Source organism: Delphinus delphis, chromosome 7 (genome assembly GCF_949987515.2).
Source record: "Delphinus delphis chromosome 7, mDelDel1.2, whole genome shotgun sequence".
Lineage (NCBI taxonomy): Eukaryota > Metazoa > Chordata > Mammalia > Artiodactyla > Delphinidae > Delphinus > Delphinus delphis.
Genome location: NC_082689.1, coordinates 55,818,591 through 55,890,679, shown reverse-complemented (window position 1 = coordinate 55,890,679; position 72,089 = coordinate 55,818,591). Strand labels below are relative to the sequence as shown.

General features: G+C 40.9%; 2 protein-coding genes across 12 annotated transcripts; one reads left to right on the top strand and one right to left on the bottom strand.

Moving 5' to 3' along the window:
- Positions 1-19,790: 19,790 nt before the first annotated feature.
- HNRNPA3 (heterogeneous nuclear ribonucleoprotein A3) lies at positions 19,791-30,537 on the top strand. Of its 7 annotated transcripts, none has more exons than XR_009520145.1 (12): positions 19,791-19,918; positions 21,861-21,983; positions 22,072-22,218; positions 22,309-22,519; positions 22,856-22,945; positions 23,029-23,124; positions 23,219-23,299; positions 23,796-23,936; positions 24,814-24,936; positions 25,025-25,094; positions 27,896-27,969; positions 30,430-30,537. XR_009520145.1 is itself a non-coding variant. In XM_060016539.1 (11 exons), exons 1-10 carry the CDS (start codon positions 19,847-19,849, stop codon positions 25,075-25,077), a joined length of 1,137 nt encoding a protein of 378 aa, XP_059872522.1. In that variant the 5' UTR covers positions 19,791-19,846; the 3' UTR covers positions 25,078-25,094; positions 27,896-29,558. The 7 variants fall into 7 exon arrangements, 5 of the variants coding, with proteins under 5 accessions (XP_059872522.1, XP_059872521.1, XP_059872524.1 ...); XR_009520144.1 differs by lacking the exon at positions 30,430-30,537 and adding an exon at positions 28,819-29,558; XM_060016539.1 differs by lacking the exon at positions 30,430-30,537 and having other exon boundaries at positions 27,896-29,558.
- A 3,399-nt stretch (positions 30,538-33,936) lies between these two features.
- On the bottom strand, positions 33,937-71,452 carry NFE2L2 (NFE2 like bZIP transcription factor 2). Of its 5 annotated transcripts, none has more exons than XM_060016537.1 (5): positions 70,083-71,076; positions 37,652-37,918; positions 36,965-37,054; positions 36,094-36,285; positions 33,937-35,676 (listed from the first exon to the last, which is right to left on the bottom strand). In XM_060016537.1, exons 2-5 carry the CDS (start codon positions 37,913-37,915, stop codon positions 34,444-34,446), a joined length of 1,779 nt encoding a protein of 592 aa, XP_059872520.1. In that variant the 5' UTR covers positions 37,916-37,918; positions 70,083-71,076; the 3' UTR covers positions 33,937-34,443. The 5 variants fall into 5 exon arrangements, with proteins under 5 accessions (XP_059872520.1, XP_059872517.1, XP_059872516.1 ...); XM_060016534.1 differs by lacking the exon at positions 70,083-71,076 and adding an exon at positions 56,474-62,569; XM_060016533.1 differs by lacking the exon at positions 70,083-71,076 and adding an exon at positions 40,137-44,566.
- Positions 71,453-72,089: the final 637 nt, after the last annotated feature.

Here is a 72,089-nt window from a genome sequence, read left to right as displayed (position 1 = left end):
CATAGACTAACCTGGGTTCTAGAGGTGAGTTTTAGAGGGTCCATAACCCTCCAGGGATTCTGTTATGAAGAATGCAGGAGTAGTGAGTGCATCACAAGTGCCAGACACAGTCTGCATGCCTTAACTCAGATTTGAAATGCTCACCTCCTGGTCTCTGTCTCTCCTCTAACAATTCAGATATTATCAATTCTTTAAAATGTCATTCAAGTTTCGTCTCCATCATGAAACCTTCCTAGATTGAAACCTTCAATTATTTCCCCATTTCTCTGAGGCACAGCACTTTAATCTAGACCACACAAGTCAGTACTTGTATATTATCTCCCTGTCCTAACTATATTATGAGGATAGAGGACAGATAAGGCTTCTGAAGAACTTTAAATGTTTCCAAAGCTTTGCATAGTGTTTCACATACACTAGATTCTCAATAAATTCTTGGTTAATTAGGATAAAAAGGAAAGGTCTTGGGTGTCTGAGGGAAAAAAAAAAAAAAAAAAAGAGATGAAATTTACATCTAAGTGCCATAGTGTCCCTAAAATCACATTGAAATAATTAGCTATCATACATGCAATTTGAAGATGTTGGTATAAAAATAGGTCTATATCAGTTATTCCTAAGACTACCTGCATTTGTACCTTACACATTCTCAGAATTTTATTTTTTCTGATTCATATAGCAGGCCTATGTTTTAGCCCAGTTTACTAGAAAACAGAGTCTGAGGGAAATTGAGTGCTCTTGCTTTATTTGGTAGGTGTAAACCCAGGGCAGTGAGAGTGAGAGAAAAGGGAGGAGAGGCAGGAAAGAATGGAAAGCTATGCATAGGAAGGCTGTATGGAAAAACTATGCCATGGGATAGTCAGTTAATGAAAGGGAGGAAGGAGGGTGTTGACTGATCTGCCACACTCTCCTATTTGTATCGATCAAAGTTCATCCCATGCGCGTCAACATCCAGCCCATTGCATTGCATCATCCAGATTCTTTGGCAGCCATTTGGGAAGCCAGATACCATGCTCTTTAGTGTGGGTTTTCATCCAAGTCTCAAAGTGGTAGGAGGAGCCAGAAACTCCAAATGATTGGCACAGCAGCAGCCCGGAAGAGCCAATATCCCAGACAAGCGACTGGCCAGCCCCAGGCAGCAGACTCATGCAGGCCCCAGAGCAGTCAGTCACTTGTGTTTGTGGCTAAGATAAAGCAACCAGCTCTGCAGGGGCAGGGGGAATCTGAGGAGTTACATGTCTCTGACATAATCTATCATAAGGTTCAGAGGACAAGAAGACCATCTCCCATTTTCTCTGAGAAGTTTTTCACTGAATTCTCAAAAGCACCATGATATGTTAATTACAGTAATCAAATGGAATGCCCCAGCTTTCATTCTACTTGCGTAGCACAAGGATCTTTGCTCACTTAAATAGAATTACATTATAGTCTAAGATAAAGAGGCACCCCTTCTGGCCAGCTATACCATATAGGGATGAGTGAGCAGTGGGAACTGGCTTCTCTGTTTTCCATGTAATACGTTGTATATATATTGTATTACGTTTTATATATATATATATATATATATATACATGTAATTATTATATATAATGTATATATAATAAACGTAATGTGTATATATATGTAATTTTTATATATAATGTGTATATATAATGTGTATCTATAATTATTATATATAATGCATATATAATAATGTACATATAATTAAAAAGTAATACATTATATATATATTGTATTACATTATATATATATGCAATTATTATATATAATGTATATATAATAAAAGGTCCCAGGAAGCCAGAGCATGGTCTAGAAAGGGGGTTGTCCCCAGAAAATCCAGAATTGCAAATCTTGCTGTAGGTAGTTGAAGACAGCGGATTGGACCTTCTCTGTTTAGGCCTGAAGGCCTTCCAACAAGTTTCTAGGGGTGGTGTCAGTACTGCTTATTGACTGCAGATGACATACTGGCATTTGGGGTGAGTGGCTGCATATACTTCTGATGATGGGTCAAAGGCTTTGTTGTGCAGCAACAAAGGCTTTGTTTTGTTATCCTATCATGTAATCTAGCCAAGGAATTGATTATTGACATTCATTGGCTTTTACTGCAGAGAATTTTTTGAGCAGAGAAGTATCAAAGCAGAATGGTGTGAAGAATTATATGGTAAGGAATGGTTAGAAATTACATGGTGAGAGGTACTAGGTGATAATTATAGCTTCACTTTAAACTGTGTACTGCAAAATACCTGTTTTGTTTCTCTTGTGGATGAGGAAGTAGAGAGAATTTGAGGATTTAGCCAATTTCCCAACCTAATTTCTCAGGGAGAGCCCTTGGAAGTAATTCATTCTTCTGGCATGAAGTGATATCGTACACTATTTTGATTACAATTTATGCCATTTTTCTTTTCAATTTGAGAGATTTATTGTATCTTGTGAGAAAGTAGCTAGTGGCTTATTTTATACCCTTTAACTCACACATCTAATTAGATGAGCAAAACACAATTAGCATCTAAATTTCACACCACTTTGGAAGAAAAACAATCTTTACTGAAAGCCAATTCTGAGTCTTAAGAAACGAGTTTCCTGTTAATTGAGAGAACCAAATGGGGAAAGGTTTGAAAGCACAAAAATAAGCCTGTAAGGCTTCTATGAGGTCACCAGAAGAGAAAGCAGCTGCGGTACAGGTGCCCCACATGGCCCTGGAGAATGAGCTAATATGGAGAATTTTCACTATAAAAGTGCTAATGAAAGAAGGAATTCAATATTATACCTTAAATTTTTTATGGCATTTTGCTCGAAGTATACTGGGCAAGCCATGGTGGCCTTTATTTCAAAAAACTGGGCAGTTGTCTTCATCCTGCACAGAGGTCCAGGGCTGCCTAAGTTATTACTACTGCTACTGTCCATGTGGCAGGACCAAGGAGAAAGACTGGGGTGAGCTGCTTATGGAGTGAGACATTTCACCACACACTCTCTGTGTCCCCAGTCAGATCTTTCTGCTCCTGTCTTACTCTTATTAGCTATATGATCTTAGGCAAATTACTTAGCTTCTCTGACCCATGGCATCCTAGTCTCTAAAATGGAGATAATAAACCTACTTATGGCCAATAAAAGGATTAATTGAAATAAGGTATGCAAGGACTGTTGTCAACTAGTAAGCTCTTAATCTACATAAGTTTCCACCCACCTCTGAGTTTTTAAATATGGGTGGAAATGAGAAGCCACCCTGTTCCTCCCTTATCTTTACTGCCTAGAAATTCAAGCTCACAGTACAGGAAATAGTACAGAATCTAAGGTTGAAACTGACAGGGAGCCAGTAATGGGGGAAATGGCTGTAATTTTCTTACCTGAGAATTACTTAACTCTAGTGAAACAGGTTCTCAAAGGAACGAGCAAAAAATTTTTTGAAATTTTAGATATTTATTTTTAAATTTTTTAATATTTAGGAATTTGACTTTATGAACACTATTTAAAAACAATCTTTGCTCCACACATTAAGGGATACTTTAATGACACCCTCAGACTTGGCTCATACTACCACGTAAAAAAATGTGTTGGCTAGAATATGATGTTCTTGGCAACTAAAAATAGCCTGGTGTCTGTCCTTTCCACCACTATGCTAAAAGACTCTTTTCAGTTCTCAAAGGTGTGCCATCACTAAAACATGAACAAAACTGAAGTGTTTGACATGGAACTCTAGCTTGAGGACTTCAGAACACACATTGTTTTTAGCTGAGATGGTGTCTTGTCCATCAGAGCACTGCAATATTAAGGAATGTATTATAGAAATACGCCTTTTGTTATCAAGTAGCATAAAGAATGTTCAAAAATTATAGTAAGACTTGGGTGGGATGAATTGGGAGATTGGGATTGACATATGAACACTACTGATACTATGTATAAAATAGATAACTAATGAGAACCTACTGTATAGCACAGGGAACTCTACTCAGTGTTCTGTGGTGACCTAAATGAGAAGGAAATCCAAAAAAGAGGGGATATATGTATATGTATAGCTGATTCATTTTGCTGTACAGTAGAAACTAACACACCATTGTAAAGCAACTATACTCCAATAAAAATTAAAACAAAAATCAAAGTCAAGCTTTAAAAAAAAATTATAGTAAGACTTAAGCAAGATTTCCAGATTTATATACAAAAAATATTCAACATCAATGATATATTTAATATCTATGAATATCCGAGGCTCATTATGAAGGTAGTAGAATCACCTGAAAGTTGCTTTTATTTGCTGTAATAGAAACTATAAACATGATCATCTTCTTATTTCATATCTGTGAATAGTATGATTTAAATAATACAAATTAAAACAAAAATCTATCCTGTATAAATATTCAGTTAATAATTACGGCGTAAATGCCTAAAGTTTCATCAATAAAGATGAGGCCTCACTTGAGTTTCATTCCTTCTCCGAAAAGTGCTTCATTTTACGTAGTCCCAGATTTTTCCTATTCCTTCTTGCCACCTCAGTAGTATATCAATAATCGAAAGAACAAAATATGGTATAAATTAATAAGGGAGTTGGACCACATAATTTCTAATATTTCTTCCAGATCTAATATTCTAAATTCTATTATAATAAAATTTCATAAATAATATAAAGGGAATTAGAGGAGAAAAATATCATCATAGCAACAGTGAATTAACTGAAACACCTGAGGTGTAGAATCCTTTCTGTAATCCAATCAGGCAATTCTTTTAGGATGGGTTTGAATATATATGGAACTTCATTATTACAAAGTAAATTATAGTAACTCAAAAGAACTGAGGCCCCTAGAGAGTAAGTAATACACTCATGGTTACACATCAATCCAATGCAAATTTGTTAAAATCATCAAATATCAAGGGAGAGAAATCTTTAAATAACATTGTTAGATTATGTTTGTCTGTCTTAGTTCAGGCTGCTATAACAAATACCAGAGACTGGTGGTGTTGGAGCTCGGGGCAGGTGGCCCCAAAATATGCCAAGGTGGCATACTGGTTATTTTGAATTAAAGTTACTTAAGAGACAGCCAATACAAGAAGGACACCTTGACCCTCTGAAAACAGAAAATAAATCTCCCATGTGAAAGGTATACTCCCTGCATCTGGAGGTAGAGAGACATCCTTATCACCAGAGATAGGGAATTCAGGGCTAAGAAGCCTATATAAACAAACCTTGTTACTTCTTTACTAATTTACTACCCCAAGCCCAAACTCAGATTCTTCACTAATTAAACACCCAAGCCTAAGTTTCTTTGTCTTGTCAACTCCTCACAAATTTGCTTCTTTGTCTAAAAAGTATAAAACCTTCTTGCTTTTAAACTTTTTGAGGATCCTATTTCTATGAGACCTCCATACAGTACAAATTAACATTTTTTCCTCCTGTTAATGTCTTGTGTCAATTTAATTATTAGACCAGCCAAAAGAACACAAGAAGGGTAGGACTGAGGCTAAAACCACTGAAGATAGCTCAAAACCACAGTGACTGCCTGTAGTGCTGGCTTGATCTATGACAGGCAGTTAGGAGAAAGCAGCACTGGAATGGACTTCATGGGCCACCCAAGGTATTGGGTTTACAAGGCTCTATGTTGCTAGTTTACTGGGAACAATGATTTGAGTACCTAGCCTGGTATTAATTGACCCAAAGTGTTCCTGAGAGCAGACTGGAGACCCAGGAAGGCTGGGGGTCTGATTCAGTGGAGCACTGAGCACCCACCAGCTGAAGATGTGATTACCTACCCCATCATCTACACCTTGTAACACTGTTTTACCTGTCAGTAAATAGCAAAACTCATTGAAGGAGAGTCAGTTTTTTTACATTTTAGAAACTTAACTCGGGTTAACTATCTAATACAATTCTAACTTCAGTAGTTACACCAGTATGTGCCCAGTTTGTCTTTGTTACTTACTATAAGGTCTAGACTAAGGAATGTGTAATTTCAGAATTGAGAAATCAAGGTCATTTTTTAGCCAAAAGGAGAAGAACTCAAAATTATTTCAAATTGGGGGATCAAAATTTGTGACAATTCTTCCTCATACATGGAATCAAGTGTTCTGAACATGTTAGTACATTTTGAGGTTCTTAATGCTAATTGATTTTTTATTAGGCTGGTTGAGTCACTGCTTAGGTGTATTTGAACCTTCTCTTCCCCACACCCCCAAAACATTTTTATTGCTCTATTATTTAATAACAGTACTTTCTGCTTTTTAAATTGTCTTATCCCGGGACTTCCCTGGTGGTGCAGTGGTTAAGAATCCGCCTGCCAATGCAGGGGACACGGGTGCGAGCCCTGGTCCAGGAAGATCCCACATGCTGCAGAGCAACTAAGCCCGTGTGCCACAACTACTGAGCCTGTGCTCTAGAGCCCACGAGCCACAACTACTGAGCCCACGTGCCACAACTACTGAAGCCCGCATGCCTAGAGCCCGTGCTCCGCAACAAGAGAAGCCACCGCGATGAGAAGCCCACGCACCACAACGAAGAGTAGCCCCTGCTCACTGCAACTAGAGAAAAGCCCGTACGCAGCAATGAAGACCCAACACAGCCAAAAATAATTTTTTAAAAATTCTAAAAAAAAAAATTGTCTTATCCCTAATAGTGCTAGTTAATGCTTAAGATAAATCCAAATTTAAAATAATATTAATGAAGCAATATATAAATTTTATTTCCAGAACTCATTAAAACTGCTTTAAATCTAAATCACAACATATTAGAATATTTATAATTACTCTTTTCATATGGTTCATATGATATTATCTGATTTAAGGGACATTACACCAAGACATAATTAACCTGCTGAAAAAAAGTACAGTAGGAATATAATTATAGTATGTAGATAATTAAAATAATAATAATTGAAGAAATCTGAATTATAAACTGAAAAAATTTAATCTGGCTTTACTAGTTTATCTAATAGATAGTGTTTAAAATATTCTAACTACAATTTTAAAAGACCACGGTAATACTTAGACTGAACATAATTCACAGTTGGTATTGTAAGCTTGAAGTAAACACACAGCATATGTTAGTTAGCATGCTTTATGAATAAGCTACAGGATGTAAACAAGACCAAAGATGTGGTATCATCATAGATTCAACAAGGTTAGCCCTACCAAATGCAGACCGCTTGTATACTACAAAAAGGAAAAGAGAGAGAGAGAGAGAGAAAGTGAGAGAGAGAGAGTGAAAGGGAGAGAGAGAGAGATCATTCAGGGTTCCTTCTACTTTGTTGCAACAACCCTTTACATTGTCTCTCCTATTATGTCAGATTTCTTCCGAGTAGTCTTGCTTTGTCCTGTTACATTTACTCCCAAGAACAATCAGAATTGCACTTTGTTTTCTACTTGCAATTTTGTGATTGTCATAATTGCTGCAAGGGACTAACCAAAAGCACGGATTTGTCATATATACAGCAGAGTAACATTGTTTGAATTTAATATTGCTCAACAGTAAAAAAAATTCATTGACTCAGCTTTCACCCATTTGTGTCTGTCATTTCCTATGGCTTTAAGGTTGTTTCCATTGTATGAACTGATAACACACTGAAAGCGTATTTATTCATCTACTAACTTTTGGGGGTTTTTTGTTTGTTTGTTTTGTTTTGTTTGCAGTACGCGGGCCTCTCACTGTAGTGGCCTCTCCCGTTGCGGAGCACAGGCTCCGGACGCACAGGCTCAGCGGCCATGGCTCACGGGCCGAGCCGCTCCGCAGCATGTGGGATCCTCCCGGACCGGGGAACGAACCCGTGTCCCCTGCCCCCTGCATCGGCAGGCGGACTCTCAACCACTGCGCCACCAGGGAAGCCCTCATCTACTAACATTTAAAAATAGGTTACCACCATCTATATCATGCTACATCGACATCTATGAAGAATCAATAAACACCTATTTTCTATGCCCAAGTAGACTCTTTAGGGTTCCATTTTTCAGCCATTTTCTCCATTTTGTTCTATGACTCATAATAATATATAATAGCTAACTTTTTTTAGTTTTTTCTATATCATGTTTTAATTAATTTAATCCTTATTTTAAAACCTTGTAAAAAAAACCACAAAACAGGACTACTAGTAAGAAATCTGACATAAAGGAGAGACATTACACAAAGCTGTAGGGACAAAGTAGATAGAATGCCAAAGTCTTTTTTTTTTTTTTTTTTTTTGGTAAGATGCAGGCAAACAATCTCCATTTGGTAGGACCAACCATATTGAACTTTATATTGATAATATATCTCTGGTCTTATTTACATCCTGTAGTCATTTAGTATGAGGGAGGTACTAGTACTATTGTCTCCTTTCATATTAAGAGTGATTAAGTAACTTTTCTCAGGTTACTTAAGGGATAGTAAAGGGTAGTGCTGGGGTTCAAATCTGGACAGTCTGGCTCCCAAATCCTTGCTGCAAATCACTACATGATGTGGCCTCTGTACCCATGTGTCATAAATTGAAGGCCAGAGCAAAGCAGAATCCCCTCTGAAACTGAACGCATCAGAGGTGCACACATCTCAAAGTATACACCCTCACCTGCCGCTACTCCCAAGAGGCAGATCCCTCAGCAGGCTACAGGTCCACATCCTGTATCAGATTCTGGTCAAGGCCTTTCCTACTCCCCTTATCCCTGTCTCCAGGCTCTTCAGGCAGCATGATGAAGAGAGATATACATCACACTCCCTCCTTGGGACTCATTTTCTGAAGGAAGAAGCCATTTCACAAGTAGTTTGTGGTGAAAACAGGATAGAACCAGTCTTCTTCCCAAGATTATAAGATTGAGAATACTCCTCTTTTTTTTTTTTTTGGCTGCGCTTCTTGGCTTATGGTATCTTAGCTCGCTGACCAGGGATTGAACCCGGACCCTCGGCAGCAAGAGCGTAGAGTCTTAACCACTGGTCCTGGTCCACCAGGGAATTCCCATCAAGAACACTTCTTTGTTACATTCTCAGCTAGCAAGACCCATTTCCGAGCCTCTTGATGTTCTCAGAACTAACCCACTTCTGATACTCAATAACCTCCCCTGGAGTTGCCCTTGGGCTACCCAGAGCCCCCCACTATGACTTTCCACTCAGAACTCCCCTCCATCTTAAAGTTGCATTCTTCAAACGACCTCTCTTTCTGTGGCAGAAAGTGTGAATTATCCCAAATATTTGAATGTCCCTTCTTCCATAATGACAGAGCTCCCATTTTCTGGCCCCCTTGCAGTTAGTTATGGCCATGTGACTAAGTCTTGCCCATATGATATGAACACACATTGTGTGTTTAATTTATAGGAAGTATCCTTAAAGGAAGGTGATGTATCCTTCTTTCCCCCTTTCCTCCTGCCTGCTGGCTGCAATGTAGATTTACTTTCTGGCATGAAGCACAGCAGATAGCAAGACAGAGGAGCCTAAGTCTCAAGTCTCATGAAATGCCATGCCAGTATTGGACTGACAACCTTGTGAACTAAAAAGACTTCAGGAACATGATAAAGAAATAAACTTCTCCCTCATCTACTATTATCTGGAGTATTTTTGTTACTTGCAGGCAACCTTAACCTAACTATTCCCTCTCTTTTTGCTATTGAGCAGAAAGACTCGTGGATTTGTTAATACGAACAGAAGAGTATCCTCTCTATACCGCAGAACTTTGTGAGCTGGTCCCTCCTGATTCAGTGAATATTAAAGAAATTTGGAAAAATCCTCTCTTAAGATAAAAACACAGTTTGCAAGGCCACCAACATGTATAACACTATTTTTGCTTTCAGAGGTGAATATCATGTAGCTTTTTCTTTTTGTGCCCTTTCCATTTCAAACCCTAATCTCCCAGTTCTGCCAGCTAGATCAGCACCTCTGCCAAGCAGAGCAGAAATTATGTTCTGAGAAAAGCAAAAGAGAAAGTCACAATAATGGTTTTCAAAATATTATTCCATTAAGTTACCTGAAGGAAAAGAGTTAAGTCTTGTTCTCGTGCATTCCTTAAGCCATTTCCCATCTACATAGCCACCAAAATTCATCTTTTTAAAATGACAGATAAAGTCATGGAGACAGAAAATAGATTAGAGGTTACCAGGGCTGGGAGGAGAAGGAAGGGGGAGTCATTGCTTAGTAGGTACAGAGTTCTGCTTGCAGTGATAGAAACTTTTTGGTAATAGGTAGCAGTGATAGTTACACAACATTGTGAATATAATTAATGTCAGTGAGTTGTACCTTAAAAACAGTTAAAATGGTATGTTTTATGTTATATATATTTTACCACAATAAAAATAAATAAACCAACAAATAAATAAATGCCAGAAAAAATGTCCATTAAGGGAGTAGAGCATCATGCCCACCCCTAAAGCTTCATATGTCTCTTCCTACACTACTCCTTTTTATTTTGCTTTCTAATGTTTATGTATACTTTTGGAGGTTAAAGAATGTGCCTGAGACATGCTGCAGTGGTAACCAGCTTGTTTTGTTTGCTCAGCTGAATAGCTGTACATAAAAGCACTTTTCTTAGTACATGATTTCTCCCATGTATATTTAATAACGTGGGGGTAGGAGAAGTGACTTAGCCACTCACACCAAGATTCCTTTTACAGAGAGAGACTTTATTTGAGCAGAGCTCTGAGATGAAAGGGAACCAGAGCTGGGGAAGGCACCACTTCAGCTATTCCATACAGCAAAGGAGAGAGAGGGAACACCTGAATTACATTTGAGCCTGTCAAACCCACCTCCCTGATTAATTTACAAAGTATTTTCCTTCTAGGATTGTATATAATTTTTTTTAAATTTATTTTTGGCTGCGTTGGGTCTTCATTGCTAGATGCGGGCTTTCTCTAGTTGGGGCGAGAAGGGGCTACTCTTTGTTGCAGTGAGGGGGCTTCTCATTGCGGTGGCTTCTCTTGCTGCAGAGCACGGGCTCTAGGTGTGCGGGCTTCAGTAGTTGTGGCACGTGGGCTCAGTAGTTGTGGCTCGTAGGCTCTAGAGCGTGGACCCAGTAGTTGTGGTGCACGGGCTTAGTTGCTCCTCAGCATGTGGGATCTTCCCGGACCAGGGCTCAAACCCATGTCCCCTGCATTGGCAGGTGGATTCTTAACCACGGTGCCACCAGGGAAGTCCCAGGATTGTATATAATTTTATATAGTTGTAGGATTAGCAGAATCTCCTTCATATTTTTGTATCCTGGAAAGATTTATCTAAATCAAGAAACCCAAAGCTCCTTATTTAGGAGAACCAAAGCATATTTTTAAAAAGTTCATGGCTGGAAGCAAATGACAATACATTAACTAAGGCAATGATGGTAGAAGGACCAGATGAACCAGAAGAAAGGGAAATATGAGGAAATTAAAAGCAACAAATAAAGTAAACATATCTAAAATCTAAGTGGGGGGCTTCCATGGTGGCACAGTGGTTGAGAACCTGCCTGCTAATGCAGGGGACACGGGTTCGAGCCCTGGTCTGGGAAGATCCCACATGCCGCGGAGCAACTAGGCCCGTGAGTCACAACTACTGAGCCTGTGAGTCTGGAGCCCTATGCTCCACAACAAGAGAGGCCACGATAGTGAGAGGCCCACGCACCGTGATGAAGAGTGGCCCCCGCTTGCCACAACTAGAGAAAGTCCTCGCACAGAAACGAAGACCCAACACAGCAAAAATAAATTAATTAATTAATAATTTAAAAAAATAAAATAAAATCTAAGTGGGGATCTAAGCAAATAGAATGTAAAGAGGTTGGGGATTATTGAAAAAACAGGCAATCCTGAATGACTTTTCCATTCTTTAAGCCTTCACAGAGAGTTATTTAAATATCCTCCATCAACAATGTCTTGAGTATTACTATATTCACAGCAACATGAAAGTATTTGTCCTTGCTTCTACAAGGAAGGATATTTCATAACTGCCACTCAGGGTAATTGAATCTTCTCTACCTTTTACATGTTCAATGTGATAAGACTGTAGCCAGGGCCAGAGATAGGTAGCAGAATAGGAATAGCTATTATGGTGTGACTTGTTGAAAGAGCCGCTGTCAAAAATCAAATTCCTCCACTGACTTGCCTCAGTGGCCCAAATTCCCACCCTTTGAAAATGTTTGCTTTGAGTCAAGGTATTATTGTCACAAGAAATTTTCTTAAAATATAACTCTCTCATAACCCAAAGCCATGGGACTCATTTGTCAATGTGAGCTCAGAAGGCCATGAGGAATAAGGCACAGGACAGCTAAGTTTCTGTGTGCAGAGGGACCCATGGTCTGCTCTCTCCCGGTCTCAGTCAGAGGTCTCTCCTCACCATACACATTAACATGCTTTTCTAATTTAATAGCCCATATTTCTACTGATGAGTATCTCCCTTCAATTTTAATCATATTCATCCTCATTCTTCCTACAAAAATAAGCAGGCAGTTCTTAATTTACAAACAAGCAGTTCTTAATTTACAAATATAGTAATTTTGGCCTCCCGCTGCCAATAAATTCTGAAAAACAGTGGAGCTTTTGGTGAATCTGGGGCTCTGATGAAAGCAAGAGAAGGCTTTTCCAGTCAAGATGAGCCTAGGCTGGCTGAGTCCAAGGACAATCCCACTGGCCTACCTATATAGAGGCCACTTTCTCCCTCTCCTCATCCCCAAATCTTTTCCACATATTGCCTAAAATCCACTATAGAGTTTGCTTTGATTAATAAAATTCAAGTGTACCTGAGAGAGAGTTCAAGTAAGCTCTTTAAGACTAATGGGAGCATGACGAAAAGTACACAGACGCCAAATTGGAGGCAATTCAAATATCAAAAGGAATAATGACTGCAATTAACTATAAAACATTTAATAAATAAAAAACCCATGGTAATGTGATTATATAAGAGGATGTCCCTGTTTTTAGGTTATGCATGTTATATTAGGGGAAAAGTGTCATGATATTTGCAATGCATTTCTATACAGATAGATGAAGAATAAATGACAGATGGTTATCAATTGTTGAACCTAGTTGGTGGGTATAAAGGTGATTTTTGTACAATTCTTTCAACTTTTCGGTATTTTTTTTCTATAATAAAAAGATTGGGGGAAAGTAGCCCTGAGAAAAATTAAAGGTCAATTCGGGTGTTAATCTCATTTCTTTCCATCAGATGAAAGCTGAGACCAACTGTACTGACGGCAACACCACCCCCCCCCCAAAAAATTCTTTTTCTTACAGTCTTACACTTCATACTATTTTCATTTTGTGTGTGCACTGACCTTTCTCAGCCACATAGAAGCCAGGTTGCTGCGTGTTGTTAAAATTAAAATAAATCAAAATTAGGGTGGTACGGGTAGTGGTGGTATTGGCAAGCTTGAGAAATAAAGATAAAACTGAGGGCTGGCCAGTGATAGCTACCAAGATATCACAGTAAGAAATGCCAGATCCAAGTTCTTACTTGGGGCACTCCCAGTTGCATGAAAGTAATCCTGTGCTGGGGAACCTGTCCACCAAAATTAAGTCCATCTTCTTTCTAGGGCTCCCATCTCTCCTTCCTCTCACTCCATCTGCCTAGTTCCTTCCTAACATTTGACTCCCATTTCATGTTGAGATTCCTCCCAGATCCATTCAAAACTCTGTGACTTGCTCCCAGGACTGGAGCTGACAATTCACCCTCAGCTTCTCCAGTTCTGAGCCCCTCTTGCCCTAGTATTGCAGTTCTACCTACCATTCATGTAGGATGGGATATGAATTTCATTAACCAGACATCAATATCCCATGCTTGAGGGTTCTCAGGCATGTATACCATTCACATTTTTCCCAGGGAAAGTGGCCACTCCAGGGAGAGCAATGGATACACTTCACAAAGTCCCTCCAGAGGTTCCATACCTCAGTGTTAACAAAACCTTATGGGAGGGAGAGGAGGAAATGAAAGAGGGAAGGCTCCAAAAGGAAGCAGGGACAGTACTGAAAAAGAGAATCAATGTTCTTAATAAAGACAAGAGAGGAGAACACCAAAAGGAGGGATAGGCAGTAATGTCAATCCCTGGGTTAGGGAGGTGTTAATGGACTGCATGCTTGTGTCTCCCCAAAATTCATTTGCTGAGATCCTAATCCCAATGTGGTGGGCCTTTAGCAGGTAATTAGGTCATGAAGGTAAAGTCCCCATAATGGGATTAGTGTCCTTATAAAGAAGAAACACAAGAGCTAGTGCTCATGCTCTCACTGGTTCTCTCTCTCTCTCCTTCTCTCTGCCATATGAAGACACAGTGAGAAGACAGCCATCTGCAAACCAGCAAGAGGGCTCTCACCAGAATCTGATCATGCTAGCATCCTGATAGGCTTCCCAGCCTCTCGAACTGTGACAAATAAATGTTTGTTTTTTAGTTCACCCAGTCAATGATATTTTGTTAAAGCAGCCTGAAATGACTAAAACAGGAGGATTAACATTGAGAATAGGGAAATTAATTTGACAGCTAGATAGTCTTTTGTGACTTTGGAGAAAGAATTTCCATAACCTGGGGCAGAAACTAGATTCTGAACACATAAGAAATGAGTGGCTGATGAGGAAGTGGAGGTAGATCACAAAATGAAAAATGAATAAATCATCCAAAAGAGACTGAGAGCCTGCTCTAGACAGGGCACTACACTAGGCACCAGGGCCAGCATCAAGGTTGTACAGGGCCCTGCATTCATAAGGGTCCTGGCTTGGCTTAATGCTCAGGTGTCACTGTCTTGAAATTTTTAATAATTTTTGAGGAAGGGGCCCTGCATTTTCATTTTGCACTAGGCCCACAAATTATACAGTAGGTCCTGCAGAGCACTGAAGGGGACCCAAAAATTTCATTCATTGTTCATTCACTTATTTATTCAACAACAAATAAATGAATTGCTTACTATGAGCCATCCAGTCTCTGGAGACATGATGAAAAAAGGTAGCGAACATGACAGATGCATGACGGAAAATCTTTTAAGAAAATGTTGTTACTTCCAAGAATATTAAAATGTAAATACAGCTATGACATGACATTCTACCTCATCTCCTTAGTTGTAGAGGCTATATGGCCCCGGTCAATTTATTCAACTTCCTAAGCCCTAGTTTACTCACCTAAAAAAAATGACAATAATAATAAGGCCTACTCCTAAGGTTGCTATGGGAATTAAGTGAGATCAAGAACATAAGGTGCTTACAACAGTGCAAGGTACAGGGTAAGTGTTCAATAATGTGAGTGACCATGGTGAATTTCCAGCAGCCAGAATTTCCTGGCACATAGTAAGAGTTCAATAAATGACTGGTTTGGTAAGTGGGTGGTAAAAAGGAAATTTCAGATCTAGATAGTTTTATATGTTCTGTAATGAAACAGATATGGCTATGTATACACATTTATATATATTTAAGGCTTTGATTAGGCCTAGAAGAGAACGTAAAAGTGTATGTACCAAGTTACATTGACTGCAGTCAAATCTGTGTAATAGGATTTGGGGGGAGAGATGTTTGTTTTGTTTTGTGTTTTACTTCATATACTCATTTAAAAACCAAGAATTTAGAAAAATAAAGCTATTAGCATGTTCTGAATATAGTGGCAGATAACAAAGCTTATAGTATATTACAATTCCTCCCTTCTAAGAATTACCCTACTCCTGTCCAAAATATTTTCATTCAATTTCTCTTTTCTTTCTTTCAGTTCTGACTCTGTCATATTTGCTCTTAATTTTGGGGAAAAAAATCACCGCCTTGACCTGTAAAACAGCTTCCTCATTCATAAAATGAGGCACATAATACAGACAGAGCTTCCTAACTGGTGGACTTTGGTGTGCTGGTGTCCTGAATGTAAGTGAGAAATTGACCCCTCCTGCACGGGGCAGTTGAGAGCAGTCGGGGGCAGCCAGAGCCCTTTGGGCTACTACCTCTGGCCATGAGCAGCCTTGTTTAGGTCTCCTCAGGCACCTGTGCAGAGCAGTCTGAGGTGTATGCCAAAGAAGCAACCAGCACTTACAGTTCTGCTGTCTGCATGCGGCCAAGAAGATGCCACATCTGGCATCTATCTGCAAAGCATCCCACTGCCTGTCATGGACCGAAGATCCTGGAGCCAATGCAGGAGACCCATGGGGCACAGCACACAGCCTCAGGGGTAATCTGTCAGGGGATGAGAGAGGAGCCTTGGCAGAGTGTAGTTTTCTGGTGGGCTCAGCTCCAGGCAATGCCTTTAATATCTGTCTAAACATATACTGGCCATCTCTATCCCTTTGCAGCAGTACAGTCTTTGAATAGGGCCCAGGTTAGCTATTGACAATGCATGCATGTTCTGAAAGCTAGAGTTTCAATGTGGAAATCTTGATATAAAAATGTACTAAAAACGTACTATTGGGATTGAAATTCATTTGCATTATCTTATGAAATTGCAACATATTTGTTAATAAACTAAAAGGAAGAGTTGTAAGAATTGTTATTCTTTAAATATAATTACAATTGTACTTTTTTTTTTTTTTTTTTTTTTTTTTTTTTGCGGTATGCGGCCTCTCACTCTTGTGGCCTCTCCCGTTGTGGAGCACAGGCTCCAGACGCACAGGCTCAGCAGCCATGGCACACGGGCCCAGCCGCTCCGCGGCATGTGGAATCTTCCCGGACCGGGGCACGAACCCGTGTCCCCTGCATCGGCAGGCGGACTCTCAACCACTGTGCCACCAGGGAAGCCCCCAATTGTACATTTTGAACGGTTGTATAAAATGGTTTTAAATATTTTATCACCCACTCTCTTAGGTGATCAGAGTCCCTCACTGATAATTACTATTCAGAATATGAGTTTATCATTAAAAAAGTCTAGATCATGGGCTTCCCTGGTGGCGCAGTGGTTAAGAGTCCGCCTGCCGATGCAGGGGACATGGGTTCATGCCCCAGTCCGGGAAGATTCCACATGCCACGGAGTGGCTGGGCCCATGAGCCATGGCCACTGAGCCTGCGCATCCGGAGCCTGTGCTCCGCAACGGGAGAGGCCACAACAGTGAGAGTCCCCCGTACCGCAAAACAACAAAAAAAGTCTAGATCAGAAACTGAATAAAGTCATTTCAACCATAAAATCTAATATCAAAGTATATTCACAGGAACAAATTCAAGTCAGTTATTAAAACATGTGGAAAATTTTTATTTGAAAGTTTTATCCAAATTCAATTTTTAATATCTTCCCTAATACACTGTATTTTACTTTATCATAATTATTTAATTTAAAGAAAATGTGATAATTTTTTTTTACCATCATTTAGATGCCTCTAAATCTCTTCTTTTATGTAACCTAGTGTGCTGTACAAAAATTAGCATTTTCTAGGACTCCCCTGGTGGTGAAGTGGTTAAGAATCCACCTGCTAATGCAGGGGACACGGGTTCAATCCCTGGTCTGTGAAGATCCCACATGCCGCGGAGCAACTAAGCCTGTGCGCCACAGCTACTGAGCCTGTGCTCTAGAGCCTGCGAGCCACAACTACTGAGCTCATGCGCCGCAACTACTGAAGCCCGCGTACCTAGAGCCCATGCTTGGCAACAAGAGAAGCCACTGCAATGAGAAGCCCGCGCACCTCAACGAAGAGTAGCCCCCGCTCGCTGCAACTAGAGAAAGCCCGTGCACAGCAACATAGACCCAACGCAGCCAAAAATAAATACATAAAATAGATTTTTTTTTAAATTAGCATTTTCTCTATGTGTTGTGATGTGAAAGAAGTTGAGAGGCCCTGATATAGATTATTCATAAAATCAGTCTGCCACCCCATCCCACCCTAGGACCCTTGTCCTCTGCTCCCTACCCCATATACTCTCTGTCTCTCACATTTCAAAAACAGCCAGGGTTACAAGGATAGAAAACAGCCAAGGTTCAAGTCTGTGTCCAACAGGGTCAAGAACTCCAACAGGGATATTTGTACGAGATACCATGTGGCCCCGGAGCTGGAGAGGAGGCTTAGACAAAAGCATAAAAAATAGCTAATGTCTAAAAACTACAGAATCTGTGTGAACAACATATCTGGGAGGAATCCACATTTTACTGTAGGACAAAAGACCTGAACAAATGGACTGACATACTGTGTTCCTGGATGGAAGTACTTAGTATCCCATCCCCCACCATTTCTCAAATTAATATGAAAACTTCATACAATTCAAAGAAAGAATAACAGAAGTTATTGATTAGAAATAACTTGGTTAGAAAACAACTAGACAAACATGCACTAAAGTGAAGCCAAGTGATCAGTTTTCTTGCAGTTTCTCATAGGTACCTTGGTTTGAATACCATCTCCCTAAGGTCTTTAACGTCACGTTTTTCTACATACTCAGAAGTGACCAGGTTATTCAAGACTATTTCATAGTAATCAAACTCACAAAGCTTTTACATATTAACGAGACACTAAGAGTAGAAATTTTCCCAATATCTCAAATACTATTGTTGGCTATCAGGAGTACCTGATAAGCAGAATATGTAATAATTTGCTTCTGATAATAGAATCAGAGCAACCAGAGGAGGGTTACTTTGCTTGGAGGGTTGTTTTCATCCAAGATACAGTAAGGCCTGGTGACTGGTTTCTGCCCCAGAACAGAGTACCTTTTGTTCATGTCTCCCAAATCAAACACTATTCCACTTGGGCAATGCTAGATAAACATCAACAGCTGTTATTCTTTGTGCTCATTTTCCTCCCCAAACTCTGAGCTGACCATTCCCCACTGGTTAACAACCTGCTTTTCAAACAACTTAGAATATAACTGATTAGATTTCTAATCTTTCCAAGGGAGGGCCTGATCAATTCTAAATGAGATGCTCGTATGGAATGCTACATTAAAATATAGGGCATTTCTTAGCATGGTAGGGAGACCTGTCAACTGTGGTCACTTTTACCAGCACCTTTGCTTCAATACGGATCCACAGATTATTACCTTACAGCTGTCATAGGTGTTGAAGATCACCAAATCTTATCCCCATTTTCATTAAAAAAAAATTCTAAAACTAAAGCTCAGTAAGGTCAAATGACGTAAAGTCACTTGGGAGGCCAAGAAAGAATTAGATCAACTCTTTGATCTTGTTTTACTTCACACGTGAAAATAATTAGGTAAAAATCACTCGCGAATAGGGAGTATATCTGGTGCTCTTACTTCTAGCAATCTTGTAAATCATTCCTTAAATCCAGTCCACGAGAACAGTTCCTTCGGCTCCTTCCACAGTAACTATAAGTGTAAGAAAATAGTGCCGACATATTTCTTGAGATATCAGTGAGTACCTAATTAACTGACCTCGACCGGTCTTGCCTCAGCTCATTAAGGGTGAAATTTCAGTGTTTCAGCCACGTTTTGAGGCCTTTCCAAGATGCCCATGATTCACATATGTCAGTGTCAGGGATTTTCAGTGCGGGCCCTCACAGTGGGCATCCCAGTCACGGACACCAGGCCCTGCCATTTGGAAACGTGCGAGGAGACGCCGAGGGGCCGAGAGGGCTTTCTTACAACCCTAAAGTACAAGAAGGGAAAATGTGGTTTTATCCAGGCGCCTGAATGAAATGAATTCGATAATGGAGACGGAAAGGCCCACGTGGGGGAGGGGAAAGAAGCGCGAGAAGAAAGGGAAACAGGCCTTTTTCTCCGGTGACGCGCGGTCACGAGGCATTCTCCCGACGTGGGCACCGACCATTGGCGAAAGCCTAGCTGACGTCCTTGCAGCCGCCCGGGCGCGAACGGCGGCAAGGGCGGTGCCGCACTGGAAGTTAGCGAGGCGCGCGCGCTCCCGGGGCCTGCCACGCCCCCGTCCTCTGCCAACCAACCCGCTCGTCCAGTCCCTCTTCGCGCCCAGCTGGCCACGCCCCTTCCCAACTCGCCCCTCCCCCATTAGGCCGGCGGCGCGCGAAAAGCGCGTCACGTGACGGCTAGCCCCGCCTCTTCCTCTCGGTCCCATATTGAACTCGAGTTGGAAGAGGCGAGTCCGGTCTCAAAATGGAGGTAAAACCGCCGCCCGGCCGCCCCCAGCCCGACTCCGGCCGTCGCCGTCGCCGCCGGGGGGAGGAGGTATTAGGGGGAGAGCGGGGGGTTGCTGGGTAGTGGCCGGCAAGGGGGGCCGGGCTCGGTGGGAGTGGGGAGGCCGGGTGGACTGGGTCGGCCCTCCCGCGCTCTGCGTTGAGACGGGCGGCGGGAGGGGGAGGGGAGCGGGCCTCGGAGGCTTCCTTGGGGCTTCTCGCCAGCCTTGCCGTCTCCTTGGGCTGCACAAGTGGTTCCTCGGAGGCGCGGTGTGGCTGGGGAGACCTCAGGAGGGGAGCTGGCCCGCCGGCCGCGCGGCCTCCCATTCGAGGCCGAGGGCGGCATGGCGGGCCTCGGCGGGAGCAGTTGGGAGGAGGCGGTGGGGGAGGGGAGGGGACGAGCAGGCACATCCGGGCGAGCGAGCAGGCGGGCGGCGGCCACATTGACATTGATCCGCTGCCGCGTTACGAAATGGCGCATTGGCACGCAATGGCCGCCGCCTGGCTCCGCCGCCGGGAGAGAGAGCGTGGGATTGGAAGGAAGAGGGAGGAGGCGGCCCAGCAGAGAATGCTGCAAACGGCCTCGAAGCTTGGGGCCTAGTGTTTTCAGTGATGTTCTCCCATCGCGTTTCCAGGCCTTAAAGATCGCTAAGGAGAATTTTACGTCCCGTTCTGTTCCTCGCAGCACTCGGTTGAAAATTTTTTTTTTAATTTTGCTGTTTTAAAGTACTTCTTGATCTGCCGTTTTTGCTAAAGTCCTTACGTAGCTTCGTTCCATGTGGGTGAAGTGCCTCATCTCATAGTGTGGATGTAAAATAGGAAGTTGAAATTTTTTCACCTTCGTTTTTCCTATTCTGATGGGTCGGCTCAGGTTGTACTTTCTTGTAATTTTGTTTCAGAGGACTGCAACCACAGTCGAATTTTTCATTTGTTTGGGATAATTTCATGTGGGTTATTGTTTCTTTCTCTAAACTTTGTGTATTGTTAATTAGATGTATTTAACCGGGACTTGAAAAGATGAGACTAAGTGAATAAACGCTTTAGGCTATTAATCATTTAACATTTTTTCGTGGCATGTGACAGTCTCTTCATATTAAATGCCTTAACGTCTCTCCTTTTAGAAGACACAGGAAGATCTTAGAATGTAAATGTGAGTGCCTCTATTTAAGGACTTCGGATGAAAGTTGTCTTAATGCATATATGTATTAAGTGGTAGTTATGTGATTTGTTAAAGAACTAGTTAAGTTGTAAAACAGTTCAGGCCATATCTTAATTTTTTTTAAATCTCAATTTCTTTTTTACTGTGTTCCTTGTCAGACAATATACCTAACATAAGTCCAAACTGCCCTTTTTGTGACCCAGTAAAATGTTGGTTTTGAAAACATTTTTGGCACGTGGTACAAATGCAAATAGAAAATTTTTGCGTGGCTGGTTTTTTCCATAGTTTTTTTGGGGGGAAATGCTGGTTTAGCCTTTCATTGAGAAACACTTATTTTCACCTTTTTATTTGCTTGAAGGTGGTGAATTTCTCCATTTTTAAGTTGTAGTTCACAGTCTTGTGGTTTATAATTATATGCTTTTGGGGGTGTAGACTCAGGAGGGAAGACGAGAGAAGAAATGGCATAGATGAAACACTGCATTTACAACACTTCTGGTTTCTTAGAAACTGGTTTCTCAGTAGCCACTTCTAAAATAATCTGTCCCCAGACACTTGTAGTTGTAGCTCAGAATTTCGGGACTTTTGATTCTGGAATTATCTTGGGCTTCAATTTAATTTTTAAGTGATGTTGGCATTTCAAAGTCTGGTTATAGGTTTTCTTGGTCCCTTTAATCAGTTGATGTGTGTGATCCTACTCCAGTTTTTAACTGGAGAAAGTGTTAATGGTACAGGAATTTGATGTTAAAAGTTTATTTGTAGGAGATTAAAAGGTTTGTGCATCTTTGCATTTACCTACTAAACGAAATAATTAAAATATATTGGTTTGTTTCCTCAGGGTCATGATCCAAAGGAACCAGAACAGTTGAGAAAACTGTTTATTGGTGGTCTGAGCTTTGAAACTACAGATGATAGCTTAAGAGAACATTTTGAGAAATGGGGCACACTTACAGATTGTGTGGTAAGTTATTAAGGGAACAAAGGTTCTTGAAAGAGGGCAGAGGACCTGTTTAGGTGTGTTTCAGTGCTTTAAAATTTTTGTTTTGTAGGTGATGAGAGACCCCCAAACAAAACGTTCCAGGGGCTTTGGTTTTGTTACTTACTCTTGTGTTGAAGAGGTGGATGCAGCAATGTGTGCTCGACCACACAAGGTTGATGGGCGTGTAGTGGAACCAAAGAGAGCTGTTTCTAGAGAGGTATTTTAATAATACCATGTTGTGTGACGTGTGAAATTGTTGCAGAATTTTTGAGGGTTTTTTTTTAACTTACATATTTTTTATTTGTAGGATTCTGTAAAGCCTGGTGCCCATCTAACAGTGAAGAAAATTTTTGTTGGTGGTATTAAAGAAGATACAGAAGAATATAATTTGAGAGACTACTTTGAAAAGTATGGCAAGATTGAAACCATAGAAGTTATGGAAGACAGGCAGAGTGGAAAAAAGAGAGGATTTGCTTTTGTAACTTTTGATGATCATGATACAGTTGATAAAATTGTTGGTAAGTAGCAGTTTCTCAGAACTTGAATGGGAAAGCAGAAATGGCTTCTTAGCTCTCTACTAAACTTGCTAAATCGCTTATAACTTTTGTATTGTGCACAATAATAGCATATAAAGTGTATGGTTTAGTTTTCATGAAGTGACTATACGTGTGTAACCAGCATCTGGATCAAGAAATAAATGTTACTAACATCCCAGAACACTCCCTTATCACTACTCAAAGTCACTACCTTTTTGATGTTTTAATAAGTTATATAGTGATAAAGGATATCATTTATGTGTGCTTTTCCAAACATCAAATAACTTTTGTTTGTTTGTTTGATTAAACAAAATTTAGTTCAGAAATACCACACTATTAATGGTCATAATTGTGAAGTGAAAAAGGCCCTTTCTAAACAAGAAATGCAATCTGCTGGATCACAGAGAGGTGAGTAGTACCATATATACATACAAAATAGAGATGAGTAATGTTTGTAAGGTTCTTAAAGAACTTTCCTGCCTGTGTTGAAGGTCGTGGAGGTGGATCTGGCAACTTTATGGGTCGTGGAGGAAACTTTGGAGGTGGTGGAGGTAACTTTGGCCGTGGTGGAAACTTTGGTGGAAGAGGTAGGACAGTTACCTTATTTCTAAGAACATGTCTACCTAAGTGTTATTGGTAAGTTGAATATATTCATTTAATTCACACTTTGCTTTTTTTCAGGAGGGTATGGTGGTGGAGGTGGTGGCAGCAGAGGTAGTTATGGAGGAGGTGATGGTGGATATAATGGATTTGGAGGCGACGGTACGTTCTTTAATGTTTGATATTTTGATTTTGTTTCTATACTTTATTAAGAATGAAAGTGTTTGTTTACATTTTCCTAATTTAAAACTTGTGTGGCTTGACAATTAAAGTATGCTTTTAAACTAATATCATGGAAAAGTAGACCTTAAAGCCCTAAAGATTAAACATTACCTAGTTCTTTTTGGCTGATAAGATTTATTGTACTAGCAGTTGAGGTGGAATTATAGGTCTCAGAGGAGACTGTTCACTATTTTCCTTAGGGAGATTTTTTAAAATTGAGGCAATTTTTTAATATCAAAAGATTTAAGCATTCATCTTAGTTGTTCCTAGCCCAGATTCTTGCTGTTCTATTAGCCAGGTATTACCAGGCTTTAGAGTGTTAAATCAATTTATTGACCTGTTTTCTGGGGGCTTAAAAGTATGGTAAACTAGCATTCAATAACTTGATCCTCTGTACATTTATATTTTTGTCTGACAACCCAATTTGTTGTTCTAGGTGGTAACTATGGCGGTGGTCCTGGTTACAGTAGTAGAGGAGGCTATGGTGGTGGTGGACCAGGATATGGAAACCAAGGTGGTGGATATGGTGGCGGTGGTGGAGGATATGATGGTTACAATGAAGGAGGAAATTTTGGAGGTGGTAGACTTTCACTTGTTTTGAATATTCAATAGTTTTTATAGTTTCTTACAGGTGTTTAAAAACATGTTAAAACAGCATTTGGTCAAATTTGATGTTTTATAATAGAAAATACTCAAATGGTGAGAAATTAAACTGTTCTTATTTTGCTGGCAATTTAGTAAATTGGCAAAGTGTATTCAACTCTTATTTTTGTATTGAAATGGACATTTATCGGTAATGTTCGTTGCCTGAATTTTAGTTAACTCTAGGTACTTTTAAGCTGGACAGATGGGAACTGTAAATTGAATGTGCAGACATGTTGAATTGGGTGTCATCTGGAGTCTAGGTGACAAAAATACTTTGAGTCTTAATATGTCAGGTGTGTTGCAGACTCTTAAGCAGCTCTGCATCATTCCACGATGCTATAAAGAACTTCGTTATGAATGCACTGAGTTTTGTTGAACTGTATTGATGTATCAACAACAGGTTTTTCTTAACAGTCAACTTGAAATGCTTTTTTGTCATTGATTTAAAAGTTAAACGGTATCAGAATTACGGTGAATCAAACACAATTTTGATGGTATTTAGTGGTATGAAGGAGAGAATGTGTTAGGGTGTAACATCTAATATAAACAAAATACGGTAGCTGTCTAAATACATAGTGTTTTGAGCCAGCTTTCACTCTTTGTTTTTCCTCTCCTGCCTATGTTTGAGGCCTGCTAGTGGGCCTCTGTAGTGAAAAGAGTTTGGTAGCTCTGTAAAATCTCTTTTCAAAGCATTGTGTGTAAGTGTCAGAGCACATGCTGCCACGATTGTCAAAAGATGACGAGTACATGTATTAAAAAAGGAAAATAATTGTGTAGGTCAGCCACAAATAAAACCTTTGTAATTTCAGGTAACTATGGTGGTGGTGGGAGTTATAATGATTTTGGAAATTACAGTGGACAACAGCAATCAAATTATGGACCCATGAAGGGGGGCAGTTTTGGTGGAAGAAGCTCGGGAAGTCCCTATGGTGGTAAATAATTTTTTTTTCTATCAAAATTTTTCATAGCCTTTTAAATTAAAAACTCATGTGATTCTTTAAAATCTTTGTATGTTTCCAGGTGGTTATGGATCTGGTGGTGGAAGTGGTGGATATGGTAGCAGAAGGTTCTAAAAACTCAGAAGAAAAGGGTAGGTATCTTTAAATTTTTATCATGATGATAAAGAATATGTGGAACTGTTCACTGAGTGTAATAATTTTTTTATCCTGTATTATTCAACAGGCTACAGTTCTTAGCAGGAGAGAGAGCGAGGAGTTGTCAGGAAAGCTGCAGGTTACTTTGAGACAGTCGTCCCAAATGCATTAGAGGAACTGTAAAAATCTGCCACAGAAGGAACGATGATCCATAGTCAGAAAAGTTACTGCAGCTTAAACAGGAAACCCTTCTTGTTCAGGACTGTCATAGCCACAGTTTGCAAAAAGTGCAGCTATTGATTAATGCAATGTAGTGTCAATTAGATGTACATTCCTGAGGTCTTTTATCTGTTGTAGCTTTGTCTTTTTCTTTTTCTTTTCATTACATCAGGTATATTGCCCTGTAAATTGTGGTAGTGGTACCAGGAATAAAAAATTAAGGAATTTTTAACTTTTCAATATTTGTGTAGTTCAGTTTTTCTACATTTTAGTACAGAAACTTTAACAAAATGCAGTTTTGAAGGTGTTTCCTTGTGAGTTAACAAGTAAAGAAGATCATTGTTAATTACTATTTTGTATGAATTTTGCTAAAGTTAACTGTAAAGAAACACCTGCTGACTTGCAGTTTAAGGGGATCTATTCTCCCCATTTCCAAACCATGAAATGAATGGGCTCTGACATGTGGAGAGAATAGATATTTGTATGTTTGCAATGTGTGTTTTAGATAATAGAATTGGGTATTTAAATTAGCATATTTGTGAATTTAATAGCATTAAGATTTACTTCAAATGAAAAATCTCAAAATTCCTATTTGGTTTTTGTGCATTTTCTTTCAAAATGTAATCATATGATTTTAGTGTATTAGCTTTGCTGAGAGTCCTAGCTGTGTTTAGAACATCTCCATTCTACATTCACCTTGGTCACATGTGAACTGCTGCCATAGTTTTATTTGGGTGTAAAGAATGTCTCCTGCCCTCTGTTTAAATTCTGGAAAGGGATAGTGAATGTTTTCCGTTTCCTCCTACCTTAAGAAACATTCTTAAAATCTTCAAAATACAGGACCACTAAGCGTACTCTATCTGAGCGAATTAGTGGCTACCTTTTTTTTTCCTTTTTAAAGCACAAGAGGCCCATAAATCTTCAGTTATTTTCCTTGGTTTAATATATATTTTTTTGATACAAGCTCTCAGAGCGAGAGAATAAAAATCATGCATTGTTGAACCCTTAACTGGCTGGCATGCTTTCCTGTTTGTACCCTCTGCATTATACTGGATGAAACCAAGGATAGTCTAGATATAATCATCCCAAGTGATTACTGCAGTAGAAGTGTAGCACAGTTGCTTAGTACAAACAAGCTTTTCACTTCCTCAAGACCTGAATTCAAATTTGGATAGTCAGAGTTTGTACTCACTAAAAATCCCAAAGAACACACTGTTATTTCCATGTGTATGCTTGAACCTAAGTCATGTTGGTATGAGTTTACAGTTTGTTTGGAAGACCCTGGTTGAGAAGAGTCTTCGATAACAAGGTCATATATATATATATATATATATAAACCAATGTCTACTGTTTTGCGCCAGCTAGTGCTTAAAATTTCATTCGAGCCCTAAGTATGTGCCCTGCTGTTATTATTTCTTCGGTAGTTGAACGTTAAATTTGAGATTCTTATTTTTGTTTTAAGAAGTACTAAGCAAAACAAGCAATAAAAGGGGGGATGGGGCGTGCTAGTGTTTGAATATGCTCTCGTTGCTCTAATTCTGTGCCTCTGTGCATTAATATTTGGATGCATGCAATGCCAGCATGGAAATCGGTCTTCACAGACACTGCAGTTTTCCAGAAAACACTCACAAACCAATAAATGTAACAGACAACATTCCATTTGTTAATGGACATATGTGAATAAGCAGTGTAGAAAATAGGCTAATTATTAGAAAATGGTTAAGTCTTTAACAACTTCAAGTGTTGGTTATATAAATGGACACTGTCAATGTTCATAACTTAAACCTGGGTACCTGGTCAAAATAATGCTTGGGAAACATTTTATTAAAATTAAGCTAAATTGTCTCAAGTTCTTTTATTCATATAATAAAGGTTGAAGGAATGGGGGAGATTAACATTTCCTGTTTCTATGTTTGTGAAATTGTTTGACACAACCTTGACAGTATCCTTTAATGGCATATGAGGTTAATTTGTACTGTTAACAAACTTTCTGTGTTCTGGAACTAGTTTAATAGTGAAAATATTGTCAGTAAGTTGATGTTTGCAACCTATAAGCAGGTGAAATCTGTGTATGTGACCTGTTTATAAGTTGTATTAGCTTAGTTCTTGTGAACAGTGTGGAAAAGTTAAGCCATGAGGAGAGCGATTTAACCAGCTTTAAAGGACCTAAGATGTGCTTTTTAAGCACAGTGTGGATCAAAGGAGACTCACTAAGACAGGACTTCAGCAGCCTTTTGAGTATGGACAAGTCAGCATAAATAAAGAATGACAAGGCAGCAGCAAGAGCTTCAACTACAGAGAAGTGAAGGCATAAGATACTATGGTGATAGTGAGCAACTTTCCAAAAGCTAGTTAAATCTGCTTATTACAACTGAAATATCGAAGAAAGTCTAGCAGGAAGGAGCTCTTCGCCTTTTGGAACACCAATGAGAGATAGTTGGCCACAGTCACTAGGTCTAGCATTTAGACCTGCAAGGAAGGGCAATAAGCATTAGGTAAGGCTTGAATTTGAATTTTTTCACTAATTAAAGAGTAATTTTTTGTAAAGCAAGGTAAGAGTAATTTTTTTGATTTGCAGGTTGAATGAGAACCCTACTTGCCTAAATGAGGAATGTCTTTCCTACCATCTTAAATACGAAGGTTTCTGGCTGGGTAAGGTTTGTAGCTTACACTAAAGCCTGATGACACCATTTGTTTCCCTATAAATTTATATTACATATTTTAAAACTATTAGATACATTGGCAAAATTGTTCAGCTGAAAAGTTTATCTTGGAACCACATTGAACACATTTTAAACAGTTTTAAAATTTTCCCTGCAGTAACCGTGAGTGTTCATCTTGAGTCAGATATATACAATTCATTGTTGGTGTCTTTAGGATAAAGTCAATTTTTGACAAGAGAAAGAGTGACCAGGGTTTTTTTAAAGAATTTTTGTAATAAGCATGACATGTAACAGAAGCATTACGCTTCATTACTCATTCTAGAGAAAAGAAAATCTTGGAATGAAATTTCAAAACTGTCAGATCATACAGATATAAAAATGGTCTTCGTTCAAGTGGCCTCATACATAAATAAGTTCTCTCACATACGACTTCAGGGAATTATTTGGACTAATAGGATAAACTTTTGGTTCTTTTTTAGGTTTCTTTGTGTTTAATCTGTTAATCAGAGGCAGTGGGGGCCTAATTCCACTAAAGCTCCTTTTTAAGACAACCTTTCCCAAAGAATAGTTAAAATATTACCCAATTACTACACAAATCAGATGCTGGTTGTTCATAAGGGCTATTATTGCTGCCCCAAAAGGGCTTGTTAAAATTTGAGGTTTGATGTTAATTCACTTTTTAAAAAATAACACTTTGGGGGGGACAAATGGTTAAAATAAAACTAGTTTCTAAATTATAGTAAGTCAAGTTATTTATATACAGGAGCAGTTAGGTTGCCACAGATTTTATTTTCAGAAAATAACTGGTTGGGTCTCTTTCTGTATCTATCTAAATCAGGACTGAATTTCTACACACCACCATAGAATGAAGTGTTGAATAAGGTAAATAGCCTTTTAATGATAATTTTTCTTTACAACATAGTTTTTAATGAAGCAAACTTCCTAAGATAGGAAATATTTTCTTTTTTAAAGGCATTGTTCTTTTGCAGTCCATTTCCTTTATGAAATAAAGTGATTTTACTTAAATGTAGTTCCACTGTCATTTCTGAAAAATACGATGCTCTTAAGTCATAACACCAGTAAACGAAGGAAGTTATACAAGGGAAAAATGGTCAAGGCAAACCTTAACTCATTTTGTCAAAGCAACTCATAGGTTACAGCTTCCCACACTACATTTCTTCTGAAAAAGCTCATTTTACACTCATGTCCTAAAGAACAAAAACTATCTGGTAACAAAGACCGTTTGTTAAGGAACTGAACAGTTGAAATACACTTGGTTTTAAGAGTTCTAATATGTAAGTCATCATTTGAAATATTTCTAATTAAATGCCAGTATCTCTTGGAATTCCAGTAATTGATGTCACAAAGTAGTGAGTAAGCATGCTAATGTGCAGGGGTAATGTAAGGATTGTTAGCCTATATAAATATCCAAGATTACTTTTAAATCTCAATGTTTTACTCTGATTTATAAGACTTAAGAGGTGGTCTGTAATGGATTCAAATGTTTCATTTGTAGTATAATGAAATGTTTACAGAAAGAACTTTTTCATTAAAATATTTTTAGAAATGTGTGTGTTGTTTTGTCACTTCACAGTGTTCATGTGACTTAAATGCTGTATAGGTGGACATTGCATACTTTACCAGTAAGTAAAAAACAGGAAACTTGGCATGAGCCTTCACATTATCAGTTGATTTAAAGGATGTAGATTTTATTCAGTGGAAAACAGATCACATGAGAAGTAGGTGTGGGGAAAAAGCTTATTGCCATGTAAGGATTTAATTCTTAAAGGACAGAATACATGAGATACTTGGGTGATTGGTGAGTCAGTGAACTTTCTTTGGAGAAAAATTGTGGGTAAGGACAATTATGTGAACGGTAATTTGGGAGAATGGTGAAATGAGGGTTCAAAATGTTGGAAGGTACTGTGTGTTTTTTGTTTTTGGAGGTACTTGGTTTCTTAATCTTGAGAAGGGCAATTGAGCATTTTGTGGTGTGAAGGTGGGTCGGGGAAAACTTTAATAAAATTAAGTAGTAGTAAACTATCGTTATGCAGTTTAACCCAAGTGATAATGTGTCAGTTTGACAAATTGCGGGAATTCCCTGGCAGTCCAGTGGTTAGGATTCTATGCTTCCACTTCAGGGAGCCCCGGTTCAATCCCTAGTTGGGGAACTAAGATATTTGGGGCAGCACACCCCCAAAAAATATGACAAATTTGTGAGGTACGGTTTTGATGTGATTTTTTTTTTTTTTAATTTTCATACCACACTTATTTGGGTTCATAGCATTGATAGCTGTTAACATGTGAAATGCTTTGTGAATTGAAGCCATGTGAGGATTTTAGGATTTTGCTTGTATACATTTTGCTTGTATTCTGTGTAGCTGTAAGTGCCTTATAATTCCAGTTTAATGCTTGAGTTGTAAAATAACGTTTATCTTTATTTTCTCAGAGTGAAAATACATTAAATGAAACTGCAAAATGTTCAGGCAACAAGATAAATTTGGAATCTCCCGTGTACTCATTACAAACTGCAATTAAAATTTTTTTGGAGGATTAGTGTTTTGCGAAAGCGGGGTCCTGTAAATACACTAGGTTAATTAAACTTGGAACTGAATTAAAAGTACCAAGGGTTCGGGGAAGAGTAAGGTAATAGGTAATATATGCCATTTTTGCTTAATATATTTTCAATCAGGTAATGGTAAGGGTGCATTAAACTGCATTCACCTGGTAGAAGTTAAGTGGGCATGGTACTGAAAGCTAGGAAATAACGGATTTACCTGTATGTACTATTTTACTTCTGAAATTTACTGGTAATAAATGTGGATAGTGTTATGTATAAGGAAGTGGACAGCTTAATGAGAAATGGTTAAATTTCACTACATCCATGTGTATAGCCAATACAATTAATAAGGGTTTATCACAAAGATGAAAAATTGTATCACATATCAACTATATCTGAAAATCAGAATACACGGAATTTTCATTTTTAAAAATACATTGTATTAGTCTATTCCACCAACAAATGTTGAGTAAACTGCATCAAAAGAACTGATAGGTTATTTGGATTTAATCTCAGTTTTCTACTCAATATCCTTATTTAGTAGGTATCAGAAAAATGCAATCAGGATTTTGTTTGATTCTGAGATGCCAGATTTTGCCTATCGGGAAAAATTTTAAGTTCAGAACTAACACGGTGGTTTGTGACCTTGATCAGGTTGTCTGGGGTTTCCTTTTTTATGCCATGCTCCCCTTGGCAGTTTGGTGATGGTAGCAGACCTCTTAGAATGTTTTTTTTTATACGCGTTAAATGTTACTTTTAAGGTAGTTAACCAAAAATCAGGTTTGATTCGGTAATATGTACTCTTAAGTATCAGGTAAGGTTAGTGGTGGGTCTGACTACTAACTTAGAAGTTGTGATGGTTAAGTGGTATTTTGAGATGCTTGGCAACAGTAACCTGATATTATCTGCTCATAAGTGTGAAGGTTGTTAAATGGGATAATGCGTTTAAAGAGCTTAAGCTGGCTCTTGGTCCATGGTCCCTAAAGATAGTATTCTTGGTAATAATCATGTGCTGAAGCGATGCCTAAATTTTAAAGAGTGACAAAGTTAATGCCAATGGGAGGTTTTTTCCTCCACATAGGATTAAAGTTCTTGTCTTTAATTTTTTTCCAGTTCTCAAAGTGTTAAAAAGCTGGAATTGGCCTGATAAATATCTTTAAAGTAAAAATGAGAATATTTTGTATATGTTCTGAGACTTAGAAGAATGGGTATGGAAGTATTATAAGGTACATTTGAGCAGCTACTCCACAGACTTCAAGAAAATCTCGGCAAGAATTTTATATAACAAATGCAGTGTCATGCAGTTAAGATTTCTAATAGGGTGTACCTCAATGTAAAAGGCATAGGTACACACTTTAAAATTAGGAACTGTTCAAGTAAGGTTTAACAGTTGGAGAGCCAAGTTTAATCTGAGGAGTCAGATAAACATTTCATGACCAAGAGGTGAAATCTTCTAGTCATGGGTCAGGATTTGTTAGATTTTAAAATTTTAGTTCTATGTAATGCAGCATGTATAGTACTTCAGAGTAATTTTTAGGCACTGAAAGGTGGTGGTCAGTTATCTTCAACTTGCAAAGTTCTGAAGTTTGACTAACGAATGCGTGAGTGAAGGCATCTGGTTTCATGATAGTAGAAATCTGGTCTGCCTAGGTGTTCTTCGCCCTTGTGTGTGGGGGGGAGTAGATAGTAGTAGGTGCAAGTTAACTCCACATGCTCCAAATGGGGGCTGCTGTTAACAGATTGCCATCACTCCCACCCATAATTTTAAGGGCACTTTATTAGAAATGAGATTTTTGTCTTCTGAGGTTGGAAAAGTGATGTGTCTTCCAGGGATCTCTAAAACACCACTATGGGAAGGAATTCTTGACCACACAGGACAGACCACAGAATCTCCACATTTGAATGCCTAGATAGTCCTTGAAGTCGTTTTCAACCTTGAACTTTACAGCCGGCTGAGTCAAATTCTTATTAAGCTGGTTTGACTTTAGTTTCTTTCACTTGCAACTAAAAGGCATGCTAATAAAAGGCTGAAGAAAAAAGTCTCATTTATAGCGTGCTTACTATTAGCTAGGGTCAGTGCTTCTTGTGGAGTAATTCACTGCATACTTATCCCTGCTTTACAGATGAAGCAGCCTCGGTGCTTTGCCTCACTGGAGGTCATTCTTGGAAAATGGTAGCAGCCCAGGCAGTCTGGCTCTAGGGCCTGTGGACCTGTACACTGTATTGCGCCTGATGGATTGATAGGACTTTTGGTGAATAACCTGCACGTAGTGCTTATTTTAAACATGCTGAGCCCTCAGATGACTTCCATTTACCCACTTCAAAATGAAACCAAGCAAGACGTGAATATCTGACCAGATGAAGAAAATGATCAGTGCTGTGAATGGTTTCTTGGGTAGCCTGCAGAGTCTCAAAATTTTGAGGGGCCTTGCTATTGTACCTGCTGTTTACATGTTTAATCACTGGATATGTCCCAAAGTGAACTGGTTTTCCCACCTAAATCTTCAAGCCACAGTCTTAACCATCTCTGGGCAACTCAGTTCTTTCAATGTTCAAGTCCTTGAGCCTACCTTCATCCTGCATCCATTCTATTGGAAAATCCTTTTAGTTCCTCCTTTGAAACATGCAGAATCCAGTGCCTTCTCACTACTGCTATCACTCTAAACCAAGACACCATACTCCATGTGACTATTTCAGAGCCTCCCCATTGGTCTCCTACCTTTACCCTTTAGACTACTGCCGACATACAAGGCAGAAGAAACCTTTAACTCAGATGTACCCCTACTTAACACTGCCAGTAGTTGTCCACAAGGTAAAAGCAAAGGTTATGAAGGCTTAACAAGGATCTGTGCCATGTGCTTTTCTACTCACCCACCCTTTTTCTCCCCCTCCATGTTCAGCCATATATTTTCTCAACCAGGCCTCAGAGCCTTCCAACTTCCTGTGTCTGTAATACTCTGTTAGTAGGATGGTTCTCCCACACCTTCAAATGTATGGCATATATCTTGATAGGAGTAAAAGAACCGGTGTTTTCATGTCAAAGTATATAGAGCATTTTTTTTTAGTTGAGATATACTTGCTGCTGAAGAGAAAGTGGTTTTTTTTGCGGTACGCGGGCCTCTCACCGTCGTGGCTTCTCCCGTTGCGGAGAACAGGCTTCAGACGCGCAGGCTCAGCGGCCGTGGCCCAGGGGCCCAGCCGCTCCGCGGCATGCGGGATCTTCCCAGACCCAGGGCGTGAACCCGTGTCCCCTGCATCGGCAGGCGGACTCTCAACCACTGCGCCACCAGGGAAGCCCGAGAAAATCTTTTTGATATATTCCATTTCCCTGTATTTCCCGTACCAATTTAGTGTAGTGCTTTCCATATTATTGTCATAAAAGATTGTGAATGAACTTCAAAGAAATAATTTAACGGTCATAATATTCCTTTATTAGTACCAGCTTTTCAACTAAATTGTCTTTTGCTAGAGCTAAACAATTTAATATAAAAAATGCCATTTTTTTGTTCATACAGTATTTATTTAAAAAAGTACAGTGGTTAGTTTTGCAACAATTTGCTTTTAGCCAGATGTATCATATAAATCTATGAAAGTAACAAATGAGATAAGAACAGTATAAATAAGGAGTTTTTGTAGTATTTACATGTATATAGAAACTAGCCCCAATGGTGTTTTAAGAAATTAAGTTTGCAGTTAAAGTGAAACTACTGATTCAGCATACTGATAACTTATTTTAATGCTTCTTAAAGTTTTATATTTTCTACACTAGTTTTGACTATAATTTTGCATAGAATTACTTATAAAGTATATTTCTGCATTTCACATCACAGTAGGAGCTTTTAGTATAACAGTACAACAACAAAAAAACCCCACTAGCTCAGAAAAGGTCAGATCTGCTCAAATCTAGTTTTTCTTAGTATCTGGCTTCTTACTTTTGGGAACAAGGAATACATTGCCATCTCTCGTTTGCTGCAAGGAGTATTCACTTGGGGAGTACGGCTTTCCATCTTCATCACGTAGCATGCTGAAGACTTCAAGATACAAGGTGCTGAGTTGTTTTTTCAGTAGATGGAGGCTTTTGTCATTTTCTCCTTTTTCTTTGAGCAATTTTTCTTTTTCATCTTTTAAATGATCTAAATCTTGCTCCAGTTCCACTATATTTTCCAGTTTTCTTTTTCTGCAGTTCTGAGCAGCCACTTTATTCTTACCCCTCCTACGTATGTCTCTAATTAATGCAAGTTGAGCCTCGTTGAATTGCTCCTTGGACATCATTTCATTGAAGTCATCAACTGGGAGGTTAATGATTTTTTCTACAGGGAATGGGATATGGAGAGCTTTTGCCCGTAGCTCATCTCTTGTGAGATGAGCCTCCAAGCGGCTTGAATGTTTGTCTTTTGTGAATGGGGTTTTTCGATGACCAGGACTTACAGGCACTTCTTTCTTTGGTGTATTTTCACACTGGGCATCACACACTGGAGCACTGTTCCTCCGAGATGATGACAAGGGTTGGACTGTATCCCCAGAAGGCCTTACTGGCTGTGTTTTAGGACCCTTCTGTTTGACACTTCCAGGAGAACTATCTATTTCTTCCATTTCAGAATCACTGAAGCCAAGCAGTGTGTCTCCACAGATGGTAGATTCCACTGAGTGTTCAGGTGATGCCATGCTGGGACTTGTGTTCAGTGATATGCCAGAGTCAGAATCATTGAATTCTGCTGTTGCACTTTCAGGGTGGTTTTGGTTGAAGGCTTTACAAAGTGATAGATCAGAGATATCAATGGGCCCGTTTAGAAGTTCAGAGAGTGACTGGCTTAAAGTAGCAGAGGAGGGCATGCTGTTGCTGGTACTGGGCTCTGCTATGAAAGCGGAATAAAATTCATCACCAAAATCTGTATTTACTGTGGCATTTGAAGTTAATGAGTTCACTGTCAACTGGCTGGATTCTTCTGTGGAGAGGATGCTGCTGAAGGAATCCTCAAAAGCACTGAGAAAATGTGGACTGCAGTTACCTACTTCTTTTTCCAATGAGGGGATTGATGAATAGAAATGATAATTGTTGTTAATTTCCGCCAGTTTGGTTTCTGGACTTGGAACCATGCTAGTCTCAGCCAGTTTGTCACTTTGAATATTAAGACACTGCATGGAAAAGAAGTTTATACTATGTTAAGTCAAGGTTAAGCTATTTTTAATAGCTGATAATCCATATCTGATGGTAATCTCTCCCCACCCCCATTCACACCAGGCTCTTCTAGAATTCAGAGGTAATTCCCATTTCCAACAGATACTTATGCCTAAGCATATGTATTATTTTCAGAGTTCCCAGATCAGACTTCAGGTTTATAACCTGATCTGTCCCTCAAGACATCCAGTCCATTTAACTAACAAAAGTTCACTGAAGTGAGCATGGGCAGCTCTCATGACTAATTTAAAAGCACCCTCCAATCCTTCCTATAAGTAGGTGGCATATAAATAATAAATAACTGGAATGACTAATTTAAAGGGACTGAATATAAAATAGCATCTTTGGTATTTATTATATTAGATCTTAGTTACCTGTAATTCTGGAATGGATAATAGCTCCTCCCAAACTTGCTCAATATCCTGCTGCATATCGTCTAAATCAGCAGTGGCTAACTGAAGGACAGCAGTTTCAGGTGACTGAGCCTGATTAGGAGCAATAAAGACTGGGCTGTCGATGTGGCTGGGAATATCAGGAACAAGTGACTGAAACGTAGCTGAAGAAACCTAAAATTGAGAAGGCATTTATCTACATGAATCTGCCACCAGCAGTGGATGGGTATGCTCCAAGGCCATCACAACATCTTAGACTGGAATTGGCTGCAGTTCTGTATTTCTCTACTTATAATGGGGACTTACGACTCCTATTTCTATATAATGAAACAAATGTTTTTGTCCTGCCCAGCTGACTCCACATTTACTCATTTACTAGCTTGATTGCTTTATCCTATGCATTTGAAGGTAAACGTCAAAATGGGTAAGAAGAATCTTTAGTATTTAATTTGTATATATGTATGTAATACCTAGTATAGTGCTTCAGACAATAAACTTATTAAAATTGTTAACCGAAGAAGTCTTGGTTTACTACCCAGCTTGCTTTTTACTCACCAAAATTTCTAAGTACCTATAACAAGAGAGTTAACTTGTTTCCACGGTTATGCTCACCCATCCCTCTGGCTATGCAGGAGTAAACGTTTTTGGTTTTGTATTATGTGGGGGAAGGAGTTGTGTCTTTTTTTTTTTTTTTTAAATCATAAAGTTACCTATAGGCTAAGGTTTCCTTGATAAAATTTGCTCCTGAAATAGTTTTTCATTTTTTTTAAAAAAATGGAGATACATCAAAGGGACCAATATACGATATGTTATGTATAGTTGTGGAGATTTGCTGTTAACTAAATGTTAATACCTCATTGTCATCTACAAATGGGAATGTCTCTGTCAAAAGCTGCATGCAGTCATCGAAGTACAAATCATCTGGTTTGGGAATGTGGGCTACCTGCATAAAAGGGAAAGACACAAAGGAAGAAAAAAATTGTTCCGTGTTCATAAAATGTTTACAGTCTAGTTAGTCAAACATTCCTCTTGTTTCAGAAGTCAGTTTAGTATAGTAAAGAGCACAGAATCAAACCAGACTATCTAGTTTCAAATCTTGGCCCCCACCCCCCTATTTATTGCCTAGTTTCTGGGCAAGTTATTTAACCTCTTTGGGCTTCAACTGCTCATCTGTAGATAAAGTAGGATAATGGTAATTAACTCATAATTGTTGTGTTGATTAAATCAATCAATATTTCAAGTACTTTAGTAGAACAGTACCTGTCACAGTACATGAATAATCCCTACTACAACAGTCCTACTACTGTCACTACTGTTGCAGCTGTTTGATCCTTACAATTACATAATGTTTTTATAGCTTACAAAGCTCTTCCATGTAATTTATGTCCTCCTAATCCTTACACTGAGGTAAGTCAGTCAGGCACTGAACTCATCAGTAGGCTGAGGTTGGGAAGTTGACTTAATAAGTTCATGAAGTAAAAGGCAAAGCTGGAACTCAAATCCAGATGTTTTACCTTCCCAAGAACTGAGTACCCTGTACCTGGGAGTAGTTGGCAGATCCACTGGTTTCCGACGGGATGTGTTGTGCTGGCTGAACCGGGAGGAATTCACCTGTCTCTTCATCTAGTTGTAACTGAGCGAAAAAGGCTTTCTCTTGCTCCTTTTGCAGTTGTTCTTGTCTTTCCTTTTCAAGTTTTTTCTGTTTTTCCCGCTCATGCTCCTTCCGTCGTTGACTGAAGTCAAATACTTCTCGACTTACCCCGAGATCTATATCTTGCCTCCAAAGTATGTCAATCAAATCCATGTCCTATGTTTAAAACAAAAAAGGAAGGAGAGAGACCATGGTTAAAATAGTTTTAAAATGGCAGATACCACATAATTTACATTATGCCATTGCTGATGGTGGGGGGTAGGGAGATTACAAATAAAATCTGAATGGGAACACAGATCCAAAGTTCTGGAAGGGCACAGTTAATTCTATTCAACGTATGTATCTTTTTTTTTTTTTTTAAATCACCTACAAACAGCTATCCAATGTAATCACTCATTACTTGGATTATTAACAATTTGGGTGATGGTAGAGGTCACTAACAACAAAGTAACAAATGTTGCACATTAACATTCTTGAATTAAAAGAACTCCCACACTTGTTTAATGGAATAGAGAAATTAGAGCAAGCACTCCAAGCCAATGGTTTATTATAAGAAGTGGAGTTTGGAAAACATGATTGAGCATGTGGAATTTTTCCCTAAACTTGCTTAGCAAATACCAGTTTACAGGGGGAAAAAAAAAACCCAAGTTAAACTGTCAACCTAGCAGTTGTGAAATATCACCTTTCATTTGGTCTTCGCTATAGTGGATTATCTTTTCCCCATCATTTCTCGCTACTTCTGTGTCTGTGGTTACTTATTAAAAGTTTCCTCTTTTTTTTTTAATAAATTTATTTTATTTATTTATTTTTGGCTGAGTTGGGTCTTCGTTGCTGCGTGCGGGCTTTCTCTAGTTGCAGTGAGCGGGGGCTACTCTTCGTTGCGGTGCGCGGGCTTCTCGTTGTGGTGGCTTCTCATTGCCGAGCACGGGCTCTAGGCGCGTGGGCTTCAGTAGATGCGGCACACAGGCTCAGTAGTTGTGGCTCATGGGCTTAGTTGCTCTGCGGCATGTGGGATCTTCCCGGACCAGGGATCAAACCTGTGTCCCCTGCATTGGCAGGCGGATTCTCAACCACTGTGCCACCAGGGAAGCCCCAAAACAGTTTCCTCTTGACTTGAGTTTTAGCTCCTGAGGTATGAACAAATTAGTAAATTCAAGTCCTAGCAAATGGTAATCTTGTGTGGGTGAAGCAAGAGATTGCCAAAAGAACTGGGAAAGGGGTAGTGCCCACTAGGCTCATTCCTGAGAAATCGTAAATAACCCTCTTAATAACACAAACCAAAAAAAGGTGGCTCTAGGGAAAGATGGAAGGTAATATGTTCTAAGATATGGGGAGAATTGTACAATGAGGGAATGGTTATTTTGATTTATATTACACGGCTAGGCTTAGGTTACCATGTCCATATTTTCCTAACCACACATGTGTCAAAAGCAATTTTTCTGATTTACAACTTTAGTTTTTGTAAAAGTCTGAACAGGTAGGAAATGTAAATCAGTTTCCATTTAACAAATCATCTGTGTTGAAAATAATGAGATGGAGACTGGAAAAACTGACAGAGAAAGGGAATTGGGATCTGAAGGCCAGCAGACACAGTGTGTACAGACATCAAACTTTGTATTGCGGTTCAGACAGCAGTTGGCAGCACTGGGCTGCCCAGTGCATTTACGGCTCTACTACTTTCAGCCTCCAAAGGACAAAAAACAACATGGCTGTTGCTTCACTGAGCAGTCAGGCTATTTCACCCAACAAAGTACAAGCACAGACCACCCAGCCTAGAGGCAGCCCAGCTAACTGGATAGTAGAGGCCACCTCTAGCCTTGATTGAAAGTTGGTGTTAGAATCTTAAATGCTATGAAACCCTGCTCATGAGGTTCATTACTCTAGCTTTGAACAGTATAACTTTTAGTACAAAGCACACACAGTAGGTATAATTAAAGCAGTATCTGTAGCTCTTCAGAACTGGCTAGGGTATACCTGTTTGTAAGCCAACATCTATTAAGGGCTTTCTATATATGCCAAGCATTGTTCTAAGTACTTCAGATATACACAAACCAACCCTCAAAACCACATAAAGAGGACATGTATCCCTGTTTTACAGATAAGTATATTGAAGCTTAGAAAGAAGACGTACTACGATAAAGTGCCAGGACAGGGATATATACCCAGGCATGAGTACAATATGAGCCAATCCTGGACTCCTGATTTTTAACCACTAGCCCACACTAAAAATACGAAGTCTGATCACTGGACAGTGGTTCCTAAGTGGGGCAGGAAATAAAATCCATTGTTGTATATGTAGACTTTGCCTTGACGTATTGGTGGTGGGAAGAAGTGGCCATCACCACTTCAAAAGACTGGATTGAGCAAATGTCACCTGGATTATTTTCCTCGCCACAAGCAACAAAATAGGAATCGTAGAGCATTCAGTCATACGTGGCTATCTTCTCAGGGGGCTCCCCACTAAAATAAAACATGAGAATTTCCATTTTAAAAATAATTTGTTTCCACTTTAATAGACATGTTTACACAAGGGTCATGTGAAAAGAGAAAGGCCCAAGATATAGAGAAACCTACTTTAAAATTCTAATTAGGTTGGGCCATATCTTCTGAGGGAATCTAGCTACAGCTGAGTATCCTGTCTGGGCCATTCTCCAAACTGAAGCTAACGACCAAGGTGCTAAGTCTCGTTCAGGGTGTTCACTACTAAATGCTAGCACTAAAAATTAAGGAAATGCATACTCATGCTATCTCAATTGAACTCTAGTTTCTCTATAAAATAAGCAGTACCTGTAGCCACCTCTCTCAAAAACTGACACGGAAAGTGCACTGAGCTCTTCAGAAGGTCAACAATAGAGAAACCCAAATACTTGTCCCTGCACCTGGGGGTCACTCTGCCACATCTGCCCTCACTTCCCCAGACTGCCCTAGGCCTGGGGCTTCTCCTTGTTCAGAGATCCCAGGATAAAAACCAGTACTCAGTTTTGACTTTTCCATGGAAGAACTGAAAGAGCACTGAAGAATTTACGTTGGAAACACCTCATAAATATGACTAGTCCAAAGTATTCCTAGAACCCAGAACTATGGGTGGGAGGAAAATTTCTAATGTAATTTACTCTAAAATTGTCAGTGGCAATCACACCAAGAGTTGATACAACTCTGTTCTTTCCTTTTCCCCCCTTTCCTCCCCATCAGATGTCTTGAGTGGGTTTAGGTGTTTTAGCTATAAATTTAGTATAATTGTTCCATCCTACCCCTACCATATGGATGTTGGTCGATCAAATGAAATGTAGAAGAAACTTCTCTATAAATGTAAAGTATATGTAAATGTTGTTATGCATCCCAACAAGAAGTAGGATGGGCCCTACTACTTGCTGTAAGTGAGACCAAGCTCCAGGCCAAAGGATAATAATGAAGTTACAGATGGAACTGTAGTGGGAGCCTTGAAACAACACTCAGCCATAAAGCTACTTGGTTCCTCCTCAGGGAAGGTATGAAATTGACCACTAGGCATGTGAATCGTGTGTTGTAAATAAAAGTAAATAACATACACTTTTATGTAAACTTTTATGTACACACACAACACCCTCTCGATTCCTGACATGACTACCCTTCAATGCACAGCCCCAAACCAATTCAGTGTTTTAAAATTTCCCATAACATAATTAGACAAGGACACATTGATGGATCCTCATCAACAAACAGGAAAAATAAAACACAAAATGTCATTTGGATCAGCTCCTGAGCACCTGTTCTTGTTATCTGATCTGAAACAATGCTGGACACTGGGAGGTGGAGGGGCTCCTACAGCCAGAGCTGACCGTCTCCACCAGGAATGCCACCAAAAGATATTTCAAGTGACAACATCTAATTGTTCTTAATGAAGGCTGGGCAGCCTTCAATGAGATAATAGACCAAGACAGGTTTCAAAGTGTTCTCAGAGGTTTTCATTTTTAAGTTTATTTTTATATAATGTTTAATCTTGCCATGCGAGGTCTCTGAAAGAACACATCTGCTTAAAAAAAAAAAAAAGCTGAGTTTCAACCACTTTGAATTCCTTTAACACAGATGTTCTGATCAAATTCAGAATTCAGTAACAAGGGGTTGCTTGTCATGGCCTTGATGTATCATATACTGTGTTACTCAGATTTTCACATAAGTTTTGGAAGAAAAAACCTGCAGCGATTTGATATTGCATGAAATATTCAAAGCTTTATGTTGAAAATGAGAACAGCAGAAGTTTGTTGACCCACGACTCACTGGTGGGGAGCCCTGCAGGCCCAGGACTGTGTTCTGTGCTGACCTCAGGCAGTGAGCTGTCTTGAAGGAGCCCTGTGACTGGGCACATGACTTACTCCACAAATGACCCATCTCTCTGCAAAATTCCTGAACCATCTAAGAGGAGATAGCTGGGGTGGTGCCCATAACAAAACGGACAGTATGGAAGGACAATGCCAGTGGAAGAATTAAACTGCTCTCCCACACTTCAACCTGAGGCACTGGGGAAGCATGGCTGCCCTGCAAGAGGGCAGATAAAAAGGGTCTGGGGAGGGAGAGGAAATGTATGGCATTTCAACAGGTATTTCCTTAAGCTTCCCAAGGGCAACACAGGCACTGGCTGTGAGCCTTCACATGCCATATGGAGCAAATGCCGTCTGACATACTTGGTGTCTGAATTTTTGTTGTTGTCCTTTTGCAATTCCTGAGTGTATTCCACGTTATGTTGCTAGCTTGGCTTCGACAAAATAAGGCAATTTAATAAGAACGTAAATGTTTGACAATTCACGTTAAATCACCATCTGGCCCAATGGAAAACAGTCATATTGAAAATGTCTCTCTCTATATATATATCATCATTTGCCATCTGGGTAATCTGTTACGCATTTTATGGGAAATCTGAAGTTGGACTATTAACTCGTACCACTTTAAAACAAATGTCTTTGTTCCAGGATAAACAGAAGAAAGCCCTTGAACACAGAATCCCATAATAATATGTCTTTTGCAAGCCAATTTTAGTGCTTTGAACAAACAAGCATTTATCATGCTCAGATGATCCCCCCAAATCAGAAAAGATAAAGCAAAGATATCATCTCTTCCTAAATTAAAGCAATTCAGTAAACTAAGGCTTTAGAAAAGTATTTGAAATGAAAAATAAAATGGTTTTTATTATATACATTCAAATGTATAAATGAAGCTTGCACCTCCCAACCCCTTTCCCTACCTGCCCTCTCCCATCCTCTGTTTTGTCCAGAGGATGACGGGAAGGTCGTGGGAGGTTTCTTCTAAAAACAAATTTCACCAATAAACTTTTTAAAAAAATTGCACAGATAACTAACTTTGTAAACAGACAATGAAAACTGATCCTCACTTCCAATTTTACAGTATAAGTGTTAAGACAATGTCTCAAGTGATTCCTTTTTTTAAATTTTTAATTTTTTTTACATCTTTATTGGGGTATAATTGCTTTATACAGATTCCTTCTTAAAATCATGTATTTCCATTAAGAAAATAATAAATCTTCTTTTAAAGTTTCTTCTCCTGAAATCGATCTCTCCATCCAAATATTAACTACTGGCATTCAGAGTCTAAATTGCTTTTCTTTCATACATTTCAGTCTTTATATTATGCCCAAGTGGTTATATTATTCACCTAAAAGCTAAATCTGGTTTAATATTTTTTTCCATAGAAGCTGCTCAAATGTTTTTGGGCAAAACCGGATGGAACATGAATCTCATCCTACTGTCCGTTGAAGTATAAACCAAATTAAGAGCTATAGGAAAGTACAAAAACAACTGAGGGCATGCTCGAATTCTGAAGAATTGATTGAACAACAACAAAGATCTCCTTGATTCCCAAGGCTCTACTCTGCAGTCACAATCCTTACTCCTAAAGTAAAATGACACCAAGCAGGTGTGTTTTTAAAATACATCTCACTGATGACTATTCTATTTCATAAATATTTATCTGCCTATTTACTTCTCTCCTGCTTCATTACAAGAAGATACACAAGACAAGGCCAACTGTTTTCTCAGACTTCTAGAGAAGGCAGATGAGATGACAGGTTATTCTCTACAGTCTGCCCACATTCAGGTACTTTTTTTGAGTCTACTGGACTGATTTGCTAACTTCTGAATATATTGCTGTAATAATTATGGAGCAGGTGATAAAAAACAAAGATCACAAAAAAACATATTTATATAGAATCACAGAATGTTAGAGATGGAAGGGGACTTACAGCCACCTAGGCCAAGTGTAAATGTCACTGGGTTAATCTGTGTTAACTACAGCTCCATTTTTAAAAATAACTGGCCTAGCAACCAGTTTCTATGTCAGCAGAGACTCCTAACAGGTAAAAGTTACCACTAATCCAAGTTTTCCTTCTCGAGAAAACTTACCAGGGATTATTTCCTCAATCTTCAATAACTAGCAATTCTTTTTGTTTTGCTTTGTTTTTTAATTTATTTTTATTGGAGTATAGTTGCTTTACAATGTTGTGTTAGTTTCTGCTGTACAGCAAAGTCAATCAGCTATAAGTATACATATATCCCCTTCTTTTTGGATTTCCTTCCCATTTAGGTCACCACAGAGCACTGAGTAGAGTTCCCTGTGCTATACAGTAGGTTCTCATTAAAATAACTAGCAATTTTTAACAGCATAAAAAATCTCAAACACACATCAAGACATGAATTATTCAACAAGTTAAAACTCTAGGGACTTCCCTAGTGGCGCAGTGGTCAAGAATCTGCCTGCCAATGCAGGGGACACAGGTTTGAGCCCCGGTCCAGGAAGATCCCACATGCTGTGGAGCAACTAAGCCCGTGCGCCACAACTACTGAGCCTGTGCTCTAGAGCCCGCGAGCCACAACTACTGAGCCCACACACCTAGAGCCTGTGCTCTGCAACAAGAGAAGCCACGGCAATGAGAAGCCCGTGCACCACAACGAAGAGTAGCCCCCACTCGCCCCTGCTTGAAAGCCCGAGCACAGTAACGAAGACCCAACGCAGCCAAAAAAATAAATTAAAAAAAGCCAAACTCTAGATCACAAATTTGCTATTCCCTGGATCACAGATGCATCCTTCTACCCTTTTGTCTTTCAGCTAAAAAATGGTCCAGTTTCCTCACAGTCCAGCTTGTTACTGTGTACAGACATTTTCATGGGCTGCTTCCTGTTCACAAACAAGTTTCTCAGCAATGACTCAATCTAAGAAATGTGATCCAGCCAGTTTACTGGAACTCTCACCCATTACGCTTGTCTGTACACTGTAAAGCATGATGCAAAGATAACAGCAAAACTGGAAAGTGAATAGACTAGGAACTTGGACTATTTTCTCAAGAGGCACATGTGTTTGGCCAAAAATAAATCATAAAGGACAGTTAATTTCCAAAATAGCAGGTGAGGCCACTGCTACGAAAAGTGGATGGATCCAACTTTCCCATGGGAAGTTTCATATCTGGGTGCCAGCAGAGTTAATTTCTGGTTGTCTGTATTTAAGCAGGATGCTGCTGCTGGGCCTCAATCAAAGGGCTTATGCAAGGGTCAGTCACTATGTCAAGAGAATGGCTTGGTTAGATAAGCAAACTTCAGGACATGTTTTTTCTCATCTCTTCCCCATTTTGAAGAAGCCATGAATGTATTCAGTCCTGGATGCTGTCCTCTGCACATGAAAGGAACTTTGTGACTTGGTCTTCCATCACTATTAGAATGAGTCTACAGGAAAACACACACACCCATCTTACCAATATAACCTTCAGGTGCACTGGCTCTAACTCCCTAACTCACTTTACCTAACATACACTGAAACTAACCTAGCGTGGACTAACCAGGTCGTCAGATGTCTACCTTGAGCTCAAACAGCCCTGTTTGCTCACCCTCCTGCCCCTCCTCCTAAAGGGCAGCCCCCATGAGGGAGGGCAGTACCCTAGCACACTGGAACTACTGGGGCTCTTTACTGCCACTTCTGAACTTCCTCAGTGATCCTTCACCCTCTGTGGATCCTGCATTTGTAAACAGAAATTATTTATTTCTATCTTAAAGCTCCTTTTCAGATTTAACTGCCTACAATTAAGCTTTAAAAGCTAAGAATTGGGACAGTCACCCAGGCCTGCTGTTTCTTGCCGGTAGCCAAAGACCTGTGTGCCTGTGCTGGTGGTGGCAGTGATGAATTTTAGATACATATGTATTATATACTGTAATATAGAAAGACTCTAAAACATTTAGACTTTTTTGTGCATCCTGTTAAAATACTTTCCAAAGGGGGGGGGTCTTTAATTTCTTTTTTAGTGTGAAATTTTTGAGTATGAAATATTTCATACTAATAGCTAAAAGATCACTTCAGAATGGTGATAGTTATAATAAAGGTGGTGGTCAAGATTAACAAGATTTAGTGTCCATACTACCCTAAATGGATCATTAATCCAGCAACCCATCTACTACATGCATATAGCTCGCCATTCAGGTGCCAGGAACTGCGCTAGGCGCTGGGGACACAGAGATAAACAGAGGACAGTCTCTGATCTCAGTTTAGAGACTCAAGGAGAAACATGTAGGAGCCAAGGCAGCACAGAGGAAGTGTCACTAAACTGCACAGAAAGACCTCACAGGAGTGACAACTGACTTAAGTACGCCAGTCACAACTGCATGAACATCACACCCGCTTAAACAAGGGGTAAGCCGGGTTTTTCCAAACATCTAGTCCACATGACTATCTGAAAGCAAAGGAGGTTTTGGAGTGGAGAACACAAACAACCCATCTCCACTCACTCTGCTTTCTTGGTCTCCCCTCTGGTGGCAGCAATCCCCCCACGCCTCCCCGTTTCCCCCCAGAGGCTCAGATCCTCCAGCACGAGGAAAATTCTCAGAGACTTCCTCCTCACATGTAGACTTCTCGGTCAGTATGACTCATCTCAGCTGAGATGGGAATTACTGCTAATGCCACAGTGTCACAGAACGCTGCGACTGAAGGGGCCCAGAGGACTCACAGCCCCTTCCATTTTTCAAATGGGGAAACAGGTCTAGAGGATGAAATGACTTGCCCCAAGGTCAGAGATCAAGGATTCCAAAACTACTATGGTCTACTTTTCTAATTTTACAAATCCTGCCAAGTTATTTGGCAGAGGGGGAAAAAGATACATTTTTGCTTCACTGTTTCAATTTGCACCTCTGGCCCCAGCTTGCCAGTCTGCAGGTGCCTCGCAGCTTCTATTTGAGCTGGCATTTGCCGAGCACTTCATGGTTTGCAGGGGTGTTCACTGCAGAGCAAGGGGGAGGTGGCTTATCTTCATCTACGAATGAGCACAATTAGGCTTTGGGCCTCGAGCATCCTTGCCCCAAATTGCATGCTTGGCAAGTGGCAGAGCCAGGACCCCAACCAAGAACTGATTCTGAGCCTGTGGGCTCTTCCCACCACTGCAGGACAAAGGCTGCAAACTGCTTTAGCCCCAGGTGGGACGCTAAGGCTTGGAAGCTGGCTCTGCTGAAGCTCAGACCCACCCTTCCTGATGACTCAGGGCAAATACAGTCAACGGCACACACAGAGCTTAGCATTTAAATCTTCCCATAAAGCCAATATTTACCCCGTACTTTGTATATCTTATGTTATCTGGTCTGACTAAACTGCAAACTCCTTCAAGGCATGACAATGTCTTTTTTTTTTAATTTATTTATTATTATTTTATTTATTTATTGTTTCTGGCTGCATTGGGTCTTTGTTGCTGTGCACGGGCTTTTCTCTAGTTGCGGCGAGCAGGGGCTACTCCTGGTTGCGGTGCGCGGGCTTCTCCTTGCGGTGGCTTCTCTTGTTGCGGAGCACGGGCTCTAGGTGCGTGGGCTTCAGTAGTTGTGGCTCGTGGGCTCTACAGCGCAGGCTCAGTAGTTGTGGCGCACAGGCTTAGCTGCTCTGCAGCATGTGGGACCTTCCCGAACCAGGGCTCGAACCCATGTCCCCCTGCACTGGCAGGCAGATTCTCAGCCACTGCACCACCAGGGAAGCCCAACAATGTCTTTTCTTAATAGATGGTAGATGTACATAGTATAAAATTTAAAAGTTGCAAAAGTAATCTCCCAGTTATCCTTCCCCAAGGCAACCATTGGCATCAGTTTTCTGTGTTCTTAGGAAGATATTCTATTAAATACACACCCGTAGGCACACACACAAGTAGCATATAATCATAATGTTCCACACTTATTTCTCCCTTTTTAGAGATGGTTCTATATCAGGGCCTAGAGTTGTTCCATTATTTTTAATGGCTGAGTAGTATTTCATTATGAGGATGTACTATATTATTTAATAATTACTTAATCAGCCCCTCATTGGGCTTTTAAGTTATTCCTAATCTTTTGCTATTACAAATGATGCTATAATGGCTACCTTTGTACATAAATCATTTCACGAATGTGTGAGGATTATCTGTGGGATAGATACTTAGAAGTGGAATTGCTGGTCAAAGAGTATATGCATTTTTATTTATGATACATATTGCCAAACAGCTCTCCACAGAGGCTGTACCTTTTACACCCCACCAGCAATGAGAAATGCTCATTTCCCCACTCTGTTCCCCACTCATGTGTCCTTCACACCTTGCGGCATATTGGCACGTGGTACCCACTCAATAAATACATTGTAATTGTTGATACAAGGTGTCCTATATTAATTCCAGAATCATTTCAAAATCAGCCCTCCCACTATTTTTAAAGATAACAAAATTAAGACTAAAGAAGAGAATATACTGTACATACATACAATCAGTTGTCCGGCAAACAGCATTTGTTTAATCAACAGTCTATGTCCAGCCAAGGTAACCTTGGTTGGTGCCTTTGGAGCTGGTAAAACATCTGCAGGGGCAAGAAATGTAAAGGCCACGGTGCACACAGATAGACAGAGGCTAGGCAAAGTCTCAACAGGTGAAACAGGCAAAATCAGCAACCTCAGCCCTTCTAACAGGCAAGGTAAACTCCAAAGAAAAACCAAGTCCAATTAAAAATGGAACTACCATATGATCTAGCAAATCCACACCTGGGCATATGTCTGAAGAAAACAAAATAATTTGAATTTGAAATAATTGAAATAATTTGAAAAGATACATGCACCCTGATGTTCACTGCAGCATTGTTTACAACAGCCAAGATATGGAAGCAACCAAAGTGTCCATCAAGAGATGAATGTTTAAAGAAGATGTGGTGTATATATATACAATGGAATATTAGCCACAAAGAATGCAATTTTGCCATTTGCAACAGCATAGATGGACCTGGAGGTATTAATGCTTGCTGAAATAAGTCCAATAGAGAAAGACAAATACTGTTATGTTTTCATTTTATATATGGAATCTAAAAAATAAAACAAATGACTATAGCAAAACAGAAACAGACTCACAGATACAGAGAACAAACTAGTGGTTACCAGTGAAGAGAGGCCTGGGGGAGAAGAGAATTAAGAAGTAACAAACTACTAGGTATAAAATAAATAAGATACAAAGATGCAATGTACAGCACAAGGAATATAACCAATATTTTATAACTTTAAATGGAGTATAATCTATAAAAGAAAAAGCAGGTTCAGCCAGGCTGACCCATCCACCAGCTCTCTAAAGACCAGGAAAAGGCATCCTTGTCTAGGGATGTGTCTCTCAGAAACCTATGTCTGTTGGCCATTAAATTACATTGAACACACAATTGACTAAGGGGAGCTGACAGTGATCTTGCAGATCACAGACCAAACCCCAGGTTTACAAATGAGAATCCCAGGGCCCAGAGATGCTAAATGGGTAAATGGCCCTAGGTCTCATTTGACTGAGCAGAACCCAGGAGGGGGCATCTGGTCAACTAACACAAATTAGATTTCAAACTAGACTTTCCTATTGCATGCACGCATGCATGCATTCATTCATTTATTTGGCTGCGCCGGGTCTTAGTTGCGGCACTCAGGATCTTCATTGTGACACACGGGATCTTCGTTGCAGTATGTGAACCCCTAGTTATGGCATGTGGACTCTTAGTTGCAGCATGCATGCAGGATCTAGTTCCCCGACCAGGGGTCGAACCCAGGCCCCCTACACTGGGAGTGCAGAGTCTTAACTACTGGACCACCAGGGAAGTCCCCCTATTGCAATTTCTATTCCTTAAATTCATGAAATACTAGGAATTATTTTGAAAACAGACGTTTACAAAACTGTTGTATGGCATTTGACCCTGCAGCCAAATTAATGGCCTATAAAACTCTGTTACCTGACTGAAGTTTCTGCAGAGAACTTTCCTTTCCCTACTCTTAATCTCTAAATCCTGGGTGGTCTGTGTCCATGCTCAATACAATAGAGCTAAGAGCCTCCCAGTTCTAACCCTTACTTCAGGCAGATCGTCTCCACTACCAAGAGCAAAAGTCTAAAAAAAATTAAAAAAATTAAACTGGACCCCTGAGAACTCCCAAATCATGGGGTCAAAGCCTTGGACCCACTAAATGCACATTCCAAACGTGACTGACTCATCCAAGGCCTCACCAAGACCAAGTGTGACCTCGGAAATAGTTCTACAACTGCTTGGAGAAAGGAAGCCCTCAAGACACCAGTCCTTCCATTTGCAGTGCTTTCGGAGCACAAAATACTTTCACTTGCATGACTGTATCATTTAATCCTCATGCTACTCTGTGTGAAGATCAGTGGGATGAAGAAACAGGTTCAGAAAGGTTAAATATCAAAGGTTGCCCAGCTTGTCAGCTGCATCTGTAGCAGAAGCAGCCCTCTCTAAACCTGACGGACAGACCCATAAATCAAATCACCATTTAATAACTCGCAATGCCTCCCTTTCCTCCTCTATGCCTCAAAATAGAAATAAAATTCTGGTTTGCTCTAAGGGTGCCCATTGCAGTTGTTGGTGGCTTCTTCCTTTAAGTCAGTTTTGTTAATAAGAAAACAATACCATAAAACAGGCCTAAACTTTTACCGAATGATCTCAGGCAACCTACCTAAACAATAAACACATGAAGTCAAGCTCTCAGTCTTTTTCTCAAGGACAAAAGCTATGGGTCTGGTTTAAAATCTCTGGCTTTGGGAAAAGAACTCTCTAAATTAAAATATGAAAGCCAGATGTATGGAGTTTTCTAAAGTAAATGATCACACAAAGTGTGGGTATTATTTGTACCTTATTACTATTCCCCATGAAAGTATCATTATACTGCCCAACAAAAATACATGTCAAACATGGAATCAATCACCCTGTCTACTGGTAGGCACAGCACAAAAATTCCTTTCTCTCAGTGCCTAAAATAATTTCTTTTTAAAGGCCTTTTCTTTGGTCTGGATCTCGTGGAAGCTCTTTGCAGCCCTGACACCCACCATGTTTCCAATGCCGAGTAAACCCAGGACCCAAAGCAACAGGCTATAAAGAACATTAAGTTCAGTACCCGTCTAGAATTAGGGCATGCCATGTTACAGTAACTTTTAACCTCAGTTTCTCCATCTGCTGAAGGACAGGGTTGGCTTAAGTGACTCCTAAGATTCCTTCCTCTAAACACCTCTGATTATAAAAAGTCAAAAATACAAGTCTGAAAACTAATTTTGAACTTTAAAACAAGCTAATTTCATCTACCTATAACAGATGCTCTAAAGCAGTACTTTCCAGTAGAAATCTAATGCAAGCCACATGTGTAATTTAAACAATTTTAGTAGCCTTACTAAAAAAAAGTGAATTTAATTTAAACAATATATTTATTTCACCCATGTCAAAAAATTATTCTATCATGTAACCCAAATGTTTCAATTATTAACAAGCTATTAGAAGTGACAGAACACTCAACATACGTAACAAATCTCACCTGAAGGCATCACATGAAATGCTGTCCCCCCAGAATAAAGTTATATTCAACAGAAAAATATCTTATCCTGCTTCTGTCTTAAATTTTAAATAATTCATTAAGATTAAAAATGCGGATCCTCAGTTACACCAGCCCCATTTCAAGTGGTCAAAAGTGACCAATGGCAAGTGACAGTGCAGCTCTGGGGACCTACAGAGTGAGTCCTCCACACTCCTTAGGGGGGAATTCTAATGAACCAAACTCCTCTGTTTCGCAACACCGTAACATTAACCCTTCCAAAGGACACTAGGCAGTATTTATACTGTTAGCAATTATTTGCAAAAAGCTACTTCAATGACCTGAAAGTGACAGTGTGAGTCTTAAGTTACTAAGAGGGCTCATAAGGACCACAGGGGATCACCCTGATGTTAATGAGCAATGTCTGGTCCAGAGGCCACACAATTACCAGATTATTGCAAAGGGCATATGAAGAATGGGTAGAAATAACGGGCTTAGGTGCTAGGAAAATACTATCTGTTCCAACTAAGGATATGAATTAACCCTGAGTCTGGAAATGACATTTCAACTGCTTCAAATGTATATATTTGAACATGCACAGTATCCACTGTTGTCACCAACTGCCAGGCAGCAATTTGGACCTCTTAAAAAGTAATTGATAAGTATATATACCACATTTCATTCTCTTAAAATCAGTATAGAAGGGGCTTCCCTAGTGGCGTGGTGGTTAAGAATCCGCCTGCCAACGCAGGGGACATGCGTTTGAGCCCTGGTCCTGGAAGATCCTGCATGCGGCGGAGGAACTAAGCCCATGCGCCACAACTACTGAAGCCCGCACACCCGGAGCCCGTGCTCCGCAACAGGGGAAACCACCGCAATGAGAGGCCCGGGCACCACGGCCAGAAGGGACCCCAGCTCTATGCAACTGGAGAGGGCTCGCACGCGGCAGCAAGGACCCAACGCAGCCAAAAATAAATAAATAAACTTATTTTTTAAAAAATCAGTACAGGAATCTTTTACTTTCCTTAAGGTAAATCTTTTCAATTAACCCACTAAATAAATATGTAAGGACAATGGCTACCTGGTGAGCCTTTACATTAAGATTTGAAAACAAAAGATCACACTGCCAACATGCTAAATCCAGGTAAAGGTAAGTATGACACAATCTAACAATAATAACAGTAAGTGCATTTACTGTGCGCTTTCTATGTGCTCAAGACTCTTCCAAGCACTTGTACCCATAAGCTCACTTGTACTCACACCAATTGGCAAGGAAGGTGGTATTAAGATCCACACCGTTTATATTACAGAAGAACTCACATAACAGAGGCTCTTACTCAGAATACCCAAGGCCTCTTTAGGGAGGCTGCACAGTGCAGTCCTGCCAGGGCTCTGCTGCTGACTAGCTGTACAGAGAGCTCTGGGCTGTAAGGAAAAACCGAGACATCATACCTGTCCTCACAGAACTGTTTTTCATGTGGGAAAAAGGTATGTGAATGCCACTTAAAAATACAGAAGACAAGCCAGGGGTGAGGTATTAATGCTATTAATAAGTTCAACACCTGTTGCAGATGTCAAAGGAACATGAGAAGCATCTAATTCTGAGGCTTCTGGGTCTAACCACTATACAAAAAATAGAAGGTGAGCTCCTGATGTATTTACATCAGACATCACATGGCAACACCGAAGGGCAGTGGGTGTAAAAAGTTTTCAGCTGTGTCATCTCCCCCATGGGTCTTATAGAAGGTCTTTCCCTTCACCACTCTGCCTTTCTAAAGAGTTACTTAGAGGTAGTTATTACAGAAGAAATATTTCAGTCTTTAAAGACTAAAAGATGGGCTGGGGCTGGGAAGAGGGCAAGGCCACAGGGGTCAGCTCAGGAAGGCTGGCTTTAGCCTTCCACTAACACATTTCCCCCCACCCCCCCACCACCAGCTCTTTCTGTTCATACAACCTGCCTGTGGACACTGCCCCATCTCTAGGCCCAGAACCCCAGAGTAAGAAATTCTGCTACCAGTGAAGGAGTGTGTCTGGCATGGGGTTCAAAGAGATGGCTCTTCAATCCACATAAGCAGGGGATCCAGCAGACAAGCTGGAGGATCCCACAGAGGAGACAGGGCACACATAAGGCCTTGCCATTGATCGGTTTTCTGTCTCCACAACAATCAGGTCCTCACATGAGACCAGGACAAGCCACAGGAGAATATGCAGCTTATAGCGAAGAGTGAAAAGGGGCGGGGATTACCAGAATTCAAGGAGGGATTTTTTTTTCAAGTGGGCCAAGGAAATCTCAGATGCCACATATTCAAACATTCCTGACAAAGAAAATGTATAAGTATGATAATAATCATCACAGCCACCAGTTGTTGTATGCTAGGTCTTGTGCCCAGTTCTTACTTAATCCTAAGAATGCTGTGACATACCTATCACCCACACCTAATGATGATAAAGCCAAGGCACATCCCACTGTATTATCACTCATTCAAGCTCCCTGGGCCTCGATTCTCTCTGTATAAGTCAGGGATAAGGCTCCTTACCTCACAGGGCGGAGTAAGGAGTACACAGGACAAAAATCAGTGTGTGAAAGCACCTGGCACCTGGCCGGCATGTGGAAGAGCCTGAGAGACTGCGGCTGCCTTCCCCAACACTGCTAGATGCCCACATCTGTTAGCTCAGGGCGCACAAGCAAAGCCTCTTTTCTGGGACAGAAAAGAGAGGATATTGTCTGTTTTTTCTCTCTTGGGTGAATTTTGCTAATCACTGAGGCCGGAAGCCAAGGATGAGATGGTCCCAGCTGAAGGAAGACGGTGAGAGCAAAGGGATCTTAGCGGAGGTCAGGAAGAGAGAAACTCTCCCTGTGCCACCACAGAGAAGAAAACAATTCATCCTAAAAGCAAACCGGCAACTTCTGGCTCGTTCTTCCTCTCCTTTCACCAATGGAGTGAATACCCTGGCGATGAGTTTCTGTTAAAACCCAGGAACAGCAGGACCTGCAAGCTTGAGCACAGATGGTTTCACAATGGGGCCAATAGGAGAAAAATCTACTCCCTCCTTGAAAAAGGGAGCTTAAAAAAATTTCTTCTTAAATGGCTAACAAAGGTGGTACAGATCAGAGTGACAGTTACAGATCTTCAATACTGCACTGGTGATGCCAAGGCGACGAAGCCACACCTGCACCACAGCCAGAGCCCCTCAGCATCTCTGCCGACACCTGCCCATCTTCTGATGCATGGGCCATAATAACTTCCTGTCCACATCCAGCTCATGTGTCTTGCCCTTTCCAAAACCTCCCATGATTTCCAAATGCCTTAGATAAACGTGAAACGCCACGCATGGGCACCGAAGGCCCTGTTCAGCCAGCCCCACATTAACCTTTTCACCCCGAGTGACCCTATATGCCGCCACAGGCCAGATCACGCCTGCACCCTTCCTCCAGCTTCCAAGTGAAGCTGAGCCAAGAGGAATCCTACCAGCTTAAAAAATCTAGATAGACTGCTACCTCCTCCAGGACGTCCTCTCTGAGCACCCCAGCTGGAAGTGACATTTTGTCCTCTGCGCTGTCATGTATCACCAATGAATATCACTTGTATATATACCAAGTTCCAAGAGGGCAGTAATGGATTCGCTCTCACATCTGCTGAGCAAGTACTATTAAATAAGCACCAGGCATGGTGCGAGCCACCAGAATTACAAAAATGACAAAAACATAGTCCCTATCCTAGAGGAAGTCATACCTTAAGCAGGGGAGATGGAGATGTAATTTATACTCATTATGATATGAAACATGCCCTATAATCCAGGTGTACAAAGAACAAAGGGACTGATTAATTAGGAGAAGGGGTAATTTGAGAAGCAAATCTCCTTCAAGGAGGATAATATATTTGCTACACTATCTATCTTAGAAGATTAAAACAACTTCATGCCCTGAAAGTTCCCTAGGGCGTGTTAATACCTAATAATACTTGTGGAATGAATAAGTTACATTTAGGCTTAGAACTCAGCATTTTCACTGTGTACCTAAGGTGTCTGGGGGGTTAAAGAATTCTAATTACTTAATAAAGGTATCATGTTTAGTATCAGTTATAGCCCAACTACTAGTCATAGAAAAATTATTTAACTTCATTCAAATTTTTCTTTGGGTACTCTACTAAAAACAAAATATTATACCTTAAGAATCATAAATGCACATTACTTCAGGTTAACAATAAAACTGATCTTTTGAGACAACAAATGTGATAGTATTTTCAAATACCCATTAAGGAATTTTGTAATCTGGATAATATAACAATTAGTCAATATAAATGCGGATTAACTGTATTTTCATAGAGGACACGTGCTATTTCCCTCAGGCTGATTGTCAGGAAAAGGACAAGAAAGTGGGCAACCTCACTTTCCTCCCTATTCTAGATTTTGTTTCTAAAGCATCAATCTATCACCAGAATAGCTCAACCTCTTCAGCTACCTTATAGCTTCCCTTACTATCTGTCCTCAGTACCCAAACTTCTTCAAAAAGTACCCGGTGGGCTTCCCTGGTGGCGCAGTGGTTGGGAGTCCGCCTGCCGATGCAGGGGACGCGGGTTCGTGCCGCGCTCTGGGAGGATCCCACATGCCGCAGAGCGGCCGGAGCCTGTGCTCCGCAACGGGAGAGGCCACAGCAGTGAGAGGCCCGCGTACCGCAAAAAAAAAAAAAAAAAAAAAAAAAAAGTACCCGGTAGAAAAGGCAGTCAAGACCCAGAGAGGTGTGGCATATGACTTTTAACTTCACCCTGAAATTTAAAAAAATGTTTAGCTTATCTTTTTAGGACTAGTTCCCTGCAGCTATAGGCTGGAAAAATGGTAAATAGCAGCGGTAACAATCACCAGGTCAAATAAAACTGCTCTGTGTTAAAGGATCTGAAGGAGACACTCTACCTGAGTAAATGAAGTGTACTTGGTCCCTCTGGTTTCTAGAGTTTTCATCACGTTCTGTGTTCTCTCTCCCACTACCCCCTTCTGGTTTAGAATAAGAGGTATGAACAGGCTGCCATCGGAGGAGATGGTGGGCTACCCTGCAAAGAACAAGGAATATCCTGAGGTTTCCTGAGAACAAACAGTAATATCCCGGCTTCAAACTGTCTCTGGAAGTCACTGCATCACAGTGGTTCCACTGGGGCTGGGACCACCACCTAGAAGCAATTGGAACGGTGTCGGGACAGGGGAGGGCGGCCCTTTCTGGTCGTCACAGTGAAGCTAAATACTCTGTAATGTGGGACAACCCCCCATTCCAAAGAGAAGTCCAGCCCCTTTGCCAGCGGTACCCTCTTTGAGGAACACTGAGGGAGCTCCTTGAGGTAGAGACACTGTCTTAATGAATCTCTGTAAAGGAGCCCCTCATTCTTTAGCATCTAACCAAACACCCATAGTCATCAGACAAGGAAGGAAAGCAAGAAAGGAAGGGAGAGCAGTGATGACGGACTTTCTAAATCCCTGTTCTGCCATCGAGAGTGGCATGGCCATGGACAAGTTACTTTACCTCTTTGAATAGGTTTCCTAGTCTGTAAAAAGGGGGTAACAGCCGCCATCACCATAGCTTTATTGTCAAGATCAAGTAAGAGGGAACATGTCCAGGACCTAGTACAGTACTAGCAGCTGTTCAGTAAATGTTAGTTTTTCCCCTTTTTCTTCCCCCTGAAATTGCCAGTTGCCTGTATCCTGATGTCTTGTAACATCCAAAGGTTGGTTCTCTTTATAACGTTGCAAGCGAGTTGGTAATGCAAGAGAGTCGGTAATGTGAACAAAAATGAAAGAGTAATTGTTCCCTCCGCCTCCGTTATTAGCTCCGCCAGCACACACACCGGTCACTGAAACCTGATGGCACAACGGTGCTGTTATCAAGTGAACTTTGGAAACCTGTAGCACAGGGCAATGCCATGCGCTCCGGAGCCGCAGGTTTCCAAGAGTCCCACAGGGACAGAGGAAAGGGGGGTCGTTTTTACCCACATCTCTCTGGGGAGAAAAGGCTTTATTTTTCAGGATCAATAGAAGAGATGTTCCCCCAGCTCTTCTTAAGATGCTTTTCCTCCTTTCTGAACCTCCCCCCAAGTTCAAGACCCAGAGGCCCAAGTCCTTCAGCAACACCAAAAACTTCTGTATATAATCAATCCTGCCCTGGCATCCCAGGGGCACCTCATGGGGGAAGGGGGCACAGAACCTACCAATAGTGGGGATGCTTATCGAATCTGGGAACTCCCCTAAGGGAATCTCCATCCGCGCACTCTTGAGAGGAATTCCTAACATTTCATTATTATTGAATCACTCTGTGGTCACATATGTGCACTCCGCTAACCAGAAGAAATATATAGCATAAAATGTGCCATGCAAGTCAGAATCAAGTAGGCACTGCGGTCTAATAGGATTCCCACGCAACCTGCCCCCAAGCAGGTGTGCCAAGTGCCCCAAAGGCAAAGCATCATGTCTGCTCTAAGATTCCTGAAAAGAAGATGGTTTGGAGAAAAGTGCCAGGACTCTGATGGCAGAGAATGCTCCAGTGCCAGCTCTAGCTCTTACCAGCTATGTGACTGCTTTGGTCATTTGCCCATGGCCCCCAGATCCCTTCCCCATCCATCCCCAGGCTCCCTTGCTATATGGCTTCCGGCTACATTCCAGCAGGGGTCTGCGAGAGGAGCGGGGGACGCTGGATGGTAGGAGGCAGAGCCCCTCTCTCAGTGGCCCCAGCTCCTCACTCGGTCCAGCTGCGGGAGGGCCGGTGAGGCCCTGGAATTCCACCTCCTCTCTCTGCCCCTCCAGCTCTAGGGCTGGCAAGTGGTTTCCAGAGGCTGCTAATCTCTGGGTTGTCTGTCTGGTTTCTCGGCTCTCCCATCACCTATATAATTAATTTCCTATATGAAATCCTTCTGCTTAAAATACCTCATGTGCTTTCCAGTTCCTAAACCGAACTCTGGACTGCTTCTTAACCTCTCCAAAGAATTTTCTCAATAATGACAAAACATACCTTAACAGGGTTGTTAAAAGAACTAAAGATAATGAGTGTAAACACAGCACAAGTAAATACTCCCCAAAATGCTTTCCCTTTTCTCACATGAAGGACCTAAGTACAAGCTGCATGTCAAGGAGCAAATCGAAGTGGTACAGAAGAGACCAAAAAGCTACATTCCTCCTGGGTTCATTAAAATGAATCCTTTAAACTAGTTTTCCTTTTCCTCCCAACCTCTCCCCCTTTACTTCTAGAACCCTTTTTCCAAGTGGAAGGTTACCTGGAATCTCCCCACTCTCAGTCCACTGCCCCAAGGATTCTCCCAAACGTGCAGCCTGGTAAAGAAGTGTCTAGCAGAGGGTGAACCTCTGTCTCTGGAGAAGAAAGAACCTGAACCCACAGTCTGGTTCTCATTCTTGGCCTCGTCTCAGCTTGGGAACCAGCAGAGAAAGAACATACAAGCTGGGGGTAGCACTAAGCACACCAGCCCCACCCCTGTCCTCTGGGGTTGGTTTCTCAATGTACATTTTAAACATGTTTCATTGAGAAGTACCAAGAACAAAATAACTTCTTCAAAAACTGGCAATTTTTTCTATTACAAGAAAAAAAATGATAGTTTTTATTTTTGGTGGTTTTCATTACCAGGATTGTAATGATTAAAAGAATTTGATTTTATTTTTTTGGCTAGGTCAAAAAAATTCATGGTTCTTCAACACGCTCTAGCCACAGCAGCAAGACTCCCTGGCTCCAGGACTGTAAAACCCACCAGCAAAAAGCACAGGTTCTTAATAAGCCAACCCTCAGGCACCTGGAGAAGCAGTGCACGTCCACCTTGGGTCACACCCCTGTTCCGATTCTGTTCACAGAAGGCCTCAGAACCTGATCAATCATTGCTCCCTGTATTCTAATCCCTTAGAATTGCCGGGGGATAGGCTGGGTTCTGCATCCGTGTAATCCATACAGTTCTGTGCTGAAGCAGAGCACACACAAGAACGTCAAGTCTGGAGTAAAGCCAATTTCTATACCGTTTATCAGCAGGCCCCTTACATACACAGTTAATACTGTCCCTGCCTCCCAAACAGAATCGGGAGTGGGCACTAACCCACCCCAACATCGGCTACATCCAGAAAAGGGAAAGGGCATTTAATGCGAAGAATGATTCACTGAAATACAAGCATGCACTGCAAATACCGTTAACAGGTACTTTAAACACATAGGTACATCATTCAGCACAAAACAAGCGAAAGAACAGGACTGTTTTTTTAATCTTAAAACAATAATAGGAGGGACAGGTTAAAAGAATTTCAAACTACTGATGACTAGAATTAGAAAAGCAGGCAGCTTCCTGAGGGCAGACTAGATGTACCCCCCCATCACGTGATGGCCGGGGGAAGACTGGACCTGGGCCACACAAAGATGGGCCTGGCAACACTGGAGAGAGGTCACAGCTGGCTCGGGGCGCCCACGCCCTGCTGGCCCTGTTCCCACCCTGTCTGCAAGGCAGGGCTGAGGCAGCTTCAGAAGGCACTGAACCACACCCTCGAGTGTAGTGCACCACACACACACACACACACACACACAAACAATTCAGAAGTTAGCCCCAGTTTCCAAAGTGTAAACCAGAAGCCATCCAGGTTAAGTACAAACGATAACCACTGTGGTCAGAATATAAAGTTGACTTTGCCAAGCATATACAGAGAATCAAAAAGCTGAGTTGCTAAAAGTGGCCTTGTAGGTGTTAAGTTTTTTGTTTTTTAATGGAGGAAGATAGAGGCCCAGGAATGCAGAGCTCAGAGCTTCCTCTAGGAGGCAGTGTTGGGTCCTGGCCTCCAAGCTCTCCAGCCTCCCCAGTGCCCTGCATTGGTCCTCACTGCCTTTTCTATGTGATTGCCAAATAATCTACGCTGCAGGTTATCACTCGCCACACTCCTGACCAAACACACTTCTACTAACCCACTTGGGGAAAACCTTTTGATGACAAAATTATCACCCAAATCTCCATGAGGGATTAAAGAGCTCAAATTATATTTACTGAAGTTCAAACATTCACCAGGCATCTTAAACACATCTCCCAGATTTAGGTATTAATCTTAAGGCTGTGAAGGTCAGTGATCAAACATAAGAACACTTCCTTTCATGAATTAAGCAACATCCTAACCAGATTTTCTAAATCACTCTATAAATATAAATACCTTTCATGGGTACCAAGCACTGTGCCAGCTTCTCTAGGGTACTGGTTCTCAAACCTAATTGCACAAAGGAATTCCTTCCAAAGCTTGAAAAGATATTGATGCCTGGGTCCCACCCCCAGAGATTTTAATGTAATGAGGTGGTAAGGCCTGGGCATCAGTATTTTAAATATGATGGTGACTCTAATATACAGTGAATTTTAAGAACCATTACCACAGGGAACAAAAATATATACATAAAGTAGAACCACCCAAACGTCCATGCACTGATAAGTGGGTAAATAAAATGTGGTGTATCCATATAATGGAATAGTATTTGGCAATAAGAAGTACAAAGTCCTGATACATGCTACAATATGGTCAAACTGTGTAAACACGTTAAGTGAAAGAAGCCAGTCACAGAGAACCACACATGCTATGATTCCATTTATATGAAATATCCAGGAGACAAATCCATAGAAAGAGAGAATAATGAGTGCTTACCAGGAGCTAAGGGAGTTTGGGGGAAATGGGATGTGATGACTGCTAATGGATATGGGTTTATTTTGGGGTGATGAAAATGTTCTAAAATTGATTGTGATGATGGCTGTACTACTCTGAATACACTCAGTCACTGAACTGTCCATTTTAAACGAGTGGACTGTATAGTATGCGGATTACATCTCATAAAGCTGTTTAAAAGAGGAGAGAAATATAAATTCTATGCCCAGCTCCCAAGGAACTTACAATCTAGCTGTAGAGGAAAAAAACATAGATACATACATAAGACAAGTATCAGAGATTTTAAAAAGCAATTAGAGAATTGCCTAATGCACAAAATAAAAACTCTAAGTTCAGAAGAAGGCTTCAAAGCCAAATGATCTGATAGTTTTCTTTTCTTACCCAACCATTCTTCTCTGATTTGAAGAAAAGCAATGGAGAGTTTGGATCTCATCAGTACGCTGCCGATATCAAAGGCCCCAAAGTTTCAATTTCCAAGTTTGTGAGAAATGGAATGACTAATTTAGCATTGCCAGGGAATTTTTTTAATCCTTCAGGATACAGGCTGTTGGGAGTTCCCTGATGGTCTAGTGTAGGATTCTGGGCTTTCACTGCCGTGGCCTGGGTTCAATCCCTGGTCAGGGAAGATCCCAGCAAGGCTTGCGGCATGGCCAAAAAAATAAACAACTAAAAAACCAGAATACAGGCTGTTGATGGATTACAGTGACTCTCAATTATCAACAGGGTCTTTGAAAGATGAATTTGGTGCTCTAAATACTTCTTACGTCCCGGGTTTGTCTTCACCTCTACCAGAGTTTGGGCCAAATAAACTTACATGCTCACACACAGAGGAAGATTTTCATATATAAGGCTCTGTGATACACAGGTGTTACAGGACATATACCATAAAAACGATATGTTAAAGTGCTTCCTATCCTCAGTGTTCCTAAAATTCTTCGTACTAATAGTTAAAAAGTGTTTACTGTGGGAGGGGCTGACCCAGAGAAAATTCCTACTTTAGGCAAGATAGGATTTTGTTTAGCAATCTTGTTTTGTCTTGGCGGGGAAAGTTACTGTAAGAACACCATTTGTATTTTTTCTAACACTTTTTGGGAACGTTATACATTTGAATATATGTTTTGCTTTCATTTCCAGAAAACATACCATTATCAATGAAAGAAGTCTTGGCCTGTATCTTAGAGCCTCTTTAATAAATGTTTGTTGGAGCATATTTAAAAGCAGGTGGTAATTACATTTTTAAAAGGTTGCCCACTCTCACCACTCTTATTCAACATAGTTTTGGAAGTTTTAGCCACAGCAATCAGAGAAGAAAAGGAAATAAAAGGAATCCAAATCAGAAAAGAAAAAGTAAAGCTGTCACTGTTTGCAGATGACATGATCCTATACATAGAGAACCCTAAAGATGCTACCAGAAAACTACTAGAGCTAATCAATGAATTTGGTAAAGTGGCAGGATACAAAATTAATGCACAGAAATCTCTGGCATTCCTATATACTAATGATGAAAAATCTGAAAGTGAAATCAAGAAAACACTCCCATTTACTATTGCAACAAAAAGAATAAAATACCTAGGAATAAACCTACCTAAGGAGACAAAAGACCTGTATGCAGAAAATTATAAGACACTGATGAAAGAAATTAAAGATGATACAAATAGATGGAGAGATATACCATGTTCTTGGATTGGAAGAATCAACGCTGTGAAAATGACTCTACTACCCAAAGCAATCTACAGATTCAATGCAATCCCTATGAAACTACCACTGGCATTTTTCACAGAACTAGAACAAAAAATTTCACAATTTGTATGGAAACACAAAAGACCCCGAATAGCCAAAGCAATCTTGAGAACGAAAAATGGAGCTGGAGGAATCAGGCTTCCTGACTTCAGACTATACTACAAAGCTACAGTAATCAAGACAGTATGGTACTGGCACAAAAACAGAAATATAGATCAATGGAACAGGATAGAAAGCCCAGAGATAAACCCACGCACATATGGTCACCTTATCTTTGACAAAGGAGGCAGAAATGTACAGTGGAGAAAGGACAGCCTATTCAATAAGTGGTGCTGGGAAAACTGGACAGCTACATGTAAAAGTATGAGATTAGATCACTCCCTAACACCATACACAAAAATAAGCTCAAAATGGATTAAAGACCTAAATGTAAGGCCAGAAACTATCAAACTCTTAGACGAAAACATAGGCAGAACACTCTATGACATAAATCACAGCAAGGTCCTTTTTGACCCACCTCCTAGAGAAATGGAAATAAAAACAAAAGTAAACAAATGGGACCTAATGAAACTTAAAAGCTTTTGCACAGCAAAGGAAACCATAAAGAAGACAAAAAGACAACCCTCAGAATGGGAGAAAATATTTGCAAATGAAGCAACTGACAAAGGATTAATCTCCAAAATTTACAAGCAGCTCATGCAGCTTAATAACAAAAAAACAAACAACCCAATCCAAAAATGGGCAGAAGACCTAAATAGACATTTCTCCAAAGAAGATATACAGAGTGCCAACATACACATGAAAGAATGCTCAACATCACTAATCATTAGAGAAATGCAAATCAAAACGACAATGAGATATCATCTCACACCAGTCAGAATGGCCATCATCAAAAAATCTAGAAACAACAAATGCTGGAGAGGGTGTGGAGAAAAGGGAACCCTCTTACACTGTTGGTGGGAATGTAAATTGATACAGCCACTGTGGAGAACAGTATGGAGGTTCCTTAAAAAGCTACAAATAGAACTACCATATGACCCAGCAATCCCACTACTGGGCATATACCCTGAGAAAACCATAATTCAAAAAGAGTCATGTACCAAAATGTTCATTGCAGCTCTATTTACAATAGCCCAGAGATGGAAACAACCTAAGTGTCCATCATCGGATGAATGGATAAAGAAGATGTGGCACATATATACAATGGAATATTACTCAGCCATAAAAAGAGATGAAATTGAGCTATTTGTAATGAGGTGGATAGACCTAGAGTCTGTCATACAGAGTGAAGTAAGTCAGAAAGAGAGAGACGAATACCGTATGCTAACACATATATATGGAATTTAAGAAAAAAAAAAATGTCATGAAAAACCTAGGGGTGAAACAGGAATAAAGACACAGACTTACTAGAGAATGGACTTGAGGCTATGGGGAGGGGGAAGGGTAAACGGTGACAAAGCGATAAAGAGGCATGGACATATATACACTACTAAACGTAAGGTAGATAGCTAGTGGGAAGCAGCCGCATAGCACAGGGAGATCAGCTCGGTGCTTTGTGACCGCCTGGAGGGGTGGGATAGGGAGGGTGGGAGGGAGGGAGACGCAAGCGGGAAGAGATATGGGAACATATGTGTATATATAACTGATTCATTTTGTTGTGAAGCTGAAACTAACATACCATTGTAAAGCAATTATACTCCAATAAAGATGTTTAAAAAAAAATAAATAAATAAAAGGAAAAAAAAAAAAAAAAACTCCTAGAAATCTTATTATCAAAATATAAACTCTGTTCTCCTTTTTTTTTTTTTTTTTTTGCAGGACGCGGGCCTCTCACTGTTGTGGCCTCTCCGGTTGCGGAGCACAGGCTCCGGACGCGCAGGCTCAGCGGCCATGGCTCACGGGCCCAGCTGCTCCGCGGCATAGGGGATCTTCCCGGACCGGGGCACGAACCTGTGTCCCCTGCATCGGCAGGGGGACTCTCAACCACTGCGCCACCAGGGAAGCCCTGTTCTCCATTTTACAGTAAACTTAGAATAAACATACAGCCATTGGTGAAGGAAGCAGGTTGAATATTGCATTTAGTAAATCTGTTGAATACTGCATTTAGTAAATCTGTTGAATACTGCATTTAGTAAATACTGCATTTAGTAAATCTGTTGCATACCCGGGTGTGCAACAAGAGATTCCAGGAAACTTTCAGAAGTGACTTGACCACTGTTAAATAGCCTGGGATTAGTCAGACCAACTTTTAGGCAAATCATCCACTGAAACCTAAAAAATCCTGCAGCATCCTTAACTCAGACAAATAAGACAATAATTCTGAAAACAATTTGTTTAATAATAAGGACTAAGAAATAAAGTATTTAATTTTGAAATGTACCACACTCAAAACCCCAAGAAAACTTCAATTAGACAGACCTGAGCCCTTGTGCTTGCTTCAAATCAGAAATGCCAAAACAGCAGATTAGTGTTTAATTCGAGCCAACAGGTTTCTACTAGCTGTTTTCAACTCAAATTCTCCCCATTTTTCCCACTTTCCTTCAACCAGGTTTAACCCTGTCTGTCCCACTCTTTACCATATACATAAACATCTTCACTACCAAACTTATTTTTGAACACTATTTCAAAATAAAAAGAGCCAATGTCACTGTTTGCAGATGACATGATACTATACATAAAGAATCCTAAAGAGGCTACCAGAAAACTACTAGAGCTAATGAATGAATTTGGTAGAGGAGCAGGATACAAAATTAATGCACAGAAATCTCTTGCATTCCTATACACTAATGATGAAAAATCTGAAAGAGAAATTAAGGAAACACTCCCATTTACCATTGCAACAAAAGAATAAAATACCTAGGAATAAACCTACCTAAGGAGACAAAAGACCTATATGCAGAAAACTATAAGACACTGATGAAAGAAATTAGAGATGATATGAACAGATGGAGACATATCCCATGTTCTTGGATTGGAAGAATCAACGCTGTGAAAATGACTATACTACCCAAAGCAATCTACAGATTCAATGCAATCCCTATCAAATTACCGATGGCATTTTTCACAGAACTACAACAAAAAACTGCACAATTTGTATGGAAACACAAAAGACCCCGAATAGCCAAAGCAATCTTGAGAAAAATGGAGCTGGAGGAATCAGGCTCCCTGACTTCAGCCTATACTACAAAGCTACAGTAATCAAGACAGTATGGTACTGGCAGAAAAACAGAAATATAGATCAATGGTACAGGATAGAGAGCCTAGAGATAAACCCACGCACCTATGGTCACCTTACCTTTGATAAAGGAGGCAAGAACATACAATGGAGGAAAGACAGTCTTTTCAATAAGTGGTGCTGGGAAAACTGGACAGCTACATGTAGAAGAATGAAATTAGAACACTCCCTAACACCATACACAAAAATAAACTCACCATGGATTAAAGACCTAAATGTAAGGCCAGACACTATAAAACTCTCAGAGGAAAACATAGGAAGAACACTCTATGACATAAATCACAACAAGATCCTTTGTGACCCATCTCCTAGAGAAATGGAAATAAAAACAAAAATAAACAAATGGGACCTAATGAAACTTAAAAGCTTTTGCACAGCAAAGGAAACCATAAAAGAGACAAAAAGACAATGCTCAGAATAGGAGAAAATATTTGCAAACGAAGCAACTGACAAAGGATTAATCTCCAAAATATACAAGCAGCTCATGCAGCTCAATATCTAAAAAACAACCTAATCCAAAAATGGGCAGAAGACGTAAATAGACATTTCTCCAAAGAAGATATACAGACTGCCAACAAACACATGAAAAGATGCTCAGCATCACTAATCATTAAAGAAATGCGAATCAAAACTACAATGAGGTATCACCTCACACCAGTCAGAATGGCCATCATCAAAAAATCTACAAACAATAAATGCTGGAGAGGGTGTGGAGAAAAGGGAACCCTCTTGCACTGCTGGCGGGAATGTAAATTGATACAGCCACTATGGAGAACAGGATGGAGGTTCCTTAAAAAGCTAAAAATAGAACTACTATATGACCTAGCAATCCCACTACTGGGTATATACCCTGAAAAAACCATAATTCAAAAAGAGTCATGTACCACAATGTTCATTACAGCACTATTTACAACAGCCAGGACATGGAAGCAATCTAAGTGTCCACTGACAGATGAATGGATAAAGAAGATGTGGCACATATATACAATGGAATATTACTCAGCCATGAAGAGAAACGAAATTGAGTTATTTGTAGTGAGGTGTATGGACCTAGAGTCTGTGTTACAGAGTGAAGAAAGTCAGAAAGAGAAAAACAAATACTGTATGCTAACACATATATATAGACTCTAAAAATTTTTTAAAAAAATGGTTCTGATGAACCTAGGGGCAGGACAGGAAGAAAGATGGAGATGTAGAGAATAGACTTGAGGACACGGGAAGAGGGAATGGTAAGCTGGGACGAAGGGAGAGAGTAGCACTGATATATCTACACTACCAAATGTAAAATAGATAGCTAGTGGGAAGCAGCTGCATAACACAGGGAGAACAGCTCAGTGCTTTATGTCCACCTAGAGAGATGGGACAGGGAGGGTGGAAGGGAGATGCAAGAGGGAGGGGATATGGGGATATATGTATACGTATAGCTGATTCACTTTGTTATACAGCAGAAACTAACACAACATTGTAAAGCAATTATACTCCAATAAAGATGTTTAAAAAAAAAAAGAACCAACGGACCAGGAGAATGTACCAACTAACAAGGCAAATAAAGTTAAACAAAGACTCCAGGAACTAAGAATTTTAATTAAGAAAAAGGAAAAGAGCCCCTGAAAAATATGAGGCAGAATCTTGGACACTGATGAAATACCAAGAATTTTAAAAACTATTATTATATTAAGAAATAGTCCTGTCTCTCTAAATTAAACCCCGCTAGGCCTCTGCAACTTGCTTAAAAGAACTCCATGTGGTAAGTCCAATTGATAGGTTGTATTTACCTTCACTGTATTCAAGGTCCACCTCCCGTCTCACAAACACAAAATATAAAGTTATGATACTTCTTGGTAACTAGAAAAGGTGCGGAGATTAACCTTTTAAATCCCTGCCTGTCCTTCTCTGAGTTTTTCTCAATTTATCCACTTTTTAAAGTGTAAGAGTTTCCTCCTGTTTAAAGTTTAACTAGTCTTGGTCCAGTTTGGAAGTAGAGTCATTCTACATAGGTTTGGAGTCAGACTACCTAGGTTTGAATCCCACCTTTGTCACTCAGTAGTTGGGTTACTTTAACCAGAACTCTGGGCGGCTGTATGCCTCTTTCCTCGCCTAGAAACTGGAGATAATAGTATTTCCCATGGGGTTACTGTGAAATTATGCACGTGAAGCAATTATCATGCTGCCTCGCACACAAGGAAATACTCAATAACTCATCTATGACCATGTTAGTGCCGAACTCTTCCTGAGCCCAAGAGTTTACACTGACGAGTTAACCGCAGATCAAGGAAAAATCAAAGAGGAAGCATTATTTATGCAAAACCCCCTTTAAATGCGTTCAGCCAATAGAGAGAAAATTCCCAGAAAAAAAATGTGCTTATAGTCCACAGAGGGTTCTTTTCTTCAGGCAGCTCTGTAAGTATAATTCATCCTGAATAATAATAAAGAAAGAAAACTAATGTATCTGGCTTTCAATTCTTCCTGGTTATCCTAAAGAAAGTCGGGTTTTGAGTTTTTTTCCCCCCCCAGCATTGTTTATAAAAACCCAAGTTAACAAGAAAGAAAGAGTCCCAAATGGCCCAAGTTATTTTTAATGCAGAAAGACTTATGTGAGTTATGTATTTACCCTCCTACAATCTTTCACAATCTCTCAAGAGATTTTATTCAAATATCTAAAAAGTCAAGTTGTTCTTTGCTCAACATTCATTCAGGAGATGAGAAACCTGTGCTATTTTTCTTTAAAAGTTATCTCATTGGTCTAGTCCAAGATCAACTTCATCCCTCATATACAAAAATACTTTCTCCAAGACACCCTTGAAAAGAGTAATGGATGGTTCCTTCCAGCTATTGGAAATAAAGAATATAAAACTCTCTTTACTGCTGTTCATCAACACCTCCTCCGCACAGAGGGTGAAAAACTGTATCCCAGTACCACTTCACACCTGGTTTTTCTTTGACAAAAGGTTAGAATCCACTTTTAACTCTTCAAATCTTTCTGGACTACAAAGATTTAATATGAATCATAGTTATAGGCATGAAATTGATTCCAAATTTTATTCCATTTTTTTATAGTCTTCAAATATGCAAACTGATGTCTGATTACAAAAGGTGGAAAAGCAGTTACCTTAACAAACATAATTGGAAAATTCACATTTAAAAGAGAAAGCAGTATAGATGGAATCTTAAATCATATAGTAAAGAAAGAAAAAAAATTTTAATAACACTCTAGGCTACATTCCTGAATCTAGAAAAACTAAAGTCTATTAGCATTAAATGTCTTTGGGTCATACAGAGTATTAAAGAAATGGCTATAGGGATTAGTCTTGAACAGCAGCTAAATCGGAAAGCACAATTTACTTCTTCGTACTAGTGGGGAGGGGGAATCCAATCCTAATCATTACTAGGGGAAAGTTCAAGACAAACAGCTTTAAAGAAAAAAAAAAGCACAATTAGTACATTGTCAATAACTCAAAACCTTACTTTAGATCTTCAGGATTACTCTAAAACGTGACGTTTCAGAGCATAAATGTATTTACCGTTCCTATTAAGTTACACATTTCCTTGAACCAAATATTTTTCCAAAGAACCCATTCACACACACAAAAAAATTGGAAATAAAAATATCTACTCCTTTAAAAGTCCCTACAAAGTATATACAGAAACTTGTTTTCACATTTGTGATAATTTACAGAACTTGTTAGCAAAGCCTTATGAAACACAGCTATCCCACCCTCTGCCCTCGCAAATGAAGCAACAAAATAAGAAATCGAGGCAAATTCTCAAACAGAAAAGGAAAACAAAATAAAGCACCCAAGGGAGAATCAATCTATGAAAAGAACAAAATTTAGTAACAGTCTAAAAACAAAAGAAATTCTAATCTACACTCGAAACTCTTACCCTTGACAGCACAGAACAGAATATCCTGCCTTACACATTTTGGAATTACAATTCCGAAACGCTAAATCCAAAAACAAAGCCGCCCGGGGGAAAATAACAATTGCGCAACAGATCAACAGCTCCAACTTTTCCCTTGGCCCCGGCGCGGCAAGGTTTGCACGCTATAAAGCACGAAAGGGCCAACTGAGGGCCGCCGTGACAGCCAACCGACCACTGTCACGGCGGCCGAGGCCAAGCTCGCCCCCCGGGAGGCACCACGCCGGGATCGAGAGGCCGGGGGCGCAGCCGCCTCTGACCCCAGAGTCCACTGCCCCGCCGCCACTTCCCGGCGTGTTGCACGGGGACAACTCCCGGTCTTCGAGCCCGAACCTTTCCCTCGGCTCCAGGGGCCGCGAGGGGGCGCGTGGGGCGGGGTTCGGTCGCTGTACGTCGGGGCAGCCTAGCGCGCTGGGTACTTTATGACCTCCTCCCGCCCCCACCCTGGGGACTGGGCATTCTCGCCAAGCTGCCTAAGGGAGATCCCATGGATGGACCGATCGATTACTTTGCACAGAAGCACCCTCAGACGGCCCAGCGGAGTGAGGGCGCCGCAGCCCGCGCCCTCGGAGGTCATGGGCCGAGGGGCAGCGGCAGAGGGGGGACTCCGGCTCCCAGCCCAAAGGAGACCTCAGTTCCCCCGAGAGCGGCCCCGTGACTAGGCACATTTTTGCCGGTTCCGAGGCTGGGGAGCCGCACAGCCCCGGAAGGGCCGGGCCGCGCCGGCTCAGACCGCCAGCGTCCGCCCCCTCCTGCCCCGCTGCCTCCGGGCCGCTCAAATTCGGGAGGGGGCCCGGCCGGGGCTCCAACGGCCCGGGGCGTGGTTAGAGACGCCCTTCGCCCCACGCGCGAGGGCGTAGCCCCCCAGCACCAACACAGTCTCCCTCGGGGGCTGCGGGCGCGCTGTCAGTCCCACCACCCGGCCGCGTCCCCACACCCCTCGCAAGCCCTCTGGTCCCAGCTCCCCTCCCCCGGCCCCAGCGCAAGCGCAGCGGCTCTGGTGTGCGCGCGGCCGCAGCAGTCCCGGCTCAGGCCACAGACGGGAAGAGAGGCCAGCTGCGGCTGTCCCTCCCGGGCCGCAGCTCCCTCGCGCCCCCGCCCCCGTCCTGGCACCACCTGCTGGGACGGCAGTCCCGGCGGCGGCAGCTCCAAGTCCATCATGCTGAGCTAGGGACGGTGCTCTGAGGCTCCCCGACGGCGGCCCTGTCCCGGCTGCCGAGGCGCGGTGAGGACAGGGCGGTACTGGCGGCGGCGGCGGCGGCTGCTTGTCTAGGATCCTAGGAACTAGCTTCTCCGCGACTCGGCCCGACTCGCCGGCCGGGCTCCTGCCCGGCTCCGCCTCCCGACCCCCGAGGGCGGGGCAAGAGCCCAAGCCCTTCCTTCCCCCGCCGGCCGCGAGGTCTTAGCTTCCGAAAATCCCCCACCCCCGCTCCGGCTGACGCAAGAAGCTGGCGGTCCTGGGGCGGGAAAGGGCCGCGGGAGGGGGTAGCAGTGGGCGGCCGCGGGCGGGATGCCGGGAGGAGGGCCGCCTTAGGCCCCCGGTTCTCCGCTCTCAATTTACCCTTCCCGCAAATACAGCCAACGCTCTCCGCCCGCGGGATTAAGAGTTGTTTGCCGAAGGTCGCTGGGGTGCGGGTGCTTTGAAAGTTTAAACAGTTGGAACAAACACGCCTGGAGACCCCGTAAAGGCGCTGGTATCGGAGCTGCGCTTCCCTGATTTGGACTTGCAGAACCTTGCCCCGCTTTATCTCACCCCACCGCCCGAGAGTGGCGCCAGCCCCGGGGGCGGGGGCCGGAGGCTGGGACCCAGGCCGAGCGCACCGCGCGCCGCACTCTCTCCCCCGGCTCCCCTCCGGGGCTTGGGCCCGTTGGACTTGCCCGGGGTAAATGAGGACCGCGCGGGGAGTTCGTGCTCGCAGTCACCCTGAACGCCCTCCACTTACTCCCACGCCTTGCACTCTCGTCAGGCTC

Excerpts from the sequence above, each read along its gene's own strand:
- HNRNPA3 (XM_060016539.1), top strand. The coding sequence starts at position 19,847 with ATGGAGGTAAAACCGCCGCCCGGCCGCCCCCAGCCCGACTCCGGCCGT. Across the intron at positions 22,219-22,308 it reads AGAGAGCTGTTTCTAGAGAG|GATTCTGTAAAGCCTGGTGC; the intron begins GTATTTTAATAA and ends TTTTATTTGTAG. Across the intron at positions 22,520-22,855 it reads TACAGTTGATAAAATTGTTG|TTCAGAAATACCACACTATT; the intron begins GTAAGTAGCAGT and ends AACAAAATTTAG.
- NFE2L2 (XM_060016533.1), bottom strand. The coding sequence starts at position 40,193 with ATGACTGAATGCTCTACGATTCCTATTTTGTTGCTTGTGGCGAGGAAA. Across the intron at positions 36,286-36,964 it reads CATTTGTAGATGACAATGAG|GTTTCTTCAGCTACGTTTCA; the intron begins GTATTAACATTT and ends TCTCAATTTTAG. Across the intron at positions 35,677-36,093 it reads TATCCATTCCAGAATTACAG|TGTCTTAATATTCAAAGTGA; the intron begins GTAACTAAGATC and ends TTTTCCATGCAG.